At 38.8% G+C, this 61,295-nt stretch overlaps 4 protein-coding genes and 1 long non-coding RNA gene across 6 annotated transcripts; 2 read left to right on the top strand and 3 right to left on the bottom strand.

Annotated features, from left to right (window-relative positions):
• Positions 1–10,601: 10,601 nt before the first annotated feature.
• Positions 10,602–12,634, bottom strand: LOC145125176 (uncharacterized). The gene is made up of 7 exons (XM_079060668.1): positions 12,488–12,634; positions 12,171–12,362; positions 12,001–12,095; positions 11,827–11,907; positions 11,409–11,484; positions 11,227–11,319; positions 10,602–10,937 (listed from the first exon to the last, which is right to left on the bottom strand). Exons 2-7 carry the CDS (start codon positions 12,346–12,348, stop codon positions 10,792–10,794), a joined length of 669 nt encoding a protein of 222 aa, XP_078916794.1. The 5' UTR covers positions 12,349–12,362; positions 12,488–12,634; the 3' UTR covers positions 10,602–10,791.
• Positions 12,635–13,565: 931 nt separating this feature from the next.
• Positions 13,566–15,932, bottom strand: LOC145124961 (uncharacterized). 2 transcript variants are annotated; one of them, XM_079060440.1, is made up of 7 exons: positions 15,686–15,932; positions 14,762–15,133; positions 14,511–14,653; positions 14,341–14,421; positions 14,137–14,212; positions 13,960–14,052; positions 13,566–13,881 (listed from the first exon to the last, which is right to left on the bottom strand). In XM_079060440.1, the coding sequence occupies exons 2-7, from the start codon at positions 15,099–15,101 to the stop codon at positions 13,736–13,738; spliced, it is 879 nt and encodes a 292-aa protein (XP_078916566.1). In that variant the 5' UTR covers positions 15,102–15,133; positions 15,686–15,932; the 3' UTR covers positions 13,566–13,735. The 2 variants fall into 2 exon arrangements, with proteins under 2 accessions (XP_078916566.1, XP_078916565.1); XM_079060439.1 differs by having other exon boundaries at positions 14,762–15,117; positions 15,686–15,931.
• A 73-nt stretch (positions 15,933–16,005) lies between these two features.
• On the top strand, positions 16,006–17,958 carry LOC145124960 (RNA-binding CRS1 / YhbY (CRM) domain-containing protein). The gene is made up of 5 exons (XM_079060438.1): positions 16,006–16,787; positions 16,860–16,987; positions 17,067–17,292; positions 17,392–17,519; positions 17,603–17,958. Exons 1-5 carry the CDS (start codon positions 16,316–16,318, stop codon positions 17,696–17,698), a joined length of 1,050 nt encoding a protein of 349 aa, XP_078916564.1. The 5' UTR covers positions 16,006–16,315; the 3' UTR covers positions 17,699–17,958.
• Positions 17,959–20,738: 2,780 nt separating this feature from the next.
• Positions 20,739–22,379, top strand: LOC145123842 (uncharacterized). Its single transcript, XR_013715360.1, has 2 exons — positions 20,739–21,376; positions 22,026–22,379. It is a non-coding gene; the product is annotated as an uncharacterized LOC145123842 (long non-coding RNA).
• Positions 22,380–23,049: 670 nt separating this feature from the next.
• LOC145125506 (putative protein S-acyltransferase 14) lies at positions 23,050–25,731 on the bottom strand. The gene is made up of 7 exons (XM_079060958.1): positions 25,306–25,731; positions 24,624–24,846; positions 24,434–24,525; positions 24,224–24,347; positions 24,043–24,128; positions 23,729–23,794; positions 23,050–23,463 (listed from the first exon to the last, which is right to left on the bottom strand). The coding sequence occupies exons 1-7, from the start codon at positions 25,513–25,515 to the stop codon at positions 23,338–23,340; spliced, it is 927 nt and encodes a 308-aa protein (XP_078917084.1). The 5' UTR covers positions 25,516–25,731; the 3' UTR covers positions 23,050–23,337.
• Between the last annotated feature and the right edge of the window lie 35,564 nt (positions 25,732–61,295).

Genomic DNA, 61,295 nt, shown 5'->3' with positions numbered 1-61,295 from the left:
CCTCGAAATCCTTATAAAAAGAACTCGGGATAATTCTTTTTCATTTCATCTTCTGGTTCCCAAGTCCATTCTGTTCCACGTCGGTGCTGCCATTGTACTTTAACAATTACTATTTCCTTGTTGCGTAATGTCTTTATTTTTCGATCTATAATGGCAACAGGCTTTTCAATGTAGTTAAGTCTGTTATCTACCTGAATATCGTCAAGTGGCACAATATAGGTTTCTTCTGCCATACACTTTCTTAATTGCGACACATGAAATGTGTTGTGTATCTGATTTAATTGTTCTGGTAGCTCTAAGCGATATGCTACCTTCCCAACTCGTGCAATAACTTTATATGGACCAATGAATCTAGGTCCCAATTTTCCTCTTTTCCTGAATTGGATGATTCCCTTCCATGGTGACACTTTTAGTAATACAAAATCTCCAACTTGAAATTCTAAGTCGGATCGTCTCTTATCTGCATAACTCTTTTGGCGGCTTTGAGCTGTCTTCAGTCTTTCCCTAACCATCTGAATATTCTCTGTTGTCTTTTGAACTATCTCAGTACTACCGAGTACTCTTTGTCCCACTTCACCCCAACAAATAGGTGTCCTACACTTTCTTCCATATAACATTTCATAAGGAGGCATGCCAATGCTTGCATGATAACTGTTGTTATATGAGAATTCTGCTAATGGAAGATAAGTATCCCAACTACCTCCAAAGTTAATCACACAAGTTCTCAGCATGTCTTCGAGTGTCTGAATGGTTCGTTCACTTTGCCCATCTGTTTGAGGATGGTAAGCTGTACTAAACTTTAATCTAGTACCCAAATCTTCATGAAACTTCTTCCAAAAACGTGACGTAAATCTGGTGTCTCTATCTGAAATTACCGATACTGGTACTCCGTGTCTTGACACCACTTCCTTGACATAAATGTCAGCTAATTGTTCCGAAGAGGAACTTTCTTTGATTGCAACAAAGTGAGCGCTCTTTGTTAACCTATCAACAATAACCCAGATAGTATCAACACATCTCGGGGTTTTGGGCAATTTAGTGATAAAATCCATGGTGATGTGCTCCCATTTCCAAACTGGTATCTCCAAAGGCTGAAGCTTACCATGCGGTTTCTGATGCTCGGCCTTTACTTTTAAACATGTCAAGCATTTTTCTACATAATTTGCTACATGTCTTTTCATTGATGGCCACCAGTATCCTTCCTTAAGATCTTTGTACATCTTGTTAGCACCTGGGTGAATAGAAAACTTTGACTTGTGCGCTTCTTCTAAAAGAACTTGTCTATTTCCACCGATGTATGGAATCCATACACGGTTGTATCGAGTCAACAATCCTTGACTGTTTTCGATAAGATTTGCAATTTGTCCTTTAATTCGTTCTTTCCCTTGATTTTCTTCCTTTATTGCTTCAACTTGAGCTTGCCTGATCATATCTATCAGTGATGTAACCATAGTTACTTCCATACATGATGCTTGAATAGTTGCACAAATTGCCTTTCTGCTAAGCGCGTCCGCAACGATATTTGCTTTACCCGGGTGGTAAAGTATTTCACAATCATAATCTTTCAAAACATCTAACCACCTCCTTTGTCTCATATTCAAGTTCTGTTGATCCATAAGGTACTTTAAACTCTTATGATCAGTGAAAATGGTACACTTCACTCCATAAACTCTTATGATCAGTAATTCTGAAATATTTACTGTTTTACTACAGTAATCCTGAAACATCTACTGTTTAACTACAGTAGTTAATCATGTATGTCTTATAATAATCATAGTAATAACATTTACTAGTATATAATATATAGCATAACATTTTTACCGTCAACAGTAAAAATTACACATATAACATGTTTACACATAATTACCGTCAATAGTAAATAATGGTAAATAATGGTAAATATTATTTATCATAATATCTTCACATGAACTTGTTTTATAATAACTACATACATGAGTATCACATATAGAATAGTAAAACTCACCTTAGTCGCAGAACAGCAACACGAACGTTTGTTTTCTCGAGTTTATTCACTTAACAGCCTCTCGGGATTTATCTTCTCGATTATCAAGACTATAATTTACACTTGTTGTTCTTTCCCAAATGAAGGAAAATTACCTCTCTATTTATAGGTAAAAATGTTGATTATTTTATTCATGACCTAATTTCTCCATTATTATTATTTTATGATTTCTTTTACTTTTGGCCTAATTCTGGCACTCAATACCGCACCTAGAACTATTGGACCCGACTCCATCTTGAAGGAAATCGAGTCAGCTTTCCAATGGCACCAGCCACTCGCCGCCACTCGCCGCCACGCGCCGCCACTCGCCAATTTCATTTAACAAATAAATACCTTAATATTATAATCAAAATGAATTATTGTTAATTCATCTAATATAAGAATACGTGTCTAATTATTTGTATTAATACTTCATTCTTGTTTAGCAGTTCCTAAACCAAAACTATTAATTATATTAGGTTCTACGCCATTTTGACCCGAATCGTCTATCGTACGACACACGCATTTCGTTTTGGGACTAAAGTGAGTAATCTACCCCATACTTTATAATTTTCAATACTTTTGGGGTGTATCATGTGGTTCTAATATATTTCAACTTCATTTTATTGTTTTATCACAATTGAGACATTGTTGGGACATTTATACGTGAGTCATTAATTGTATAACTATTGTTTGTTTACGCTACATGTACTTGTAGTGCATTACCATTTTTAGTCTAATCTCCATGACTATGCCCGTATTCTTGAGGTACGTCATGGACAATAATAGCGCTATTGGGTTGACCACCCCGCCTTGGGACGCTAAGGTGATTGATCACACGTGGTTGAGTGTGTATGATGATTAGATGCTCCATCCTATATATATTTATATATATATATATATATATATATATATATATATATATATATATATATATATATATAGGGTGAGGACTAATTGTATTTGAGATAAATGTTTATAAATCAAAAATTGATTAACAATTGATAACAACAACAATAAGTCCTCACCCTATATATATATATATATATATATATATATATATATATATATATATATATATATATATATATATAGGATGGAGCATCTAATCATCATACACACTCAACCACGTGTGATCAATCACCTTAGCGTCCCAAGGCGGGGTGGTCAACCCAATAGCGCTATTATTGTCCATGACGTACCTCAAGAATACGGGCATAGTCATGGAGATTAGACTAAAAATGGTAATGCACTACAAGTACATGTAGCGTAAACAAACAATAGTTATACAATTAATGACTCACGTATAAATGTCCCAACAATGTCTCAATTGTGATAAAACAATAAAATGAAGTTGAAATATATTAGAACCACATGATACACCCCAAAAGTATTGAAAATTATAAAGTATGGGGTAGATTACTCACTTTAGTCCCAAAACGAAATGCGTGTGTCGTACGATAGACGATTCGGGTCAAAATGGCGTAGAACCTAATATAATTAATAGTTTTGGTTTAGGAACTGCTAAACAAGAATGAAGTATTAATACAAATAATTAGACACGTATTCTTATATTAGATGAATTAACAATAATTCATTTTGATTATAATATTAAGGTATTTATTTGTTAAATGAATTTTAAATTGAATTACTTACTTTGCATAATTAATTTATATTTTCAATTTAGGCTAGATTTTAATAATTTCTTATTAAAATAATAACTTGCCTAATTATAATTATTTATAGATTTTAACAATTATTTATATGAAATAATCATTAAAATGCATTTTTACATGCTTAAATACTTAGGAAAATAGTTTTAAATAGTAAACAGTATTGAAAAATTATGAAATTATTAGGAAATCATTATTTCATACAATATGAATTACTGTAAAAATTTTATATTTTTCTGAACTGTTTTATTATTTATTAATATTTTAATGATTAAACAACACAAAATTCGGGAAAAATAGTAAATGATTCTCAAAAAATCTGTAAAATTAACCATAGTTTTATAACATGATGTAGAGCCCAGTGTATAAGTTTCAGATATTTGTTACTATGGGAAGTATTTTTTATATATTTCATTACTAATTAATCAATAAAATCATAAATAATAGTAAACAGTAATATAAATGCATGAAACTTCATATATCATGTTTAATCAGTATACAGGTCATCCCAGAATTTTCTCAGAATTTATTGAATGCAACAAGTATTTTATGTGAATTATTGTCCTACTTTATTGAAATAATTATGATAATTCAATAAAAATAAGTTATTTTCTGAAAATTTCCAGAACTTCTTATTTTATTGATGGTATTCTGAGAAAAATCAGGTTTATGAAAAAAATGAGTTTTAGATATTTTGGTGGATTTAATTTGTTTCTTGTATGAATTTGAAACTTTTAACAACATACCTTGATGAATGCTTCAAGAGGGATGAAGATTTGAGTATAATAGATTGTTCTTGGATGGAATATGAGTATTCTTGGAGGAAATTTCGAGATTGAGAGTGAGAGAAAGAATAGAGAAGATTTAAGTGGTGAAGAGAATAATGTGTTGGGAGAAAAGGGAAAGGAAAGTGGATGGGAGGTGTGAGTGGGAGACCATGGGAATAATCTTTTTGCTTTTGGTGGTCTTCATAATTTCCCACTAACACAAGCATCTTTTACATAATTAATATATGAGTTTTATAAAATTTAAAGTAAAGTTTATAAAAAATAGAGTTTTATAAAATTTAATGTAAAGTTTATAAAAATGGAGTTTTATAAAAGATAGGTTATTATTTGATTATAACAATCTACTTTGATTTGAAGTTTAATTAGAGAATTCAAGTTTGATTCTTTTAATTTAATTAGAGCATTATACTTTGATTTTATTTTAATATGGTATCATAATTTACTTTGATTATAGTTATAACGTTGTACAATACTATGTTGCTATTAACGTCAAGTTATATCGTATTGCATGGGTTTTGATCCTATTAGCGTCAAGTAATCTTGAGTAGGGTTTATTAAATTTCCAATTGGGTTGGGTTGACCCGAATCCATTTTAGGCGGATGTCACATCATTACCGGACCGCTCATACTGAATCAGTATCGTTGAACCCAGTCCACTTATCCATCAACTGATTACTCAACTTCTGATAACTCGGGGTTCTCGCTATAAATCAGGATCACAAACCCAATTATCCCTGCAGATCACTTATACTTGGCCTAGGCTCAGCTAATCTCGTTGTGAGTGACTTGTCACTTCCCAATCAACCAGCTATTCCGTCTGTACTTGCAACCTAAAACACAAATACTAATACTACCCAAACACTGAAACTGCCCGAACACTAAACTGCCTGAAGCGGTATGCTGCCACATGGCTGCTTTTCCAAAATCTATCGAGACCTTCCTGGTCCCAGTTCATTCGTCAGTCTTCTGAAATACCGGGTTCCGACCCGGCTGTGGAACCGAATGGCTCCCACTTAGTTGTCTCCCACGACTTTTGAACGAAATCCTTCTCTGGAACTAGTTGCCACTAGTTATCATGCCACTGCGACTCTACAACTTTCTGATCTAACCGATCGGGTCCATGCGTCGAATCCTGACGTCACCAATTCAAGGCTAAAAGTGATTGCTACATGACCAATGGTAGCCTTGTATCACGAACGACCTTAAGCAGTCCACTGCTTCCTTGATCTCATAACTGTAGTGGCGCTCCTACAGTCTTATCACTGGTTTAACCAGGTCTAATCCCTCTGGGAAAATCCGTAAACCAATCCGTGGATTTGCCACGCCCTCACTGCTACTCCCGACTGGTGGGTACTACTGTCCCTTCCGCGTCCTAACAACACGCTCATGCTATCTACCAACCTAGTGAATGCTACGGTTACCCTTGTAGTCTTACAACACTGTCCAAACCGGGTCGAACATGAGCTCGACCTAACACTAAACTAAAATTGAGTCCTAACTTAAACTCTAACCTGGTTCCCAAAACCTGCTATCTGACGTCAAGGAAGCATGAACCAAATGTTGGAACGTTTTCTGAACTCCCAACTTACCCAACCATCAACCTAGACGGCCACTCGACCGCCTTTCCCCCTGACGGGGATGCGAAACTCATCCTATTTTCACACTTATTTCTGTTCTTGAGTACCTGATCGATTCTCCCCCACTCAGCTTTAGCTAAGTCTTCACGGCACGTGAGAATGGAAGGATTCCCAATCCTTCTTACTTCTTTAATAGTCCCCTGATGACAACCTGTGCTTACCAGTGCTAGCGATTAATTACCGATTAAACATTGAGATCGCCCATCCTTGGAAACTTTGATGAGTACTCTTGAAATTTGGTCCAATCTGACACCCCAATCCACTTCCCATGCTGACAACTGGAGGCCTTAGTCTTCACTCTGGCTGACGAATCCTCGTTCCCACTTCCAGTCTTGCAGCACCACTGAACTCTAGTTGAACACATCCCATGCAAAAATACAATTCTCTTGAATACCCAATGACCAACCACTTATGCATCTAACACCCGCAACTGACTCCACTATCTTCATGCCACTAATCCTTTCCTAGCAACGGTAGTGCCTTGAACTCCAAAGTTCTTCCATAGGCAATTGTCAATCATACCTGAACCATGATAGAACCACTGAACGCTAACTTCACTGGAGATCAATCGCTCTAACTCTGACCGACTATCCTTTAAATAATACTCCTGCACAGATCCCGACAAAGATCCAGAATGACAACGGTACACGCGGAACCCACTCCGCAAGATGCGTCCCTCTGTGGGTTCATCAAGGACTTTTCGGCATGCAGGATGGCATATATGATCCTTGATAACCCAGACACTAACAGAAAACTGACCCGAGATCTTACTTATCCAAACTCACTCACAATTCCATAGCGATACAGATTCCCAACATCCACCTAGTAGCACTAGAAGATGACATACCCGCAACATCTGGAGGAATTCTGATCACCTTCTGCTGACATGACCAACCCTGCTACACTTATAGTAGCCTAAATCCTTGGAGTGTCAAACCCCCCTTGTTCACTTTCCCGCACGCGCTTCACTGACTCCGGCCCTGCTGGCCTTTTACCCGATGATCAGAAGTCTTGGGTCTCTCTCCGGGACCCTCTACTAGATGCACCTGGCACGGCCATCTCTTCTTAAAGTGCTTCACATCGATATCACATCCTCGGACTTTGGAAGTCATATCCTTCAGACACCTTGTCACGCTCATTAGCTCACTTACCAATGGCTGAGCTGCAACAGCTGGAACATACTCTGCCCCTAAATCAGGTCACAGACTCCTCCCCGAAGCTTATCAGATTCTCTAAGACTCTCACCGATTCGAGTATGGATCCTGTGCTTTCAGTAGTATGGTCTCAATACTACCTTCCACACCTATCCATACTTTCCTCAACAATCCTCCCGAATCCTCCAAGTCACTTCCTCAAACTGATGCACCCAATATCCGCTAAACAGCAGTATGACACTCACCAAAGCAACTCCCAGACTCCCCCTAGGTTCCCAACCTCACCGAACCGCCCCACTAACTCACTGGAGCATATCCTAGGCTTTCCTAGGTTCCCAACCTCGCCTTGCCATCAGCTACTAAAGAACTTCCCATGATGCCAGCCATTTACCTCCTGGATATCGTCATATCCACTTAGTAGCTGACTCCCACCACTCAAGGGTTCCACCAAGCACAAAGCAAGCATCATTCGTGCAGTAGCACACCGATCCAAAGGACTATCATTGAACACTCAGCCCACGTACCACAACTCATGCTATCCACACCCATCCATCCTTATTGCCGGTTGCCTTATGCATGCAAACTATACACAAAATAGGATCTAATAGACTGTCGAATAATAGACTCTACCCTAGGACCACAACCAAACAAGGAACAGGAAATAAGGCCAAATCAATTATTCTAAGGCTATAAAATCCTAACCGTATACAAATTTGAAAGCATACACGTAGCAGTTACTAATACCAATAATCATTCTCATTCTAGCATGGCATCAAATGTTCCCAAGGCTACAAACACCACATATCAGGCCAATCTATTGCTGACTACTCAGCACCAACATGCAATCCACCAGCTCATACAACATATACAGACATCTCCCCCTACCCCTAACTAGCATGCGATTCACAGATTCATAAACCAAGTCATAATAGATAACATATGTGGGTATTCTGGGCAAACTTACTTGAGCTCGGCTGATTGCATGCACTACACCTTTTCTTGTCTTAGAAATTCTTTACTTAAAACATTTTCTTTTGAAAACTTTACAGATCCTCAGTTTGAGTTCAGACACACCCGAAATTACGTCCGAATCCATCAAACCAAGGCTCTGATACCAACGTGTAACCACCCAAAAATCAAGGGTAAAAAAATTCATTTTTAAATATAGCTAAAGAATTGATACCATTTATTTCAAACATTTCAAATCATCATTAAGTAAAATATTTATCAGAGTTTATCCCAAAATCATTCCTTGCGGAAATCATATGTGTGTGCACTGCTATCAATCCGAGCCCTTCTTTTCCAAATCGATGATACCTGAAACCATAAACAAAACTGTAAGCACGAAGCTTAGTGGGTTCCCCAGAGCATACCCCACACACAATCCACGTAACACATATCATATATATATATATATATATATATATATATATATATATATATATATATATATATATATATATATATATATACTCTAATAAATGAAGGTTTTTTTTGCCACATGTCACACTCTCATTCAATTTGCCAAATGTCATTTTGTGGGTTATTTTGAATTAATTTCTTTTCCACATGTCATTTTTTGGGTTTTTATATTTTCATAAATTCCACATAATAGTTTAAGGTTATAATTACAATAAATGTAGTAAGAAATGAAGATCAATTTCATTAATGGATTTACCTTATTATTTCTAAATTTCCAAATTAAAGGTCATTAGTTTATTTTGTTTATTTATTTAGATTTAAAAGATAAAAAAATCAATTTTAATAATTCATTATTTTTCTTGTTTTCTTATAAATCCAAAATTCTTAATTATTTAGATCTTTATATTTTTTTTTAATTAACTCATGTAATACATGGGTCTTACACCTAGTGTGTATATATATATATATATATATATATATATATATATATATATATATATATATATTAGGAAATTTAGGTTGTTGTTTTGACTTTGTTTTGCTCTTTCTTGCCTTTGTTAGGTGTTGAAAAGAAGGTGGGTTTTATGGATGTGTTGGCGAAGAATTGGGTTGGGAGTCTCCGGTATTGGGAAATTGATATTGTTAATAAAGTTTTTCCCCTCGTTTTCGTTTCGTAATGAAGCTTTCATTGCTCGGGCCTTAACCATTCAGGATGCTAAGCGGCGCCGAGTCGCTGTTCAGCCTTCTCGCTCTGCTTTTATTGATGCTGTTGGGGTAGAATCTTCTAAAGGGAGGGATGTTGAAGATGAGTTTGTAGAGGATAGCAAGAAAGGTGTTATCGTGGCACCTGTGAGTAAACGAAAGGTTGCATGGCAGAGTGTGTGTATGTGTGTGTGTGGGGGGGGGGGGTGGATGCGGGGAATCTAGCTATTGTTCGTCGGCTGTGTCCGCAAAAGTTGGTTGGTAGTAGTTCTCGTGATGTAGAGCGTCGAGCGGAAATGATTGATATTCCTGAGGATGGTAATGTGGAGAAAGTTATTATGCCGGAGCCAAATGTTGGTTGTAAGAGGGTTGGTGTGCAATCAAGCCTACCAGTACTAAAGATACACAGAGACTAACATGATTGGAAACATATATATATATATAGTTTTAATAACAAAAAAATATATATTATTTTTGAAAAACTAGTACTTTATAAACTTCTTTATTTTTGTTTTAAGATCAAAAAAATAAAATAAAAATGTATATATCAATATTTTTCCTTTTTATAGAGAAAATAAATCACAAATTTTGTTGTATTTTATTCATTTAATCTTAAAGAAATAATATGTAATTTATAATTTATAAATTTTAGATGAAAAATACACAATGACTAATCAACAAGAATACCTCCCATTTTTATTTATTTTTCACTTAAATGCGAGACCATGTATTAAATATGAAATTTTAAACATGTAAAAAGTTTGAATTTATAAGAAAAATGAGAAAGATATTGAATTATTAAAAAAAAAGTTTTTTTTTTCTATTTTAAATTTAATCAAATAATTTAGATAATAAACAAAAAAAACTAATGAGACTTTAATTTATTAATTTTAAAATTAAAAAGAAAGTTTATTAATGAAGTTGATATATATATATATATATATATATATATATATATATATATATATATATATATATATTATTTATTACATTAATTACTATGTAGAATTTAATAAAATGAAAAACCATAAAATGACATACGAAAAAAAGAAATGAAAAAAAAACCATATGACATAATGCATTAGAAAATGACAAATGGCAAAATCATTTTTATTTAGGAAGGATTGATTCCTTATTGACTTTTTTTTATTTTTTTGTTGATCTAATCACACCAAATGACTAATAATTATAGTCTAGATTTTGAGACTTAAACATACATGAAATTTAGAAAACAAGAAAATAAACGCACGATAATAAAGCAAAGAGAAACATATGTCAAAGTTTATACAACAACATAACATTAAAAACACACTAACAAACTACTTGCGCATCTAGTATAAGTCCATAGTTGTTAAACTTATCCGAGTCATAAGTCAACTCGGTCGGAGTCGAGTTTAACTTTTATAGAGTTGATTACATGATATCAACTGGGGTAACCTTTTTGACCCTTCCAGAAGAGGGCTGACCACCATCCGTTCCCCACACATCTGTCCATGGCAGTGTCCACCTGCCCCAAGCCCCCTCATCTTTCCAACCTAACTGACCATAACCCTCCACCCCTATAAACACAATAAATACTTAATGATGCCATCTTTAGATAAAAAAAATATCAACCAGCTTTTAATATATGTTTGTTATAGCATCATATTTTCATTTATTTCCATTACAGCATCATATACATTTAATTTTCTAAAATCTACCCAAATAGATTGTTTTCTATTTTGATGACATTGCTGTGTAGTTTTTTAGAATAAAGTGTTGTAATAGGAAGAAATGGAATCCAAATGCTATAATAAACAAATAAATAGAAGTACGTTGCTATATATCACATTTAACCCTTTTGGATACCTGCATTCTCAAGCAAATTGAACCCGTCATTCCAACCAGGTATATGCTTGTCTGCTTTGACTTTCCAATTTTCTTCAAACGCATTTAGTTCATCTAAATAATTCCACACAATATAGGGTTTTATACAACTCAGCAATGAGAAAAAAGAAAAACAACTTTTTAGAAGGAAACATCAAACATACCCTCATTTAGATTATGTAGAATTTGCAATGAATCCTCTTTGCCAAATGGGTCGCATTTTTTTGTCAGTGTATGACCCTTCACCAGCATAATAAGAAGTTACATGATTAGTTTTCTATTTAACATCAAGACTAAATACAAGAAACATTAACATACTTTTATATCTTTTTATTACAACATTATACTTTCAATCCTTTTTCTTATCAAGGTGTATTGAAGTCAGTTTTTCCTTATTAGGAAATCATACTTTTGAATATCTATCCAATTATAGCAGTGAAAATAATTCATTTGATTTTTTTGTATTTGTAATAGTAATCAATGGAAGTAGGATGCTATAATAAACAAGTCAGTGAAAGTATGTTGTTATTTATTTCTTAATAGGTGTAGGTATAAATGATCAAACCAAAGAAAGAGTTGCACCTTCTCATGTATTCCTCTGGAAATTGTATGCAATGCTTGACCCACAGTCTTATCTTCTTCTTTGATTTCTAGAAAAACCACCTGTACACCAGTAAATATTTCATTTCAACATCACATAAAATCTATACAAAGGAGAAAAAAAATCCAAAGAACCACGCAATCAATCATTCATACCCCATCACTACCAGTCCTTTGGCCTATAGAAGAACTGTAGTACACTCCATTGACACCACCATATGCAACTCTTCGGAAGCTGAAGCTATCAGATTCTATACACGGTTCAGCCATAGATTCATATGAAGATTAAGAAACGGAAAATATAAATTAACGATCAAATTGTGTACCTTGAGATTTGTGTGTTGGGGTTTTGTTGACTGATACTTGTGTGTTAGGAGCTGAATTTCCGCCATCGGTGTCCAATTCCTCGATTGTTATCTCCTTTCTAGATCCACCATGGTCATGGAAATGATCAGTGAAGAACGGATCATCAAATGGATCTTTGCCCCAAAATAGTTTTGACATTTTACTCTGAGAAACTAAGCAATTAAGGGATTTTGCAAACAAGAACAGCAAAGGTCAGCGAAATACGTTGACAAATTTATTTTTAATGATGAACAAACACAGTGTAAACAATTTCACTTCAGCTGGAAGAAGAACTTACCTTTAAAGCTCGAAATCAAAGAGAGAAAGAGAGAATAGGAGAATAATAAGAGAGTGATAGAAACTTCCAGAAAGGAAAAAAAGATAGGAAGGGTGAGGCCTACCGACTTTTTAAATATCGACTTTTGTTGTACAGACTTATATCCAAAACTTGTGATTGAGTTCTAGATTCTTACAGAATTTTGTGTTCTTATTTGATGACATTTTTCTATATTTTCAGAAAACCATAAAAATAGTCATGGGAAAAATGGTTTTAGATATTATTTTGATTTTTTTTACCAAAAGTAATTACCAATTTTGTATTGCCATTTCCAAAACTTTAAACTTGTTTAAGCCATTTTTGAGATATTTTCTCATCTTTGCATATTAAATTTCTCTCAACCTAAACTCAATTTTTGCACTACAAGTTTTATTTCTTTGCTAAAAAGAAATTTTATCTAAATATTAAAAAGCACTCACTCGCCTTAAATTCTCAAAACAGAAAAATCAAAAAAGTTGTGGAACAAAACAATATTAGTTAAAAATAACACATAACCGAATATGTATTTGCGTTTTCTACACTAATGTTAGATAGTTGTAATGCTATATCCTTTAAATAATTCCTCACATGTATCATTCGAGGTTCAAAAGAAATGTATTACACTCCACAACTCAATATATATATATATATATATATATATATATATATATATATATATATTTCTTTTTCCAAAACCTCAATGTAACTCAAACCTTGATCAGAAATCAAAAACAATGTTCCTATATATAAATGTCATTATGTCAATATGATTGTATATTTGTATGTCTCATCATGAAATTAATCAACTTCTCTTTACTTGGGATATGTATGAGTCACATAACTACAATGTTTCTCTTTTCCCACCATGTTATTTTTCTTATATTGCATGAGTAAGTCGAAAATCTAACAAATCTTCGATTTACCAATTCAATAATATATAGAGTATTGAGTTCCTTGCTTTTTCTTCCATTGTTTGCTCTCCTTCCAGCATATATAACACCCCCTAGTTTCTTTCTACATAACATCCACCAATGGAACAAGTTCAAAAAACTAAAAAAAATAAAAAATAGAGATTTTCTTAGTAACAGAGACCAAATACAATACCTTTATTTTCGACCACTATTGCCACAACATACAAACTCAAATCATACAACGTATTCAATGAACTATAACAATATTTACCAAAAATACATGTATAACCTATATTGACCAAACTATAATGCGTTCAACTCAATCTATGTTGATTCTAACAACCTTTTTAGGTTGGCTTCTAGAAGAACTTGTCTGCTCTTGATTTTCAGTCCTCAACCTCCCACTTCTCTGGGAGCCACCTGCTGCCTCAAGCGCCAACCCAAATGGTCCCATGCTACCAAACCCTATAAAACCATCATTAAAAAAAAAGAAAAAGATGTTTACTATTTACTGTTTAATGATTACTTATTACTGATGCTTACTTGGCTTCCCAAACGAGTTGAATTCTTCGTTCCAAGGAGGGATGTGCATGTCAGCATTACCCTCCCATTCTTCTTCAAAACTTGCCAACTCATCTAAGCAATAAGCAAACCAATTGCCTTTGTTAACAAGAGCAAATGTTCCTGTATATTAACCATAGTTTACAAACTAACTCTAACCTTGGTTAAGGTTATGTAAGGTCTGCACTGTGTCCACTTCCCCATCTGTACCAAGTTTCCTAGTGACAGAGTGACCCTAGTGAGAAACCACGTAACCAACTTTAGTTTCCACATACTCAAATAACAAATCAAAAGAAGATTTTCAGGGGCTCATTTGCAAAAACCCGACAAGTACACGGGGTTGTATTTAAAAAATTTGGTTACCTTGTCATGTATTCCTTTAGAAATTCTATGTGTTGCTTGACCTGTTGTTTTATCAGCTTCTTTGGTGTCTTCAAGTACCACCTGATTGCCAAATATAATGATATATTAATTAATATAAAAAAATCAGGAAATCAGATTCAAAACAGTGTGGATTGTGGAATATTACTTACTCCATCATTGTTTGATTTTCTGGTTGTTGTTGCAGTGTAGTATGCTCCATTTATACCACCATATGTAACTTTTTTAAAACTAATGCTTTGGGTCTTGGTCCTGTTATGATTCTTGTTCAAGCGCGTCTCCTTCTTCACTTCCTCTGTCATAATGTAATTGGTTGGATGGAATGGAATAGAATGAACATGGTAATGGAATGAGTCGTTACTTAAAAGATAGAATGAAAGTTTGAGTGATAATACATTGATACCTTCATCATCAGGATGTTCTATAAGGGGATCTTTGCTAGATGTGGCAACTCTGTGGGGTTTGTCATCCGTAACAACCCCAGAATTACCGTTTTGCCCTTCTCCTTCATCATCAGAATCTATCTCTTCAATAACTAGCCCCTTGGAACTGTTCGCATTTGAATGTAGCAAATCCTCAGATGAACCATGTGTATCAAAGATGCTATTGTGCTCAAATATACTCCCAAATGGGCGAGTGAAAAATGGGTCATCAAATGGATCCCTTCCTCCAAAAATGCTGGACATCATGCTTCTATTAGACGAATTCATTGATTCATCTCTAGTTTGTCTTTCCCTCTGCATTCCTTTACAACAGATCCTACAGATTCAAGATTCTAAATTCAGCACAAAGTTAAACCAGTGAATCATGTGAGAAAAGTTTTTTCTCTTTCGTACTAAAAAGGTCAACAAATAAACTATTATTATTATATGATAATATGACCTCCTCATATCTTCATGATTGTTACACATCTTCCTACAGACTGAATATTAGAAACAGCTTGCATATAAAATATGAATACATATATGATCATATGCACACATGCTAAACTTCTCCACAGGAAACTTATTCATATACAAACAACATGAGTTTAATAGCAACTAAATCAATCAGTGTAATTAAAATTAGCAAACACCGTGAGAGATTAATAGTTGAATTTAACTTGATCGATTAAGGTGCATGTAAATGACTCACGATATAAGTCTCCAACTTAAATCACTAAAATCAGAAATTACATAAGCAGAAACTAAAATCACACAAACTAATCCACATAAATAATACAACAATTTAACAGAAGTTCATCAATTATTCTATTTTTTCTGATGAAACAATCTCATAAAACCGCAATTAAACGAACAGAAAACACTTCCAAAAAAAAAATTCGTACCTGATTTCCGTTCAAGATAGATCTGAAGCAATTGAAAATGTGATGAGGGAGAATCGATTTATGAAACGAACTAACGAAGGGTTTAAATGCAATTCAGTAGTTTGAATTCCTCTTGTCGCCAGCTTCGGGTCTAGAGTGTTCTCAACTTCTCATGAGAAACACAAAAATCAACTTTATATTTTCACTTACCACCCTTGAATTCCTAAAAAGTACTACCAGCCACCCAAACTTTGTAAAGTTCGCAAACGAGGGAGGTTTATAAGAAAATGATTTATATAGTTGTTTGGGAGCTTGGCGCAGGAGAGGGCCTGTGGGCCACGTAACTTGGGCCACAACCTGCATTCCGTGTGGGCCATATTGTGTCGAAGGGATGACGCGAGGTTGCGGTTGCACGTGACCTATGTTTCGGTTGGAAGAAAACCAATGCACGTGACCTTCAGGGGCGTGTTTTGGAGAGTTTTTGGGCGACGAAGGAGAGGGGTTTGAAGTTCAGTGAAGACCCAGTGTTTAATCGAATACTCCATGAAATAAAGTTTGATCTCATAAGTTTGATTCCTTGTTTACTGTTGGAATTGGAATCACTGACGTTGCTCTTGCTGGGGCGTACGTAAAGATTCTTTTGAATTGCAAATGCTAAAGCTTTTTTCACGGTGGCGCCACGACTTCCATAGCCACAACCGACCACAAATCCTCCGTCACCTAACAAAATCCCATTTTGAAGACGACCCACCTTTTTCCCCAATCCTAAAACCCCAAAATCAGAAGAACAAGAAACTCAAAGAAGACGTATCAAACAAGAAACCGCAAAACAAATTCCCTATAAAATCAAATCTACCCTTTGATTTCAGGTACTCGTACTCTGAGACCAACCCTAGCCTCGAACCCATTGGGTATCGAGAAACCCCCAAATTCTCTCCTTTTGGGCCGGGTCGACTTGACCGGAAATGGACTGGAACAGTGGCTCCATTGCAGCAGGCAGCCGACATTGCCAAGGTTGAAGAAGAGAGGAATGCGGTTCTTGGGAATCCGTTATCAGAGGAAGAAGTATCTGAACTCGTTGAAAGATATCGACACAGTGATTGCTCTCGCCAAATCAATTTGGGTAAACATTGAATCTTTGCAAAATTGATTCCATAATAGAATCAGACAAATCTTATTAAAATTGCTGTGGTAGGAAAGGGTGGGGTTACACACAACATGATTGATGACATCCAAAACCATTGGAAGAAAGCCGAAGCTGTGAGGATCAAATGCTTAGGAGTCCCGACTCTTGATATGGACAATGTCTGCTTCCACCTCGAGGTTTGAAGTTTGAAATCACACTTGTTTTGCTAATTTGGATCCTCTAACAAAGCTATTAGCTTACATACAATAATTGCAGGAAAAATCGGGTGGGAAGATCATATACAGACAGATTAACATCTTGCTACTGTATCGTGGACGAAATTATGATCCCAAAAATAGACCTGTTGTTCCTTTAATGCTATGGAAGCCATATCCACCAATTTATCCGAAGCTCATAAAGAATGTTGCTGATGGCTTGACATTTGAAGAAACAAAAGAATTGAGAAACCGAGGACTTAACTCTCCTCCACTAATGAAACTAAGTACATCACCATTACTCATTAGCCAAATGTCCTATATACCCTTCAAAAATGACAAAATTAGGGAAGTTTTCAACTAATAGGGGTTTGACATTCGTGCAGCAAGAAATGGTGTGTATGCTAATGTGGTTGAAAAAGTGAGAGAGGCTTTTGAAGTCGAACAAGTAGTGAAGCTCTGTTGTGCACATGTGGGTATGAGTGACTCCAAAAGGATCGCTGTGAAGCTAAGGGTATGTATTTTGTGTTTTCTTATTTGTGATAGAAAGTTTCCATCTTTATTATGTCTTTTTTTAATGAAATTCTCTTAACACAGGATCTGGTCCCTTGTGTGCCTATATTGTATAAAGATGAACAGATCATTCTATGGAGTGGGAAGAAAGCCACAGAAAATACTTTGAATGATTTGTAAGTGGTAGTGATTTCACCCTGTTTGACATCATGATAAACCATTATATCGATTTAAAAAAGAAAGATCATATACATTATATGAAGGGCAAATAGGTAAAATAGTAGTGTCGTAATACATTGAGCCATGTTTTTTTGGCTTAATCCATTAAGTCATTTTGTTAAGACTAAGTAAAAAAGAAACAACCATGTATAGTTAATCGAGATTAAGTTTTTAACCCATTAACTTCATCAAGTCAAAGAAACAACCTCCTTAGACCTGAACCTAAGATCTTAATTATGGATTTTGACTTCCTTATTTGACAAATAGCTAAACTTTTTTGATAGAATTTGCCCGATTTGACTAAGTATATTGTTTAGGGTTAAGTGCAAGAAGGAACGAGACAATTTCATTGACTTGTTTATAATAGCATCCTATTTCATTTTATTCGACTCACAAAATTATATTTTGAAAATTTTACGCAATTATAACAAATAGCAATGGCATGCAAACACAAAGTGATTTTCACTACTATAATGGGATAGACTTTTTAGAAATATAAGGTCTTAATAAAAAAAATTGAAAGAACAATGTTATAATTGGGTACATTCTCAATGTACAACGCTTTAATAAGAAAAATATTGAAAGTACAATGTTAATAGAGTATCTTGAGGGAATAACATGTTGTAGCATGGGGGTACCAAATGTATTTAATTTGTTAACATCTTTTACGTATTTCTTTGAATCATATTGATTTGAAACTATCACAACTCTTCAACTTATCTTTTAAATACTACAACTCAAAAGGTTATTTGAATAATGATTCTTAATTGGTTTGTTAATGTGAGATAAGTGCAAAGAAAAAACGACGTTAGTTAAAATTGAGTCTACCTAACTCTAGGGGTGAGCGCGGTGCGGTTCAGTGCGGTTATTGGCCAAAACCTCACCACTAACCGCAAATGCGGTTAATCCATTTTCAAAACCGCTTGGTGCGGTTATTTTTGCGGTGCGGTTTTGTTTTTTTGTGTTACGGTTATTAACCGCATGGATTTGGTGCGGTTATTTTGTGTGGTTTTTAACCGCACTTTACAGTTCAAACAATTTTAAGAGTTTAAACATATTACTTGTAATAATAAAAAACCATAAGGTATAATACAATTAACTTAAATTACAAACAACTGATATCTTAAAAACGTTAAATCACCGGTAATTAACAATAAATATCTTAAAATTGTCAAATTTCATCATTTTCCAAAGTTAAACATAAGAAAAAACCAACACTTTTGTCTTCTAGAATTTTATCATTCTTTTATCCATAAAACTTGTCTTATTTTTAATATTTAATATGTTAATAATTAATAAAAAAATTTGTATATAATATATGCGGTGTGCGGTTTTTTTTTTGCGGTTTTTGAAAAAACTAATAACCGCACCGCACCGTAAATTTGCGGTTTTTGAAAAATAGAAAATCTCACCATCGGTTTTTATTGCGGTTGTGGTTAATCGGTTACGGTTTATACGGTTAATTTTAGTTGTGGCGCGGTTTTTGCTCACCCCTGCCTAACTCTATATCATATAAGTGAACAAGCGGTTGAAGCCAATTTGGGAATGAGAGCCTTCATTTTGAGTTGAAAGTTTCCATAGAAGCACGCAAAACCGTTTTCATAACATTAACATTACTAACTTCCTAATTATTTCGCTTATGTTTTATATTTTTTAAATCAATCTCTTTTAAATTTTGTAGTATACTTGATATTACATAAATTTGTTTTGCAGAAAGATATGATTAAAACAACATGCCTAACCTAATGGTAAATAACAAGTGGTTGATATTATTAACTTGTTATATTGTTTATTTGTATTAAATTATTAATGACGGTTTGACAATTAAAAACAACATGAGTAACCTAATGGTAAATAATATTTATCATCCTATTTGTTTTTTTAATTATATAGTTGTATTAGAAAGTTATATTTGATATTCATCGGATAATTTGTAATTGATATGAATGTGTAATAGATTGATTGTTGCTTATGTTAATTAGAATTTTATAATCGTGATTATAAATATTATAAAAGATTTCAAATTTGAATTGCGTTTTTTTATTGTAAGCAGGGGATATTGATAAGTGCCATTAGAAAATCGGTTTTATCTAATTTATCAACTACCAGAGAAAGTGTAAATGAAAAATATGTAACTATCTATCTATTTATCTAATTTTGCCTTCCGTTCTATTTTTTTTATCAAATCTTACAAAATACGAATTAAACGTTCATAAGTTATTTTAAATAAGAAAATAATTTCCAATATTTCAACTACGTAATATAATTAATGTGCAACATGCCAAGATTCGTCTATGAATATACATTTATGATTCATTTATAAATATAACAGTGTAAATATATTTCGATCTACATGTGTTAGAGAATAAATCAATTGTAATCATGTACGAATAGAAGGTCTCGATCCTGAAGTGCTTAATCATTATGAAGATGACTTTATCAGAATAAATGTATTGATTCATTCATAATATAATTAGTAATGAATATAATTGTATGAATATAAATATATGAAAATAAATATATGAATTCATGTAGCTATAGTAATGTAACAATGGCTGAATAAATAAAAGAAAAAAAGAAATATTGATTTCTAGTCGTTGGTATATTCATGTATGATTAATCTATTAGTTATGTATAAAAAATATTAACATTTTTAACATTATGAGTTTGATTGATTTTCCATACTAAAATGCTAAATTTTTGGTAACAGATAGATTGCAATCCTATTATTTTGTAAAACATTGATTATTTAGTTTTTTTATTATTTAATTAGCATGAAAAATTAGTAAATTGTCCTATTGATAATTATGATTTTTTTTATTTGAAGTCTTTAGATCTATATAATTGTATTATATAATTATATGGTTGAGATATGTTCTCGCCGTATCAACCTTTTTAATGCTTCCAAATTAGTATAAGAGCATGCATAATGTATTAAACTTATTAGAGTTTAATAGATTGACACATCGTCATTTTATTTTCTATACAACTCTATATTAATTTTCCTACAATACATTAAAACTCTATAAAATTCAAGGAAATATATTTTTAACAGTTAAAAAGTTTCATTTTTCCTATTGAAGAGTTCAATAACCATTGAACTTCATATCCATTGAATAATGTCAACATGTCACACAATTGTAGAATTTAGGGGCTGTTTGGTAGGCTCTTAATTGACAAATTAAGAGGCAAGCTCTTAATTTTTCAGATTAAGAGTGTTTGGTAGCATAGGAACAAAAGCCTCTTAATTTTATAAAAACCTCTTAAACTTTCAGACTTCATATTGTATCTGAAAAAAAAAACGCACGCTTCCTCCCCTTTCTACCCTTATACGCTGATACACGCCTCCAAAACTACGCACCCACCTTCAGATCGTCTCTCCCGTCTCCTCCCACCTTCGACCATCTCCAGCACCGATCACCTCCTCCCGTCGTCTACCTCCCTGAAATCGACTCCCACCATGACTTCCGACGCCAAGCTCGACAGCATTGCCCTTTCTCCTCCCTTCCACCCATTCTCCTACCTCTCTGATCTACAATACCTCTCCGATCTACAATCATCTGCTACCTCCGATATTGATTTCGCCGCCTCCGCCAGCCTCTACTAGCGCCGCCAGCGACGACGACCTGATGTTGCAAGGTAATTTTTTTTTCTTCGTGAAAATAGATTTCTGTAAATAGAACAATTGTTCCCTTTTTCCCTGAAAACCGATTATTATAAATACATCGATTTTTTTTTCTTTTTTTCCCTAGAACTCGATTATCAGTCCTCGATTTTGATTTGATTTTGATTTTCTTTGTATTTCATGTCCGGTTAAGTACTGGATCGTTATATGATACATGTATATGAATATTGTTTGAAATCTTAAGATAGAAGATGATAATTTGGTTGGTTAATATTGTAGATTTTAGTAAAGAAAACAACCAATTGGTTGGTGAATTGGAAATAGAACACAAAGATACCTTTGTTTGGTGATGGATTTGATACGCAGTTGGTGATGTTTCCCTGAATTCAGTGGTTTCATAGAAAACTTTTTTTTTTTCTTCTTTTTTCTTGAATCAGATGTGGAGTATAGTTTTATTCAAATGCTGAATATAAATGCTATTTTTCAGATTTTGTATGGCTGAAATTTGATATGCATAGCTAAAATTTGTTGCTGACCTTTGTTCTATTTTATTGAAAATGTGTTTGTAGTTGCTAATACAAGTTGCTGATTTTGTTCATTTGCTGAAATCTATTGCTAATATTGCTGTTATGTGCTGAATTTTTGTTGAAATCTATTGTTAAGTGACTAGTGAATAGAAGTTGATGGTGTCGTGAAGGCTGCGATGATGATGATAAAGGTCGATGACAGGTGGGTGCCCGGTAATGGTGTATGATGGTAGTGTGTGATGAAGAGGGTGATGGGTTGTTGCATGTTAATGGTGAAGATGTCCTCTCCGTGTGTTTTTGTAGATTAGCAACATTTTTTCATTCACATGTTCAAGAACCAAAAAGATCATATGCATTATATCATGTAAACCTTGTATGGGGTGTGATGTTGACCAAATTATTGGCCGAAAATTGTATTGAAATATTCGGTTGTTTAGTTTACATTGTACTTTGATGAAAAAAATCATATGCATGATGTTCATTTCTAGCATCCTACTTTGATGTAATTTTTTTTCAAGGGTATGCTGTTGTAATTGAACGAAATGATACTGAAGGGTAAAATGGTCATTTTTATTATTCAGCACAAAAATTCAGAGCTTCCAGCCAAACAACATATTAAAATTCAGATCTTAAAAATTCAAACCATCTTAGAAATTCAGACATCTTAAAAATTCAGATCTTAAAAATTCAGATTCTACCAAACAGCCCCTTAATCAATTGAATGAGAATTAGACATGCCACCTTATTCAAACTCTCAAATTGATGTATGTATCATGGATGCTCTAAATATTGCACATTTTAATAAAAATACTTGAGTTCTTTGTATTCGTGCAAGCTACCCTAACACGATTGCTATGTCATGAAGCACGTTGCTAAAATTTTAACCGGAATACCATAAGGTATTAACCGGGATAGTTTCAATGGCAAAACGATGATGAAATCAATCGTAAATTTGTAACAAAAAACCACAAGTTGATATTAATCACATTCTAACCAAACACAACTTTTCGCTATACCGAACATTGACTGACAAAGGGCATTCATGATTCTATTCCATTTTCCATATTCTAATTTGGTCAATTCTATTCCATTCGTTGGTCTATTCCATCATGCTTCTATCAGATCCATAGCCAAATGCTATAAAGGTTGATGGCCAAAGCGACAGAAAGTTAAAAGTTGATTTCACGTGTGGAGAATAGAATAAAACTGTTGAAAATGTTACTAATGTACATTCTTATATAGCTTCTTTCTTACACTAACTTTTCCTTCCACAAACCCTGACCAAACCCAACAAATAAACATTTACCTCCTCCCCCTTCTGCTACTTCTAACCAAGTTAAAACGGGTCCCAAAATCAGTTGAGTGCATCACATCATGAGGTGTGTTGGGGGTGTAGGGTGATGCTATAAACCAAAAACATGTCATGTCTTTTCTTTTTTTGGATGATTTTAGAATTCTTGGGCATCCAAATCCGGCTTTGATGGATACTCCAGGCCCTGAAGAGCAGGCATTCTTCTCAAATCTTCTTCACAGTATGCGGGAATGAACCAATACTTTTCTACAGTTCCGAATACCTGAAAATTTTCAATAAATTAAACCAATAGACATGCAAAAAAGAAGGGAAAATAGGTAACTAAGTTAATGTCTTGATACATCAAGCCAAGTAGTTTGGCTTAACCCATTAAGTCATTATGTCCAGATTAAGTCGAAAAGAAACAACCAAACATTTCACATGCACTTCAACAATGACAAAACAGCCAAATTTCATGGACTCAAATCAAATTTTTATCAACTGCTTTAGAACAAGGGGTAGATATAATATCATTATATAATCAATACCTGTTCAAAATTCCTCTTGCGACCAAGATCATAACGCCATTTTGGAGTGGTTTTCTTCTCGTATGCCTGATCACAAAAACATAAATAAATTATAAATTGCAAGATTTGACCAAGAAATAGCAATGTACATTCACTGACTTATTTATTATAGCATCCTGCTTCCATTTCTTTCTATCACAACATTGTGTTTTGAAAACTCTAATGTCCTAACAATTTTTTTTTTTGAAAGTACAATGTTATAATTGGGTATATTTATAAAGTACAATGTTTTAATAAGAAAAAGACTGAAAGTACATTGTTGTAATACACAATACCTCGATTGTTGTGGTATTAGCAGAGACCAAAGATATGTGCATAATAAGAAACCCCAACACGCTTAAAGCAAAAGCCAAATTCAAGACTGCAAAAAGAAATAATCATTACATAAGTGAACAAGAGGGTGGTTATAAAATCATTAAAAAAAAAAAAAGGATTTTAAAATTTTATCAGATATACCAAAAGCAAGAAAGGTTGTTGCTAAAGTGCTAGGTGACCCGGGAATCTCTCCATCACTAAAGAATGCTATGAAATGTGGTAGCAAGGCTAAAGTCACCACCGTTGTCTCCAAAAACGTGTAAAACTGCATCATCATCATCATTGAAGGGTATTTTAGACATTTCACCTATAATACACTTTTTACAAGACAAAGAGGATTATCAAACGTACCAGAAAAAGAAGGAAATACTTGTAGTTTAGTGCCCCAACACAATTAACAACCCACACACAATGATGATCCATCTTCAAAACACATCTCCCACCTATATAACATATGCACCAAAACATACATTCTTTATATTAAAGAATCAAGATTAGAAAATACTAAAAGATTATAAATAAAGTGGAAAATTGAACTCACAAACAGAACAATGGTGGCAACGAGGTGGTTTTAACTGGTTACACTTGCGACAATACCGGATTCTTGAATTGTTTGGATCAGGTGAATTCAATGGGCCAAATTCAGATGCTTCTAATGGATCGATTTCTCCTCTTTCTTGATCCACTAGTGGTCTATAATTAGGTGGCACACCACCAGGATCCGTGAACACCACAGAGAAATAACTCCATAATAGCATCACCAACTGGATCACCACAAATGTTGTTGATTAGGTCAACAATGATTCTGTTTTTGAATTTGTGATAACTATTTTCTTTTTTATTATTTCCTTTTTTTAACTTATAATCATATATAGAACTTAGAGGTCGAGTGTCTCAGAGGTGAAGCTACACCACCTGTAAACTATATGAGCTAAAACAGAACAACGCATTTACTACTACGCAGCTGAAAATGAAGTTTTCCCTAAATCGCCAAACATCTGTTATATAAACAGTTAAAATCATGGGGTTCTGCACACACCTCTATAAATCATCAAAATTATGACTCGGGTAGCTGAAATTTCCCAATTTTCCTCTTACGAACTTGGTTAAATTAAGTTAATTTGCTAGATTAAGAACTATAATACAAACAGAAAACGCCCAGAAACACCTTCAATTTAATAGATATAAATATGAACTGGGAAGTGAGAGAAAAATATGATTACCAGGGTATGAAATACGATTAAAATAAGAAGTGCGATGAGCGAATCAAGGCCACCGGCGGCCAAAGCAGGTCCATAATTGCACAAGACGACGGCGTAATAGGTGACACCAACAACACCAAGAACCAACAAGATCATGATCGAGCCTAACCCTCTAAGGGCCGTACAGAATTTGAACACATTCCAAGCCATCACAGCTCCAGATCTGTACATAATACTCCTCAAACGAATCGATAAAAAAGATGACGAAAAAATCAAGATAACTATTTGGAACAAATCAAACCCCCAAAAAGGTTTTGATAATTCTCGTTTTTGATTGTTTGTAAATCGTGTGACGTAGTAATCCTCTCTGAGGGTTTATGAATTTTAGGGAAGAAGTGTTGAATCCATGGTGATGAGAGAGAGGGAGGGAGGAGCAAAAAACAAGGACTTTATTTTGTTGAGATGAAAGGTAAAAGCTAACTCAAATTACATAAATGGACTTTAGGTATATGTTAATTTCTGTACAGACCCTGTGTTTCCACGTTATTATGAAATAGTTGTGGTTAGCGTTTTAAATAGTTATATTAATTTGATCTAACATTACTTTGAAGCAAAAGGACCAAACTTGCACATTGGATAAAGATAATGGCCAAAATTTATCCAATTTTATGGATCCACTTGGAACAATACTTCAAAACTTTACGAGAGTAATAACCTTCTTATTTTATTTAAAAATTACCATATGTTTTATTTTATAATAAGTGTAGTTGCGTGCAAAACTCCACTGTAGCACACATCATTTTGGAGGTGGTAAATTTAAATTACGTCAGAAAATTTTCGAAATAAATTACGTGATGTTTTAAAATTTGAATGGTTATACTGGCCACCCTTAGAGGGTGACTTTAACTTTTTTTTTTTTTAAAAGTAAAAAAAAAGGCAAAAGATGTTTGGATAGTAAAAAAGTTTTTTTTATAATGATTTTTTGCAAAGAGAAAAAAGAGAGACTTCAAAAAGTCACATTTTGTGACTTTTTTGGATTTTACATATAAAAGACTAGAAGTTAAATTAAAAGTCATTTTATTAATCCAAACACATTTTAAATATCATCTTTTGCATAAAGTCCTTCTATAAAAAGTCCTTCTACCAAAAGAACTTTTAAAGAACTTTTGATATTCAAAAGCAATCCCAAACACCCCTTTAGACCCTCTATGTCCGCCACATGTCCCCTTTCTACCATGCTAACTTGCCACGTGTCACTTTTTGAATAATTCTTATATTTTTGTACAAAATTTTGTACTAAATAAAACATAAATCAATCATAATTTCATAAATATTAATGTAACCCCGATTTTTTTTTTCAGCTTGCTGCAATTTTCGGTTTCATATAACATTCAAATTCTATGTTTTTTTTGGAAACAATAGCAATTTACGTTTAAATTGTTTGGTAACAAATTTTATCTTATTTTGACTCTTTTTGAAGATTTCAATGAATCCCAGAAAATCAACAAATTGAAATTAATATTTGGATAATGCCATAAAAAGCCTTAAGTTTTATGACATCTCCATTTTCACGACCAGAAAAGACCGATAAAAATCAGAGTACTTCTTTTAATAAAAATGTTGCGGAATTTGTTCCCAGTAAAATATGATAAATACGTTATCAAAGCATTTCTGAAAGAATGTATTTTTATTCATTTTTAAAACATTTGGGATGTCATCGTCAATACAGAAACATAAGCATAAACAGAACTTACATTCATTTACACTAGTGATCTACATCTCTTTTAAATCTCTCAGTGTAATGTAACTTCATATCGATACATGTGATAGAAATAAGTTGAAGCGGGTCAGGTTGGGAAACCTGGTGAGTACATAGGGTTTTCAACCCATAATAATATAATTATTATGTTTAAACATCAAACAATCAACCCAATTACCCATCCTCATTATCTTCTTTACTCTTAAGGATCTACCCTAAGAATCAACTATTCCTCGTTCATTCATTCCTAAGAATCATCCTAAGGAATCGGCACGAAGTCCATCGTCACCGGGGTTTAGGCACTAAGTCTGCATAGTCGCCAGGATTTATACAACAGGCACTAAGTCCGCATAGTCGCTAGTGTTTAGGCACTAAGTCTGCATAGTCGCCAGGGTTTATACAACAGACACTAAGTCCGCATAGTCGCCAGGGTTTTGGCACCAAGTCTGCATGATCGCCAAGGTTTAGGCCCCAAGTCTGCATGATCGCCAGGGTTTAGAGTACACCGGGTGAACACATCGTTCACAACACCTACAGGTTGCGAGCCTGCTAGTGTTCCACTGGACTGTCTAGAATAGTCTGTGGTTGTCATCCATACTCTGCTAGATGACGGGGCCAGCATTTGGGAACAAGGCTTCTCACATCGTCCACCTCTCACCCTTACCTCATGGTCTATATCACCTCTCAACTCATCATCCAACTCATATTTCATCTACCCATGTTTTACCCAACATATTCTGTAGATATAAATACATATACAGTTTAAATCATATAAAATTTGTATAAAATCGTTCATCCAGTATAGATAGCAAGTATACAGATAATATGCAGACATAACACGTAGTTTATATAAAATACTTCATATCTATGTGTAAGATGAAAGTAAATATGCACTCACTTGAAAAGGTGGTGATTCCGAACTCAGACAGCGCTTCGTTATCTCAAAACAATTTTCCCTTGACAAAACATAGTATCAATACCACTAGGGTTTAGTCCAACGTTAACCGCGACTAATTAATAGTCTAACTATTATTACTATTATATAAGCGTTAAACAACACTCTATTTAACTCATAATAACAACCCAAATAATTATTTTAAGGCTCTAATAATGTTACTATAATTAATTAGAAGCTATATTAAAAATAACGTAGGCGTAGCTCACTTACAGCGGGTTTTCTCGAAAACCGGGTTTCGCTTGGAGCAGCGTTTCCGAACCGAAAGACTCTTTTTCTCGGGACTCCGGGAGCCTCGGGGCCTCCTTCGGGTGCTAGGGGGTTTACCTAGGCTTAGGGGGGGGGGGTTGGGATCCTAGAGATAGAAAGAAATTAGAGAGAGAAGTGATTTTGGTGTGATTTCTTCGGCAGCCCTCGCAGCCTATTTATAGGCGCGAGCCTTCGGTGGTACGCTGGACGTACAGCACTACGCGGGGTGTAGATCGGATAGGGTCACCAGTTGGCTTCGCACGTGGCAGAGTTTCGGTGGGGCTGCGTGTTCACTTCTCAGACCACACAAGACCGAAGTACGCTGGGCGTACTCGGTTTCGTACGTTGGGCGTAATGCGAGGTGCGACGTGTTGCAATCCGAAGCGAGCTCATCGGACGGCTGGGATTCGGCCACGTCATCAATCTCGTATCAGATTTCGCAAATTCACTTTCCGACTTCTAAAAATCATAACTTTCGCATACGAGCTCCGTTTTCGACGTTCTTTATATCCACGCGTAGGCGGGAACGTACTCTACAACTTTCGTTTAGACTCTGTCTGCTAATTTTGATTTTGTTTTAAAAGTTATATTTTTAACAGGCCAGGACAGGACTGGTCCGTTAAAAATTCATAACTTCTTCATCCGACAATCATTTTCGTCTGTCTTTTTATCGTTACGCTACTATTAACGAGATCTTTGATTCTCATTTAGGTTGTGTCGGTTAAAAACCGCTCGATCTAATATTCGAACTTCGGGCTGTACACTGCTAAGCCGAAACTTCGAAAAATCATAACTTCCTCATACGAAGTCAGATTTGGGCGTTCTTTTTATGGACGCTCTCGGTTTAACATATTCTATGACTTTTGTTTAGATTGATAAGGCTAAAAATCGCTCTATTGTAAATTCACTATTTACGCTTCCCGGTGTCGTGCCGGTTCCGTCGCGAAACTTCGACGGGTCATAACTTCTTCGTTATAACTCGGATTTCGGCGTTCTTTATATGTACGGAACCCGTGAGACATATTCTACAACTTGGTTAAGATTAAATAATCTTTTGTCGAAAAGTCGTTTTCGACCCCTATTATCTCTAAATTGACTAGCCCGGATCTACGGGCGTTACAATTATCTCCCCCTTAGGATGATTACGTCCCGGAATCATCAACGAAACAGGGCTCACATGATGACTCCATACGTTATCTCTTCATCCTAAGTAATGACCGTAAATTTGATGTGTCTTCGAACGAGTATGTAACTCTAAGATTTCCTGACTGCAGGCGGTGCCCGATCTTGGACCCGCTCTCTATCTCATGTTAGACTTCCAATCATGATCTTCATGTCACGATCTCGATCTTTATTGGAGACTCCTTCTTTAACAAACTTGAGATAAGTTTCTTCCTTCGATTATCATAATAGACCGATGGGTCATGTGCTAATGACCTCTCATCGTATGATGCATTGCTTGGACTCAGGTATTTTAGAGTCAAATTCCAGAACAGACTATACATTCCTTCATGTTTTAATCATATCTTAAATGGTAGCATTTCTAGCTACAAGCAACTATCGCGATACCTCTACCGATCGCTTTGATTATCTTTTATTTCAATCTTCCGGCTTAAGTCAGATGTTACATCAAACTTGGTTCTCCGAACCACGTAACATACTCCTCGTAGCCGGACTCAATTCGATATGACCACTAGGGTCGGAATAAGAACAATTTTCTTAGTCATTACTGAAACAATGGTAACGACATACTTGAATAAAATGGTGTCAATTACTAGCTTCTTGGCAACCTTGTGACTTTCCCTGATCCAAGTGTGAGTCATGTGCTTCCGGTAGTATAGGCTTCTACTACCATTCACACCTACTCATACTCGTCCCAAGTATTGTCTCGTAGTTTTCCAAGTCACCATACAAGAAGATCACATAACAATTTAACACACCAGATAAGAAGGTTTTATATTATTCCTTGAAATGATTACATAGGTGTTCAAGTTTACCCTAAACTATGCCTCTAGTAGGCTACATCATACGATACTATGGCTACTGCATAACTCGATATTCGGATACGAACTCCTCATCCTCGATTTCTCGCGTCGTTTTCTGCCTCGTCGAGGATTATGTGGAATGCCCTTGGCCTTGGTGGCGTTTCTGGCCTTGCTGCCTCGTTTTTCTTCCGGCAATCTTTAGAAACATGCCCTTCTTTGTCACATCTGTAGCACACCCTCTTATTGGATGTACACTTGCTGGCGTGATGCCCTGTCTTTCCACATTTGTAGCAAGTCACCTCCTCGCTACATTTCCCGAAGTGTTTCTTTTTACACTTCTCGCACCACTTAGCATCACCTCCTCCTCCTCATTTAGTCTTTGAGAATTTCCTTTCTTTGTTGGATTTTGAAGATCCTTCGTACTTCCTTTTCTCGCCAACTTCAGCTCTTTCCAGACTTTTTTCCCTAATCTGGGTCTCAACATTCCTGGCTGCTCTAACGACTGTTTTCAAGGTAGTTGCCATTTTGACTGTTGGGCCAAAGTTTGTGGGCAGTCCGTTAGCAAACCTATCGATCTTGGAGAGTTCAGTAGGCACCAAGTAGGGGAATAGCTTCATCCTTTCGGTGAATGTGGTGGCATACTCATCCACACTCATCTTTCCTTTCTTCAGGTTCTGAAATTCGTTGTTTAGGTCTATCAGATCTATCTCTGAGCAGTACTGCATTTTCAACTGCTCCACGAATGCTTCCCAAGACATTCGCATGGCTTCTCCTCGTGGCATTGTATCTGCCAACAACTTCCACCAACTTAGCACTCCAGTCTTTAGTTGTCTGACTGCAAAGATGGTCTTTTGCTTGTCGCTACAGTCACAGCTCTCAAAGACCATCTCTATTTCGGAGATCCAGTCAATAATCTCAACCGGCTTCGGGCTTCCAGAAAGGCTTGGTGGCTTGGCTCCCAAGAAGTTCTTATACATTCGCTCATCCTTGTCATTTCCCCTCTCCGGGCCATTCCTTCGTTCTCCTTGAGTCCCAACTTGACTCACAGGGCGGCTATAGTTTCCTTCCTCCGATTGCTCGGGAATCAACCCAGGTTGCTCAATGGGCATGGTAGGTTCGTCCCTATTTTCATGTAACATCCTCCTCATTTCTTCCCTTTGTTCAGCTAACATGGCCCGAATCATGGCTTGTACTCCAGCCATGGTGACTGGTTCAGGTGCAGCTTCTACTACAACAGGTATTTGCTCAATCACTGGGGGCTGTTGATTCCTATTTCCACTTGCGTTCCCAACTCCACTTCGGATTCTTGCCATTTCGATCTATACACCAATTCAGACGTTCGGTGTGTAATGACGAGAATTAAGATAGGAAATATTTTATTTATGATCGACGTGTAAATTTCCCTATCACTCCGCAAAGTTACATGTCAGTTATAATACCGTAATTATACGTTTAGAAATCTGAACACATAAAGTTTCCAGATCCGGTCCGCAATAGACCATAGATTCGATCATATAATGCATATCATAAATCATTTAGCACATAAAAGCATATTAGGCATATTCCCTATATAATCTAGTGCTTGTATCTATTCAGGTGTATTACCTAAATTTTATTAGACACACTCCTCACAATCATTGTTTAGCATTCTAAGTTTAAGTCTAGAAATAAATCCATATTCCTAGTTCGCTTAAACTAATGCTCTGATACCAACTATGACATCCCCATTTTCACGGCCAGAAAAGACCGATAAAAATCAGAGTACTTCTTTTAATAAAAATGTTGCGGAATTTGTTCCCAGTAAAATATGATAAATACGTTATCAAAGCATTTCTGAAAGAATGTATTTTTATTCATTTTTAAAACATTTGGATGTCATCGTCAATACAGAAACATAAGCATAAACAAAACTTACATTCATTTACACTAGTGATCTACATCTCTTTTAAATCTCTCAGTGTAATGTAACTTCATATCGATACATGTGATAGAAATAAGTTGAAGTGGGTCAGGTTGGGAAACCTGGTGAGTACATAGGGTTTTCAACCCATAATAATATAATTATTATGTTTAAACATCAAACAATCAACCCAATTACCCATACCCATTATCTTCTTTACTCTTAAGGATCTACCCTAAGAATCAGCTATTCCTCGTTCATTCATTCCTAAGGATCATCCTAAGGAATCGGCACGAAGTCCATCGTCACCGGGGTTTAGGAACTAAGTCTGCATAGTCGCCAGGATTTATACAACAGGCACTAAGTCCGCATAGTCGCCAGGGTTTAGGCACTAAGTCTGCATAGTCGCCAGAGTTTATACAACAGGCACTAAGTCCGCATAGTCGCCAGGGTTTTGGCACCAAGTCTGCATGATCGCCAAGGTTTAGGCACCAAGTCTGCATGATCGCCAGGGTTTAGAGTACACCGGGTGAACACATCGTTCACAACACCTACAGGTTGCGAGTCTGCTAGTGTTCCACTGGACTGTCTAGAATAGTCCGTGGTTGTCATCCATACTCTGCTAGATGACGGGGCCAGCATTTGGGAACAAGGATTCTCACATCGTCCACCTCTCACCCTTACCTCATGATCTATATCACCTCTCAACTCATCATCCAACTCATATTTCATCTACCCATGTTTTACCCAACATATTATGTAGATATAAATACATATACAGTTTAAATCATATAAAATTTGTATAAAATAGTTCATCCAGTATAGATAACAAGTATACAGATAATATGCACAAATAGCACGTAGTTTATATAAAATACTTCATATCTATGTGTAAGATGAAAGTAACTATGCACTCACTTGAAAAGGTGGTGATTCCGAACTCAGACAGCGCTTCGTTATCTCAAAACAATTTTCCCTTGACAAAACCTAGTATCAATACCACTAGGGTTTAGTCCAACGTTAACCGCGACTAATTAATAGTCTAACTATTATTACTATTATATAAGCGTTAAACAACACTCTATATAACTCATAATAACAGCCCAAATAATTATTTTAAGGCTCTAATAATGTTACTATAATTAATTAGAAGCTATATTAAAAATAGCATAGGCATAGCTCACTTACAGCGGGTTTTCTCGAGAGAAGTGATTTTGGTGTGATTTCTTCGGCAGCCCTCGCATCCTATTTATAGGCACGAGCCTTCGGTGGTACGCTGGACGTACAGCACTACGCGGGGCGTAGATCGAATAGGGTCACCAGCTGGCTTCGCACGTGGCAGAGTTTCGGTGGGGCTGCGTGTTCACTTCTCAGACCACACAAGACCGAAGTACGTTAGGCGTACTCGGTTTCGGACGTTGGGCGTAATGCGAGGGGCGACGTGTCGCAATCCGAAGCGAGCTCATCGGACGGCTGGGATTCGGCCACGTCATCAATCTCGTATCAGATTTCGCAAATTCACTTTCCGACTTCTAAAAATCATAACTTTCGCATACGAGCTCCATTTTCGACGTTCTTTATATCCACGCATAGGCGGGAACGTACTCTACAACTTTCGTTTAGACTCTGTCGGCTAATTTTGACTTTGTTTTAAAATTTATATTTTTAACAGGCCGGGACAGGACTGGTCCGTTAAAAATTCATAACTTCTTCATCCGACAATCATTTTCGTCTGTCTTTTTATCGTTACGCTACTATTAACGAGATCTTCGATTCTCATTTAGGTTGTGTCGGTTAAAAACCGCTCGATCTAATATTCGAACTTCGGGCTGTACACTGCTAAGCCGAAACTTCGAAAAATCATAACTTCCTCATACGAAGTCAAATTTGGGCGTTCTTTTTATGGACGCTCTCGGTTTAACATATTCTATGACTTTTGTTTAGATTGATAAGGCTAAAAATCGCTCTATTGTAAATTCACTATTTACGCTTCCCGGTGTCGTGCCGGTTCCGTCGCGAAACTTCGACGGGTCATAACTTCTTCGTTATAACTCGGATTTCGGCGTTCTTTATATGTACGGAACCCGTGAGACATATTCTACAACTTAGTTAAGATTAAATAATCTTTTGTCGAAAAGTCGTTTTCGACCCCTATTATCTCTAAATTGACTAGCCCGGATCTACGGGCGTTACAAGTTTGGCCGAAAATGTCGATTTTAATTTCCGACGGATTTTTGGTTCGTTTATGTTTGCAATTTTTTTTATCGGTTTTATCCTTTTTACCTATTATAACAGGTTTTCAAGTTACCATTTTGGGAGAATTTCGTATATGTAATTCTTAAACTTTAAAATATCATTTTTGTCCAACTTAATTTCTAAATATCATATTTATCCTTCATAAACTTCTAAATATCATATTTGCTCAAATTTTTTTTTTTAATATTATTTAAATATTTTATAATCATTTGAAAACCTTATTTTTATTAATCGACCATTATACCCTTCTAATTATTATTATTAGTAAATTAAAATACAATTATAAACCTAATCACTTTAAAATAAAATTAGAACCTAATCCCTATCGATGTCTTCTTCTTCAATCGTCATAGACCTGGACCAAGATTCAAATGTTGTACAAATATACCCAGCATATAGTTTTGTTTGTTTTTATGCATTCTTGAACATGTGAGGGAAGCTTTGATTTGTATGTCAAAATAACCCCTAGATGATTAGAACGCCAAAAGGTTGAGAGGGTCTGTGAGTTCCACTTTCCAATTCCTCTTACCATCAATATGTTCTCTCTGTTATCATTTCATCATATCCAAGTTTCTTAATTAATTTTGAAGGACATATTTTATACTAATCTTATATTAAGTACATAGAAAAATTTGGTAATGGAACCGATGTCAACGTATGTATAACAAATCTGCAAGCGCTCATATTTACCCTTCATTAAAGCGTTTTTGTTCTTCATATAAACTACAAATAATAAATTCAAGTTTAAAACTGCATAAATTAAAATTGTTAATAAGCAAACAACTAAGTGGACAACGATAAATTCGAATGAAAGGTCTCCTAGATGACAAAATATGAAAGAAGGTACTATGGGCAGATTGAAGAAGAAGACATCGATCTTGATTAGGTTGTAATTGTGTTTATAAGTGATTATGTTATATTTGTACTTTAATTTAATGATAATAATAATAAGAAGTGTATAATAGTCCGTTGATAAAAGTAAAGTTTTTTTTAAATGATTATAAAATATTTAAAATGTAAAAAAAAAATGATTTGGACAAATATGATATTTTAAAAGTTTACGAAGGATAAATTTGATATTTAAAAATTAGGTTGGACAAATATGATATTTTGATGCTTAAGAATGACATATACGAAATTCATCCTAAATGGTATTTGCGAAAAAACCCTTAAGTTTACAAATATTTCGCAAAGAAACCTTTAAAAGTATAAATCTTAATAATGATCTGGAATATATTATTAAAGATTCTCAAAGTGACATCACTTCATATAAAGACCGAATAAAATAAACTTCGTAAGGTTAATATATTTCGATAGTGAGCTGCTGCCTTGGACCGTTTTCCTACCAATACAAACTTATTTATCTGTGGTATTGACATTCCTTGTTTATTATGCCCGATTTGTAACAACTCTACAAAAAGATATTCGGCAAGTGCTCATCAAGTATTGAGTGACGTCCCAAATTCTTCTCAAGATAAGTCGTTGATGTGATATATTCTTGTCTAATCTTATTCTTATCCGTGATTTACGTGGTTTTTTGGATTCGTTGTATATATCCATGACTCGTAAAACAATTTTAGTGGTGATCATAGTGACTATGTGGTGGCATTATTTCCATGCAATTACTTTTAAAGGAAAATAAAAATATTTTATATGTTTAAAATGTTTGTATTTCATAAATAATAATATATCATATTTTTTTTATAAAAATAAATATAGTTGTATAAGTTATTATTTCTGGAACACAAACATAAATATTATATATGTTAATGTTTATCTATTTTAGCATAGTTAATTATTAGTTAACAGACGTTTTTTAATTTTGCTTTGAAAAGTTTAAATATTAATTAACAAGTATATTTAAAATTTGAACTAAATAATTTTTTAAAATTTAAATATCAAAAATTTATATCGAACAAATATAAAATTTATCGTACTTAAAGGTAAAAATATGTTTCGGTTTTGGTTTCGAAATATAAATACGGTAAAATTTATATTGGTTTGATATAAACTTTTGATATTTAAATTTTAAAAACTATTTAGTTTTATCAAAATTTGAATATGTATTTATATGTTATATGTTTATAATCTTAAGAGTTCTTATACAATATATTTATAAACTAAAGAGTTTTTTTGCAAATAATATTTTATGGTAATATGGAAACATGTTATTACAAGTAAAAATGGGCAAAACCGACAAAAAAAAGTGACGAGTTTACGGCATAAACGAACCAAAAATCCGTCGGAGGATAAAACTGATATTTTCGGCCAAACTTAAGGCTTTTTATGTAATTATCTCATTAATATTCTGACTCCATTTATATTTCAAAATAAGTAACACATCTTCACATCTTCAACATTTATTCCGATTGTCGAATTTTATTGTGCTTTCTCATCTTTAACAATACTATTTCCGCAACGGAGACAACATAACAAATCCGGTTAGTTCATCTTCATAAACCAATATTTATAACATTTTTCTGAAAATACTTTAATACCAATGTACTTTCTGTTTTCTAAAAACATCTCTTGTGAATTCATCATTCATTTTTCTGCAAAATTTCACAAGAAGACATGCTTTTTACAAACAATACAATCGAAAGTATGTGTATCCGTTGCTATTCTGCTTTAAAACCCGTAAAAAAAGATTCTCTTATCTCTTGTGAAAGTATGTGTATCTGTTGTAATTTACTATTTTAAAATCAGTAAAAGAAAAGCAGATGCACTTTCTGTTGCTATTTCTACTTTCTGTTTTCTGAAAACATCTCTTGTGAATCCATCATTCATTTTTCTGCAAAATTTCACAATAAGACATGCTTTTTACAAATATATATATATATATATATATATATATATATATATATATATATATATATATATATATATTAGACCTGGCAATTCGTGTATTCGTGTCATGAAAACGTGTCAGCCATGAATTTGACACGATACGATTACACGATGAGAAATAAACTTTATCTCAATTTTTAAGATGTATTCGTGTCGTGTCGTGTCTCTCACAGATTCATGTTTTCGTGTTTGGAAGTGCCAGGTCTATTATATATATATATATATATATATATATATATATATATATATATATATATATATATATATATATATATATATATATATATACATACAATTGAAACTATGTGTATATGTTGTTATTTCTGCTTTAAAATCAGTAAAAAAAGCAGATGTTCTTATCTGCAACTCTTTTTGAGTACATTGCTATTTTTTGTTTTTGGTCATTAAATGCAAATTCATTTGATTGTGTATTGCATCTTTGTTTAACTCAAGTACCATTTTTTTTATGCCATTACTGTTATATTATTTATTACTTTGTAATTTTTTGCACACACAACACATACAAGTACCATTTCTGTAAGTTTTTATGATGGGGTGTAACGACACGTAATTTCAAACTAAACTTTTCATTTTTAATTTCATAAAACACACATTATCTTTTTAAAACACCAAATATCAGTTAACAAAGTTTCAAAACATTATGCCAATCCAGGATCCACAAGATAACTCTATCTCAAATGTGTGCGTGTGTACAATCATGCCGGTGTCTTCCCGCGGTCCTCTGAAGTACCTGAAACTGTAACATCCGGATTCCCAGGTATCCTATTTTAGTTATTTATCTTGGATTTTATGGAGGGACTCGGCGAGTAGACGCTCAGACTCGCCGAGTAGGATCGCGAGTTCTTGACTGGATTAATGACCGGACTCGACGAGTAGACGCGTGGACTCGGCGAGTCCGCGCTGTAAAATGAAACCCTAAATCTCAGGTCCTGAGCCCTATTTAAAGGCCCTTATGGCCTTCATTGGCGGCTACCATTCCAGAGAGAGAACCCCCATCGATCTTGAGCGTGTAGAGTGAGAGAGAGGAGACCATTTGAGCTTTTGGTGTGATTTTGCAAGAAAGGAGAGGAGCTCCAGCAAGAAGGATCAAAGGAGATTGCTATTCTGAGTTGGCTAAGCAAGGAGTTCACCTTGAGGTACAAAATCGGATCTTTCTCTCTCTATTGTATGGATTTCATTGATTTGGGGTTAGGGCTTGAATCCTTCCTTTTTAGGGGTTTTGGATGCCTCCAACCCCCTTCTTCGAGTTGTGATAGAGATCTGGACCCTTATAGGTCCAGGAAGTCCCAAGCATCCAGCTTTATGCAGTTGCAATGGAGTCTTGAACCTAGGTTGCCATTTTAGGAGCTATTTCACCAAAAAGAGCTTTGTGTGGGTTGCATGCATGTAAAGGTTGCACCTTTACGTGACATTTGAACACTTGAAGGTAGATCTGATGGTTAGGGAAGCAGATCTGACCTCAGAAGGTCATTTGAGAGATATTATGGAGGCAACTCGTCGAGCCCATAAGGGACTCGACGAGTCGAGTCGGGTTGCCCTGCGACTCGTGACCTGTGTTAACCCGTTGAGGAAATGGGATGACTCAGCGAGTCGAGTGAGATCCAGGGGCGAAGTGGACATGCATGTACTCGCCGAGTCGCACTAGTGCACTCGACGAGTCGGGTCAAAGTTTGATCGTTGACTTTCGTTGACTTTTAGGGTTTGGTCAATGTTAGGGCCTTTGAGCCATGAGAGGGGTAAAATGGTCTTTTACCCTTCTGAGGGATTGTAGAAGGGGACTTAATCTAGCCTTTGAGAGCCACTATTTATTTGAGGATATTGTGTATGTGATTAGGCGGGGGCTAGATCAGTATATTCGTGTGCGAGATCATCCGAGATACCCGAGGTGAGTCTTCTCACTATACATTACCTAGAGTGATATTTATGTGTAGACCAGAGGGTCTTGTATGCTATGTGTATATATAAGTTTATGTGCATTGTATTATATGTATGCTATGTGTGAACAGAACGGGCTGGAGGGCCCAACGATATAGACCGGGCCGAAGGGTCCAACGATACAGACTGGACCGAAGGGTCCGACGAGCTATGACCGGACCAGAGGGTCCGACGAGCTACGGGACTGGGGGGTCCCGCTGAGACACATCGACCGGAGGGTCGTATTATAGCCTCGAGTGGCGTATGTGTTGTATGTGGTATTTTGGGGAACTCACTAAGCATTTATGCTTACAGTTGTTGTGTTATGTGTTTCAGGTACTAGCGAGGATCGCGGGAAGGCGCCGGCATGATTTGTACACACTCTTAGAGATGATGTTTTTGAGATTCAGGGATTTGTTTATTGTGATATCATGAGATACATTGGATTACTATGATGTTTTATGAATGAAAGTATGTTTTAAAAATGAAAAATTGTTTTGGAAATTTACGTTGTTACAAGTTGGTATCAGAGCCTTGGTTTGAGGGATTCGGACGCACCTTCGAGCGTATCTGAACTCAAACTGAGGATTTGAGGAATTTTTCGCAATAAAACAATTTTTCTAAAAAGAGAAAAAGGTTTTGAAACGAGCAGAACAGAGCAGTGTGTACGGTCAGCCAGCGCCCGAACGGTGATTTCCCAAAATACCCTTACATTATGTGTTATGAGATATGATGTGATATGTTATGCATGCTAGAGTAGGCTAGGTATGCATGGTTAGGACTAGAGTGGACCTGATTTGTGATGCCTTAGCCTAGGAGTTACTGCTACTATGAGATACTTCGAGAGTAAGTAGGTAGCAGCGAGGAACTTATGAGTGGTCTACCAGAGAGTAGCCTGAGTTTAGTGGGATATAGAGTACTTGTGACCTGGGATCCTAAGAGGAGGACTTGGGGTGAATACCGATGCGCTGTGGAAGGTAGTATAAGGGCCCGTAATACTGGAAACACCGGATCGGTGAGCAGCCCAAGTAAGAATCTTCAGGGTACTAAAGAGCAAGTAGGGTTGAGTATCGAGTGCGAGAATACTCGAGCGAGTCTCTGATTTCTTTTGTGTTGTATTTCAGAGACATCATGGTTGGGACGCGCCAACACCCAGGAGGCAGTGGTACCAGTGGTACCAGTGATGAGGAGATCCGTAGGTTGATTCATGAGGAGGTGGCTGCGGCCATCCGAGCTGAGATACCAGAGATGTTCGGGTCTATCAAGACCACGTTGATCGAGACTTTTGATGAGCGGTACGCCGCTCTTACTGAGGTTGCTGTTGTTGCGGCCACCGCAGCTGTCGCTGCTGCCAGGCCGCAGGGAGGTGACTCGTTGCTGTACCGAGAGTTCAGCAACACGAAGCCACCAGAGTTTGATGGGACGCAGGACCCGATTGCTACGATGAGGTGGATTTCTGATATCGAGGGATGCTTCTACACCTGCTCGTGTCCGGAGCATTTGAGGGTTAGGTTTGCGCTGAACCAACTTCGCTTGGGAGCGAAGGACTGGTGGAAGTTTGTGACGGTAGACTTCACTACGACAGAGCTTACTGCGGTGACCTGGGAGAGGTTCACCACGATGTTTCAAGATGAGTATGTTCCCCCTGTGGAGAGGGAACGTCTAGCCCATGAGTTCTTGTCCCTCAAGCAGGGAACTGAGTCTGTGATGGTGATTACGAGGATATTTCATGAGAGGGCGTTGTTTTGCCCTGAGCACGTGTCGACTGAGCAGGCACGTATGAGCCGGTACTTGAGCATACTGAGGAGGGACATCCGTGAGTTCGTGGCGAACTCGTCATACCGGACATTTGCCGAGCTCCAGGCAAATGCCCGGAAGAGAGAGATTGAGTTGGAGACTCAGGTCAGGGAGGAGGCCGAGTCTCAGAGGAGGGACAGGCGACCGACACAGGCGCAACCGGCAGCCAAGCGGGCAAAGCCCGCTGATTCGAGATCTGGGGGTCCGAAGGGCCGCACTTGTGGAAAGTGCGGCAAGAGGCACGAGGGAGTGTGCAGAACTGGGGTGTGTTACAAGTGTGGGAAGGAGGGGAATTACGCGAGGGATTGCCCCAAGGGATTCTCGGTTTGCTTTCATTTCAACCCGAACGGCCATCGGAAGGCCGAGTGCCCACAGCTGCTGCAGGGATCAGCACAGGGATCTGCACCTGCTGCTCGAGCTACTGAGACCCGGCCAACGAAGGCCGAGGCACCGAAGGCTCGCTGGAGAGCCTTCCAGTTGACAGCGGAGGAGGTCCGCGCAACGCCCGATGTCGCAGCTGGTATGTATTCTTTCATTTATTTATGCTGAGTTTGAGATATTGTGCTTATATAATGTTATGCGTAGGTACTTTTCTTGTGTGTTCTGTACCTGCTTTGGTGTTATTTGACTTGGGTGCGAGTCGGTCTTTTGTGTCGTTAGCGTTTAGTCAGCACATCAGTATCCATCGGGAGGCGTTGAGTCGACCTCTACGAGTTTCCATAGCTGACGAGCGAGCGGTATATGCTACGGATGTGATTCGGGGATGTGTACTCGAGATCTTCGGTGTTGAGTTTCCGATTGATCTGGTCCCGATTGCGATGGGGGACGTGTGTGTTATAGTGGGTATGGATTGGTTGAGCCGTTTTGGGGCAGTTATAGACTGCGAGCGACAGTTGGTGACGATACGAGACCCTAGTGGGGCAGTTCTTACGGTGTACGGCGAGGGTACCCGTTCAGGGTCAGCATTCTGTTCGGCTGCTAGAGCGAGGCAGAGTCTACAGCAGGGCTGTAGTGGGTTTGTGGCCTATGTGATGGACACACGAGTAGCAGCGGAGAGACCTAGTTATGTTGATGATGTGCTGATAGTGCGTGAGTTCCCGGACGTTTTCCCCGAGGAGTTGTCGGGTGTGCCTCCCGAGAGGCAGGTGAAGTTTTGCATCGATTTGGTTCCGGGAGCGGCGCCTATCGCCAAGGCGCCCTATCGCCTTGCGCCACCAGAGATGCATGAGTTATCCTCACAGCTTCAGGAGTTGTTGGGGAAATGATTTATCAGACCGAGTAGCTCGCCGTGGGGAGCGCCGATCCTTTTTGTCAAGAAAAAGGATGGTTCACACCGGATGTGCATTGATTACCGGGAGTTGAACAAGCTAACGGTCAAGAACCGTTACCCCTTACCGAGGATCGATGATTTGTTCGATCAGTTGCAAGGAGCGTCTTGGTTCTCCAAGATTGATCTGAGGTCGGGATATCATCAGATGAGAGTGCGTGATGAGGATATCCAGAAGACGGCGTTCAGGACTCGTTATGGGTATTACGAGTTCGTGGTGATGCCCTTCGGGCTCACCAATGCACCGGCGGCGTTCATGGATCTCATGAACAGAGTATGCAGACCGATGTTGGATCGTTCGGTGATTGTGTTCATCGATGATATACTAGTGTATTCGAGATCCAGAGAGCAGCATGAGGAGCACTTGAGGGAGATCCTCGGAGTTTTGAGATCGGAGAGGCTTTACGCCAAATTCTCCAAGTGTGATTTCTGGTTACGAGAGGTCCAGTTCCTGGGACATCTCGTTAACCAGAATGAGATATTGGTCGATCCGGCCAAGATTGAGGCAGTGATGAGTTGGGAGGTGCCGAGATCCCCTACCGAGATCAGGAGTTTCGTGGGGTTGGCCGACTATTATAGGAGATTTATTAAAGATTTCTCCAAGATTGCTGTTCCTCTCACCAGGTTGACCCGGAAGGGCGTGGCTTTCAGTTGGGGCCCGGAGCAGCAGGCCTCATTCGAGACACTTCGCCAGAGATTATGCGAAGCCCCAGTGTTAGCCCTTCCGGAGGGGATGGTGGATTTTGTGGTGTATTGTGACGCATCGATATCGGGGTTGGGTGCGGTGCTGATGCAGAGGGGGCACGTGATAGCATACGCATCGAGGCAGCTGAAGCCTCATGAGACGAGGTATCCTACTCATGATCTGGAGTTGGGGGCTGTGGTGTTCGTTCTCAAGATCTGGCGTCACTATTTGTATGGGGTTCAGTGTACCATATACACGGACCACAAGAGCTTGAAGTATCTGATGGATCAGCCCAACCTGAACATGCGCCAGAGGAGATGGTTGGATGTGGTAAAGGATTATGAGTGTGAGATCATGTACCACCCGGGCAAGGCTAACGTGGTAGCCGGTGCCTTGAGTCGTAGGGCGGAGAGTGCCCCGATACGAGATGTTTGTATGTGATTGACCGTGTTGACTCCGGTGTTGGACACCATTCGGGACGCCCAGGCAGAGGCCGTGAGACTGGAGAACCGCAAGAGAGAGCGGGTGATTGGGCAGGTACCTGAGTTCGTTACCGATAGTCGTGGGCTTATGACATTTCAGGGTCGGATTTGGGTGCAGTATGCAGGCGGGATGCGCACCACTTTGATGGGGGAGGCGCACCGATCGAGGTTCTCGATCCATCCCGGGGCCACTAAGATGTATTTGGACCTGAAGAAGGACTATTGGTGGCTCTGTATGAAGAGGGATGTTGCGTGGTTTGTCGAGAGGTGCTCGACCTGTCGCAGGGTTAAGGCCGAACACGAGCGTCCGCATGGCAAGTTGCAGCCACTTGAGGTTCCCCAGTGGAAGTGGGAACAGATTTCTATGGATTTCATCACCAAATTGCCGAGAACCGCGAGGGGCGTCGATGCAATTTGGGTGATTGTTGACCGGCTGACTAAGAGCGCTCACTTCCTTGCTATCAGTGAGAGCTCTTCCGCTGAGAGGTTGGCCGAGTTGTATGTGAGAGAGGTGGTATCGCGTCATGGAGTACCGGTCTCGATTGTATCAGATCGAGATGTGCGATTCACTTCCAGGTTCTGGAAGAAGTTCCACGAGGAGTTGGGTACGAGGTTGCATTTCAGTACCGCCTACCACCCACAAACGGACGGGAAAAGTGAGCGGACGATTCAGACACTCGAGGACATGCTCCGAGCATGTGTGTTGGACTTCGGAGGAAGTTGGGACACGTACTTGCCGTTGGCTGAGTTTTCCTACAACAACAACCACCATTCGAGTATTGGTATGCCTCCCTTCGAGTTGTTATATGGGAGGAGGTGTCGGACACCCATTTGCTGGGGAGAGGTAGGGTAGCGCGTGATGGGTAGCACTGAGATAGTGCTTCAGACGACAGAGCAGATACAACAGGTCAGACAGAGATTATTGACAGCTCAGAGTCGCCAGAAGAGTTATGCGGATAGGCAACGATCCGAGCTCGAGTTCCAGGTGGGAGATTTCGTACTCCTGAAGGTGTCTCCTTGGAAAGGAGTGATTCGATTCAGGAAGAGGGGCAAGCTGGGGCCCCGGTACATTGGTCCGTTCAGAGTGACCGCGAGAGTGGGCAAGGTAGCATATCGTTTGGAGCTACCTGCGGAGTTGAGCCAGATTCATGATACCTTCCACGTGTCGCAGTTGAGGAAGTGTATAGCCGATGAGTCAGCGGTGGTGCCGCTGGAGGACATTCAGATAGACGCGAGGTTGAATTATGTTGAGAAACCGATCGCGATTTTGGATCGAAAGATCAAGGTTCTAAGGAACAAGGAAGTGCCCCTGGTTCAGGTCCAGTGGCAACATCGGAGAGGGTCCGAGCTGATTTGGGAGCCGGAATTGGAGATGCGGGAGCAGCATCCAGAGTTGTTTGCGGAGCAAGACTTCGGGGGCGAAGTCTGATCCTAGTGGGGGAGAATTGTAACATCCAGATTCCCAGGTATCCTATTTTAGTTATTTATCTTGGATTTTATGGAGGGACTCGACGAGTAGACGCTCAGACTCGCCGAGTAGGATCGCGAGTTCTTGACTGGATTAATGACCGGACTCGACGAGTAGACGCGTGGACTCGGCGAGTCCGCGCTGTAAAATGAAACCCTAAATCTCAGGGCCCGAGTCCTATTTAAAGGCCCTTATGGCCTTCATTGGCGGCTACCATTCCAGAGAGAGAACCCCCATCGATCTTGAGTGTGTAGAGTGAGAGAGAGGAGACCATTTGAGCTTTTGGTGTGATTTTGCAAGAAAGGAGAGGAGCTCCAGCAAGAAGGATCAAAGGAGATTGCTATTCTGAGTTGGCTAAGCAAGGAGTTCACCTTGAGGTACAAAATCGGATCTCTCTCTCTCTCTCTATTGTATGGATTTCATTGATTTGGTGTTAGGGCTTGAATCCTTCCTTTTTAGGGGTTTTGGATGCCTCCAATCCCCTTCTTCGAGTTGTGATAGAGATTTGGACCCTTATAGGTCCAGGAAGTCCCAACCATCCAGCTTTATGCAGTTGCAATGGAGTCTTGAACCTAGGTTGCCATTTTAGGAGCTATTTCACCAAAAAGAGCTTTGTGTGGGTTGCATACATGTAAAGGTTGCACCTTTACGTGACATTTGAACACTTGAAGGGTAGATCTGATGGTTAGGGAAGCAGATCTGACCTCAGAAGGTCATTTGAGAGATATTATGGAGGCAACTCGTCGAGCCCATAAGGGACTCGACGAGTCGAGTCAGGTTGCCCCGCGACTCGCGACCTGTGTTAACCCGTTGAGGAAAAGGGCTGACTCAGCGAGTCGAGTGAGATCCAGGGGCGAAGTGGACATGCATGTACTCGCCGAGTCGCACTAGTGCACTCGACGAGTCGGGTCAAAGTTTGACCGTTGACTTTTGTTGACTTTTAGGGTTTGGTCAATGTTAGGGCCTTTGAGCCATGAGAGGGGTAAAATGGTCTTTTACCCTTCTGAGGGATTGTAGAAGGGGACTTAATCTAGCCTTTGAGAGCCACTATTTATTTGAGGATATTGTGTATGTGATTAGGCGAGGGCTAGATCAGTATATTCGTGTGCGAGATCATCCGAGATACCCGAGGTGAGTCTTCTCACTATACATTACCTAGAGTGGTATTTATGTGTAGACCAGAGGGTCTTGTATGCTATGTATATATATGAGTTTATGTGCATTGTATTATATGTATGCTATGTGTGAACAGAACGGGCTGGAGGGCCCAACGATATAGACCGGGCCGAAGGGTCCAACGATACAGACTGGACCGAAGGGTCCGACGAGCTATGACCGGACCAGAGGGTCCGACGAGCTACAGGACTAGGGGGTCCCGCTGAGACACATCGACCGAAGGGTCGTATTATAGCCTCGAGTGGCGTATGTGTTGTATGTGGTATTTTGGGGAACTCACTAAGCATTTATGCTTACAGTTGTTGTGTTATGTGTTTCAGGTACTAGCGAGGATCGCGGGAAGGCGCCGACATGATTTGTACACACTCTTAGAGATGATGTTTTTGAGATTCAGGGATTTGTTTATTGTGATATCATGAGATACATTGGATTACTATGATGTTTTATGAATGAAAGTATGTTTTAAAAATGAAAAATTGTTTTGGAAATTTACGTTGTTACAGAAACACATATCACATAACACAGTAAGCACGCATGCTTAGTGAGTTCCCCAAAATACCACATACATATAAATAGCCACTTGAAGCTATAACTATAAGAGACCTTCCGGTCAATGTGTCTCAGTGGGGCCTTCCGGTCCCACAACTCTGGTAGACCTTCCGGTCCTACCGATGATGACCTTACGGTCCAAACCCTGTTGACCTTCCGGTCCAAACTCTGTTGACCTTCCGGTCCAAACCCTATTGACCTTCCGGTCCAAACCATGCAAACATATACATATCACGTAAAACATATATCTCATAACACTTATAAACACATAAAACCTTCTTGTCACACATAATTACCACTCAGGGTAAGGTATAGTGAGAAGACTCACCTCGTAAGCTAGTGAATGAAAATTTCGTACTCGGAATCTCGAACTCTACCCACCGGTCTAGCCTCCGCCTAACACATAATAATTATCCCTAATTAATATTGGCCCCCTAGAAGCTAGACTAACCCTTCTACAACTCACAGAAGGGTAAAAGACCATTTTACCCCTCAATGGGCTTAATAGTCCTCAATCTTGACCAAACCCTAAAACTCAACAAAAGTCAATAGTAGGGAGTACGCTGCGCGTTCCACCTCCCTACGCTGGGCGTACTCGGCTGCTATGCAGAATCAGGGGTGCTCGACCCCTACGCTGCGCGTACTGGGGTTACGCCCAGCGTACGCCCCAGTTTCACACTCCTTACAATATTGGTCTTAATCAGTTAAGACATGGACTCATATTTCAGATCTGGTCACTCTAATGTCTCTTAATCCATAAAGTCAGTGACTTTAAGCCTTTGCATGGCTGAAAAGGTCACCAACACTCAAAACACACAACCCCTTTCCTTAAGAAGCTCACATCTCATGCATGGCTCACTCTTAACGTCCAATATGGGATCTTTACGACTCTATATCACAATATACACTGAAAAGGGGTAGATCAAGGTCTTTGGAGCTTATTTACTCATAAAGTCTCCACCTTTTGGGGCTAAAACCCTAAATACACCAAATGAATGAACCAAAGCAAAGGATAAGAAAGCTTGAAGCTTTATACCTTTTTAGGAAGCCTTTCACGTAGCTAAGCTCAGATCCAAACTCTTGGGCTCTCACTCCTTCTCTTCCAAGCTCTTTCTCCACCTCAAGATGACAAAGATGTACTCACAAGCTCGTAGATGCACTCTCCAGCTACAAGGACGAAGATTTAGGGTTTAGAGGTTTTGGTGTCTGTGAATGGTGGCCAGAAATGAGGCCATCATGTTCTTTATATAGGGCTCACCCCTCATTTAGGGTTTTCATCCTGAGCATAGTACGCCCAACAACTCTATGGTACGCCCATCGTACTGGTGACCTCCGCGTCAAGAACACGCTCATGAGTACGCACAGCGTACACTCCCGTACGCCCAACGTACTCGATTATCACCTAATCTTCTCAAGGACTAAATTTGACAACTTAAGGAAAGAAGAAGGGCCAAAGAGATATACCTGATTCCGAGATGTTTCAATTCTCCCCCACTAGAATCAGACTTCGCCCTCGAAGTCGTGCTCCGTAAATAACTCTGGATGCTGCTCTCGCATCTCCGACTCTGGCTCCCAAGTCAGTTCGGTTCCTCTCCGATGTTGCCACTGGACCTGAACCAGAGGCACTTCCTTGTTCCTTGGAACCTTAATTTTCCAATCCAAAATCGCGATCGGCCTCTCGATGTAATTCAGGCTCACATCCACCTGAATATCCTCTAGTGGTACCACCGCCGTCTCATCGGCGACACACTTCCTCAACTGGGACACGTGGAAGGTGTCATGGATCTGGCTCAACTCCGCTGGTAGATCTAAACGATACGCTACCTTACCCACTCTAGCGGTCACCCTGAAAGGGCCGATGTATCGGGGCCCCAGCTTGCCCCTCTTCTTGAATCGTATCACCCCTTTCCACGGGGATACCCTCAAGATAACAAAATCTCCAACCTGAAACTTAAGCTCGGATCGTCGTCTGTCCGCATAACTCTTCTGGCGACTCTGAGCCGTCAGTAATCTCTGTCTGACCTGCTGAATCTGCTCAGTCGTCTTTAGCACTATCTCAGTGCTACCCATTACTCGCTGCCCCACCTCTCCCCAACAGATGGGGGTCCGACACCTCCTCCCATAAAGAAGCTCAAAAGGAGGCATGCCGATACTGGAATGGTGGCTGTTGTTGTAAGAAAACACAGCCAAGGGTAGATATGTGTCCCAACTTCCACCGAAGTCCATAACACATGCTCGAAGCATGTCCTCGAGCGTCTGAATCGTCCGCTCACTTTGTCCGTCTGTCTGTAGGTGGTAGGCTGTGCTAAAATGCAAACGCGTTCCCAACTCCTCGTGGAACTTCTTCCAGAATCTGGAAGTAAATCGCATATCCCGATCTGACACTATAGATATCGGCACCCCATGCCGAGCGACCACCTCTCTCACATATATCTCTGCCAGCTTCTCTGCAGAAGAGCTCTCACTAATAGCAAGAAAGTGAGCGCTCTTCATCAACCGATCCACAATCACCCAAATCGCGTCGACACCCCGCGCGGTCCTTGGCAACTTGGTGATAAAATCCATAGAAATTTGTTCCCACTTCTACTGGGGAACCTCCAGTGGCTGCAACATGCCATGAGGATGCTGGTGTTCGGCCTTAACCCGACTACAGGTCAAGCACCTCTCGACTACCCACACAACGACCCTCTTCATACAGGGCCACCAATAATCTCTCTTCAGTTCCAAATACATCTTAGTGGCCCCGGGATGGATCGAGAATCTCGATCTATGCGCCTCCTCCATCAGTGTACGTCGAGCTCCGCCCGTATAGTGTTGGGTTTTGAGCATTCTAACACTTCCTAAGTGTACATGCAACCCTATTAAACCTTGGATCTATGTTTGTCTAAGATACATGCAAAATATTATTTTCCAAGGTTTATAACCTATCTAGCATGGCATGGGGTACTTTTAACCATAAAAGAACTAGATGAATTACATACCTTTTGTTGATTGTTGATTCCTTGGAGTTTGAGAGCCAAGCACCAATAATGTGAATGCCTCAAATGGAAATGACAAATCACCACAAACTTGGAAAATGTATGAGAGAGTATACTAACTCTTGATTTTGGCCACCACACTTACACACACATTAGTGTCTTTTTCATGCAACATAAGCTTGTTTATATAGTGTACATGGTTAGGGTGAAACCCTAATAACCCATGTCTTTTCCTCTTCCAAGGATCCATGGGTAAAAGCTCCATGGATCATCCATGGACTTCCATATAAGCTTAGCCCATTCCCAAATGAGTGTTAGCCCACACCATATAAATATAATAGCCCATGATTTAATTAGTCTTCCTTTTAATCACTAAATTAATTAATAATTAATTCAAGATTAAAACTAATTAGGTAACATGACTTTATATTATGACTTATAATATATTAATAAATCGTAAGTATACAACTCTCATAAAATTATCCATAACTAGTTTGGGTGAAGTGCAACCCAAATGGACCATGCCGGGTCGGGTAAAGTATATACCAAATAAGTTATGGACTTAGACACCTTATCCAACAGACTCCCACTTGGATAAGTCTAATAACTGTATTTGCCTATATTACTTCAGGAACCAACCGACAATCGTAGCTCTCGAAAACTCTTGTGAACTATGAAGCGCCATTTTAGATAAGTGATCATTTAATCCTCTGCTCTCATGATATCAGTCGGACAAATACATGGAACAATGTCTTACTTATTGTCTAGCAGTTGTTTCTCGATTTCTGATTTGTTTGACAAAGAACTTAACTGAACACATCAATTTAGTTCTGACCGGGCCCGGTACACGGGTCAACACAAAATCATCGAGGGGCCCAGATATCGCTTCTATTTCTAGAAGGAACATATAAACTTCGACTCATATGCTTGTTCTACTACTTATTGAATTGCACACAAAGGCACGTTTTATAACATCAAGTTACTGATGCGTTTACGTGCAATCAATGCACAACCAATTCATAGGTAACAACTCATATCTCTAGGTTTGAAGACTTATATGATATTATCGTCTCACGATCACTCGAGATAAATTCCATGAAGTGATACAAGTGAGCGTAGATTTACTCCAATACTCATAACTTATGAGTACTCATGAATGTTTTAGCAACCATTGCTATGGCTAAACACCTTTAGTCATCTACAATCCCAATTCATGACAATCTTGATTCATACCTACTTCCGACGTATGACCGATTGTGGAGGTTTGAATAAATTAATTATTCTGGAAGTCAAAACATGCAAAACTGAAACAATAGTAAATAATTGACAATGATAGCAACACTTTACTCATAAATAAATCACAAATTTTATTCATTATCAAACGTCGATTACATTTTACAAGTTTCAGAAAAGGCTATCTAATCTGTAAAACTAATATCGTCCCTCAGCCCGATGCGCCTCACATGCTGCAAATGCTTCACCCTCGTCAGTCCCTTCGTAAGGGGATCCGCAGGGTTCTCATCTGACGATACCCTCTTTGCCACGATGAGTCCCTCTTCTATCTTGTGTCTTATGAAGTGATATTTTCTGTCAATGTGTCGGGATCTGCCATGATCTCTTGGTTCCTTGGCTAAGGCAACCGCACTATTGCTGTCACAGAAAATCTCCATAGGCTCCTTAATAGCTGGTACAACTCCAAGGTCTCCGATGAAGTTCCTCAGCCATATCGCCTCCTTTGCCGCTTCACTCGCTGCTATGTACTCTGATTCACAAGTCGAATAAGCTACAGTCTCCTGTTTGGAACTCTTCCAAGTGATTGCCCCTCCATTTAAGGTAAAGACCCAGCCCGACTGAGAGCGGAAGTTATCCCTATCAGTCTGAAAGCTAGCATCACTATACCCTACTACTCTCAAGTCATCACTCCCACCAAGGGTAAGGATCCAATCCTTAGTCCTCCGCAGGTACTTGAGAATATTCTTTTACCGCAGTCCAATGAGCCTTGCCAGGGTTCCCCTGATATCTGCTGACCATGCTCAAAGCGAAGGCCATATCAGGACGGGTACAAGTCATAGCATACATGATCGAACCAACAGCGGAAGCATAAGGTAATCGACTCATCTCAGCTATCTCATCTTCTGTACTCGGGCTCTGAGCCTTGCTCAGTTTGGCATTGCTTTGGATCGGTAATTCTCCTTTCTTGGAATTCTGCATGTTGAACCTTTTCAACACCTTATCCAAGTAGATACTCTGACTAAGTCCAATTAGTCTTTTACTCCTTTCTCTTAATATCCTTATCCCTAGGATATAGGTAGCTTCTCCAAGGTCCTTCATAGCAAAGCACTTCCCAAGCCAGGACTTAACCTCCTGCAAGGTTGGGATGTCATTTCCTATAAGTAGTATGTCATCCACATACAATACCAAAAAGCTAACTATACTCCCACTAGCTCTGACATACACGCAGGACTCATCTTCACTTCTTGAGAAACCAAACTCTTTGACCTTCTCATCGAAACAAAGATTCCAACTTCGAGATGCTTGTTTCAATCCATAAATGGATTTCTCAAGCTTGCACACTCTATTGGGGTACTCTGCACTGACAAAACCTTCTGGCTGATTCATGTAAACATCCTCAGCCAACTTTCCGTTAAGGAAAGCGGTTTTGACATCCATTTGCCATATTTCATAATCATGAAATGCAGCAATGGCTAGCATAACCCTAATAGACTTAATCTTTACTACTGGTGAAAAGGTTTCATCATAATCAATACCCTGAGTCTGAGTAAACCCCTTCGCAACCAGTCGAGCCTTATAAGTGTGCACCTTCCCATCCATGTCGGTCTTCTTCTTGAAGATCCATTTGCACCCGACTGTCTTGCGGCCTGGTACATTGTCAACCAAGTTCCAAACTTGATTGTCATACATGGACTGTATCTCGCTGTCCATAGCCTCCTTCCATTTAGCTGACTCTGGGCCTGCCATGGCTTCCTTAACACTGTTAGGTTCATCCAGATTTACCAGTGTACTGTCACTGATAAATGTATCACCTTCCGTAGTAATATGAAATCCATAATAAAACTCAGGTGTGTTCCTAACCCTTGTGGAACGCCTCGGAAGTATAGACTCGTCAGCTGGATCAACAGGAATTTCCTCCTCAAGTTGATTGCTAGTGTCTGAGGTTCCTTCACCAATTGAGTCTTGAATTTCTTCAAGGTCAATTTGCCTCCCACTGTCTCCTTGGTTTATAAATTCTCTCTCTCGAAAGACCCCTCTCCTAGCCACAAATACCACATTCTCACTGGGTCTGTAGAAGAGGTAACCAAAGGATTTTTGTGGGTAGCCGATGAAAATACACCTTTCACTTCGAGGTTCGAGCTTGTCATGAGTTTCGCGCCTCACGAAAGCCTCGCAACCCCAAATCTTGATATGGTCCAAATTGGGAACTTTCCCAGTCCACATTTCATGAGGTGTTTTGGCAACCTTCTTTGTAGGGATTAGATTAAGGATGTGGGCGGCAGTCTCTAAGGCATACCCCCAAAAAGAGATTGGTAGCGAAGCTCGACTCATCATAGAGCGAACCATGTCCAACAAAGTTCGATTGCGCCTCTCAACTACACCATTCAGCTGTGGTGTCCTGGGAGATGTCAATTGTGAGACAATCCCACACTCCTTAAGATAGTCGAGGAACTCAGTACTAAGATACTCACCACCTCGATCGGATCGAAGCATCTTAATGTTCCTGCCCAATTGATTTTCTACTTCCTGTTTAAACTCTTTAAACCTTTTAAAAGTTTCTGACTTATGTTTGATTAAGTAGACATAACCATATCTACTAAAATCATCAATAAAAGTCACATAATAGCGATTAGCATCCCTTGTGGCGGTTTTGAATGGTCCACATACATCAGTATGTATAAGGTCCAACAAACCCTCACCCCTTGCACAAGTACCAGTGAAGGGTGATTTTGTCATTTTTCCAAGTAGACAAGACTCACAACTATCATCCGACTTGAGGTCGAACGACTCCAAGACTCCATCCTTTTGGAGTTGGCCTATGCGTTTCTTGCTTACATGTCCAAGACGACAATGCCACAAAGATGCTTTATCCAAGCTAGTAGAAGAATCAATACATAATACATTATTTCCTAAATTATCTACAATCGATACAGCTTCATACACACCATCACAAGGTAATGCTTTAAAATAAAGAACATTATTAAAGAAAGCATTAATACTACCAACTTCATTATCAAAAGAAAAGGTAAAACGTTGTTTGTACAAAGCATGAAAGGAAATAATATTCCTCGCCATTTCAGACGAGTACACATATTTATTCAAATCTAACTTTAACCCACTATCTAGCAACAAAGTATAAACTCCAATCTTGGTAACAGGTGCAACCTTCTTGTTCCCCATGATTAAGTTTATCTTTCCGTGCTCCACATCCTCACTTCTTCTTAGGCCCTGCAAGTCACAACAGATGTGAATACCACAACCTGTATCAAGAACCCAAGAATTAGAATATGGTGAGTTATTAGACAATATAGTGTAAATACCTGCATGGGATGGTTTCACTTTCCCATCCTTGACATCCTGCAAGTACTTTGGGCAGTTTCGCTTCCAGTGCCCCTTATTTTGACAGTAGAAGCATTCAGCATCCTTAGGGATGGCAGAAGGAGTAATAGAACCACCTTTGGTTCCAGATGAGGAGCCTTCAAGGGACTTTCCCTTGGTACCCTTCGAAGGGTGCTTCCTCTTCTTCCTTTTGCCTTGCCCGATAGCCAAAACAGGGGTAGTAGTAGGAGTAGGAGTAGCAACCGACTTACTCTTAAGACCACTTTCGGCAGTCTTCAGAAGTCCTTGAAGCTTACTGAGTGTGACTTCCTCCTTGTTCATGTGGTATGTCATACGAAATTGATCATAACACGATGGCAAGGAGTGCAAAATGATATCAATTGCCAACTCCTCAGGGAAGTTCACATTCAGTTTCATTAGACGGTCCACATACCTTTGCATTTTCTGCATATGGCTCGTGATTGGTTCGCTATCCTTCATACGGGTAGTGATCATGGAGGAGATTATTTCATACCGCTCTTGACGAGCACTCTGATGGTACCTTTCCATCAGATCCTGATGCATCTCAAAAGGGTAATAGTCCTCATAGGACTTTTGGAGTTCAGCTGTCATGGTGGCCATCATGATGCATGCCACCTTGGTGGCATCTCTTTCATATGCCTGATACTCAACGACCTCCTCAGGAGTAGAAGTGGACTCATCAAGCTCCTTTAGCTCCTCATCGAGGACATATTCCTTGTCCGCGTAACGAGTAACCATCCTGATGTTCCGGATCCAATCCATGAAGTTGGAACCATCAAAGATGACCATCCCACAAAGGTTCATGAGGGAAAAGGAGCCAGTAGGGTTAGAGCCCGAAGCTTTGTTGTTGGAAGACATCTGAAAAGAAGAAAACAAGTTTAGATTAGATATATCGAATCCTTAATAATACACCCAAATGTAATATTAAGGCTAGGATCCAACACAATATATTATAACTTAGAAGAGGGATGCCGTAATCTAAGCTATAATATATTTGAAGGTAGGTGAATGACGATTCACCAATTTCCACCATGAAAACGAAATGAATTATTAGGTTTAATTGGTTTTTGAAATTCCTAGATTCTTTTGAGATTCATTGAACTTTTCAATGTCATGTTTCAATCTCGATTGTGCCCTTCAAGTTTTGTGACTGGGATGCCGAGGATCACAAAACAAGGTGTGAATAACCATGCAAATTCACTTGGTACCCTTAATATTATCACCTAATCAATGTGCCGATTAACCACACACGCTCCACCGATCTATGATAAACATTAAGTCACCCTTCGTGATCCTTACTAGTCCAAGTTAGTGTGCCGGTTAACCACACACGCTCCACCAACGACTTGGTAAGGTACAAAGTGTGAATTTCATGGGTTAACACCATATTCACATTTTCCTAAAGTAACTAAGATTGGGAATTTATAAAAGGTTTAGTTACTTTATAATATTCATCATACTTTTAATGAGAATTTATAAGTCCTTGTCCTACCCGTTCGGCTAACGACCATCCACCAGTCAAGCAAGCGGTGATTGAGGGTGGACACCCATTAAGTTGCCATTTTATAGGCAACAACCTTATACCCACCTTATAGACTGGCTTCGTGAATGAGGCGTACTAGCGGTAAGACGACTTTGATCTTATACATATATATAATAATTAACCATTAATGTTATAAATAGTATAAGGGTTGAATTTTAACTTTTAAAACTATAAGGGTTTGGAATTAAAGTATATTAAAGTGTGTGTAACTTTACAAATTCCAAAACTTGAGGACAAGTTTTGGAACTATTCAAAACTTTTCATTTCATAACTTATGAATTAAAGGTTCATAAAAATGAAGACTCTTCATTTCCATGTAACTTATGTGTTTTAAGTGTGTGTTTAAAAGAAGTGACCTTTGGATATCCATAACTTGAGGACAAATTATGGACTCCATTAAAACACATAAATGATCAAGAATTAATCCTAAACAATTCAGCAAATAATTCCTATCATCTTCTAAATTCATAAGAACATGAACATGATCATCAAAGTTTCAAGAATTATATGAACACATACAAAGCATGAAATTTTGATATAAGCTATTGTAAATGGATTAGAACAACCATTACACCAACTAAAACAAGTTTTAAAACACCAAAACAGTTTAGGGTAATGTTTCTAGTCCATTTCCAGCAGCAAAAGTCGAAAATCTGCATTCTGAGGCTCCTACTCGCCGAGTGCACGAACCTACTCGCCGAGTAGGATGAGTTTACTCATGAACTCGGCGAGTCCCCCCATGGACTCGGTGAGTTCATCAGGCAGACAGCAAAAATTCGACTTTTTTCACTATTTTGCATCAAGTATCAAACAAACAAGCCTAGTCTCTGATACCACTGTTGGGTTTTGAGCATTCTAACACTTCCTAAGTGTACATGCAACCCTATTAAACCTTGGATCTATGTTTGTCTAAGATACATGCAAAATATTATTTTCCAAGGTTTATAACCTATCTAGCATGGCATGGGGTACTTTTAACCATAAAAGAACTAGATGAATTAAATACCTTTTGTTGATTGTTGATTCCTTGGAGTTTGAGAGCCAAGCACCAATAATGTGAATGCCTCAAATGGAAATGACAAATCACCACAAACTTGGAAAATGTATGAGAGAGTATACTAACTCTTGATTTTGGCCACCACACTTACACACACATTAGTGTCTTTTTCATGCAACATAAGCTTGTTTATATAGTGTACATGGTTAGGGTGAAACCCTAATAACCCATGTCTTTTCCTCTTCCAAGGATCCATGGGTAAAAGCTCCATGGATCATCCATGGACTTCCATATAAGCTTAGCCCATTCCCAAATGAGTGTTAGCCCACACCATATAAATATAATAGCCCATGATTTAATTAGTCTTCCTTTTAATCACTAAATTAATTCATAACTAATTCAAGATTAAAACTAATTAGGTAACATGACTTTATATTATGACTTATAATATATTAATAAATCGTAAGTATACAACTCTCATAAAATTATCCATAACTAGTTTGGGTGAAGTGCAACCCAAATGGACCATGCCGGGTCGGGTAAAGTATATACCAAATAAGTTATGGACTTAGACACCTTATCCAACATATAGGGCACCCAAATCCTCCCCTGAAAGGTCATAAGTCATCGGCTGTCCGTCACAAACTCGGACACCTGCCCAATCACCTGCTCCCTCTTGTAATTCTCTGGTCTCACGGCCTCCGCCTGGGCCTCTCAAATGATATCCAACACCGGAGTCACCACTATCATCCTCATGCACACATCTCGAATCGGGGCACTCTCCGCCCTGCGGCTTAGGGCATCGACTACCACGTTAGCCTTGCTCGGATGATACAGGATCTCACAGTCGTAATCTTTCACCACATCCAACCATCTCCTCTGACGCATATTCAGGTTGGGCTGATCCATCAGATACTTCAAGCTCTTGTGGTCCGTGTATATGGTACACCGAACCCCATACAAATAGTGGCGCCAGATCTTGAGGGCGAATACCACTGCCCCTAACTCTAAATCATGGGTGGGATACCTTGTTTCATGAGGCTTCAGCTGCCTCGATGCATATGCTATCACGTGCCCTCTCTGCATAAGCACCGCACCCAACCCAGATATAGACGCATCGCAATAAACCATAAAGTCCTCCATCCCCTCAGGAAGGGCTAACACCGGGGCTTCACACAATCTCTGGCGAAGAGTCTCAAACGAGGTCTGCTGCTCGGGACCCCAAGTAAAGGTAACGCACTTTCGGGTTAGTCTGGTGAGAGGAACGACAATCTTGGAGAAATCTCTGATAAATCTCCGATAGTAGCCGGTCAATCTCAAAAAACTCCTGATCTCGCTGGGAGATCTCGGCACCTCCCAACTCATAACAGCCTTAATCTTGGCCGGATCGACCAAAATCCCATTCTGATTAATGAGGTGCCCCAAGAACTGGACCTCTCGTAACCAGAAATCACACTTGGAGAATTTGTCATACAGCCTCTCCGATCTCAATACTCCAAGGATCTCTCTCAAATGCTCCTCATGCTGCTCTCTGGATCTCGAATACACCAATATATCGTCGATGAACACGATCACCGATCGATCCAACATAGGCCTGCACACCCAGTTCATGAGATCCATGAACGCCGCCGGTGCATTGGTGAGCCCAAAAGGCATCACCAAGAACTCGTAATGCCCATAACGAGTCCTAAATGTTGTCTTCTAAATATCCTCATCACGCACCCTCATCTGATGATACCCAGATCTCAAGTCAATCTTGGAAAACCAAGACGCACCCTGCAACTGATCGAACAGATCGTCGATCCTTGGTAGTGGATAACGGTTCTTGATCGTCTGCTTGTTCAACTCCCGGTAATCAATGCACATCCGGTGTGAACCATCCTTTTTCTTGACAAAAAGGATCGGTGCTCCCCACGACAAGCTACTCGGTCGGATAAAACCCTTCCCCAATAACTCCTGGAGCTGTGAGGATAACTCCTACATCTATGGCGGCGCAAGGCGGTAGGTTGCCTTGGCGATATGTGTCGCCCCGGGAATCAAATCAATACGGAACTCCACCTGCCTCTTGGGAGGAACACCTGGCAACTCCTCGGGGAAAACATCCGGGAACTCCTCACTATCGGAACATTAGCGATAGAACTTGGTCTCTCAGTAGCAACTCGCCTATCCATCACATACGCTACAAAGCCCCTACAACCCTGCTGTAGACTCTGTCTTGCACTGGCAGCCAAGCAAAATGCTGATCCAGATCGGGTACCCTCGCCATACACTGTAAGCATTCCCCCACTAGGGTTCCGTATGGTCACCAACTGACGGTCGCAGTCTATAACAGCTCCGAATCGACTCAACCAGTCCATGCCCACAATATCACAAACATCCCCCATCGCAATCGGTACCAGATCTACCGGGAACTCAACACCGAAAATCTCAAGTATACATCCCCGACGCACATCAGTAGCAAAAACCGCGCGCTCGTAGGCTATGGAAACTCGCAGTGGTCTACTCAACGCCTCCCGTCGGATGCTGATGTGACGGCTAAATGCTAACAACACGAAAGATCGACTCACACCCGAGTCAAATAACACTAAAGCAGGTATATAACTCACAAGAAAAGTACCTACGCATATCACAATATAAGCACAATATATCTCAACAATAGAATAAGTAAAAGAATACATACCAGCCACAACATCAGGTGCTGCGCGGACCTCCTCCGCTGTCAGCTGGAAGGCTCTCCCGCGATCCCTCGGTACCTCGACCTTTGCTGGCCGAATCTCAGTAGCTCGTACAGTAGCAGGGGCAGATCCCTGTACTGATCCCTGTAACAGCTGCGGGTACTCGGCCTTTCGGTGGCCAGTCTGGTTGCAGTGAAAACAGACCATGAACCCCCTGGGGCAATCCTTGGCTATATGCCCCTCCTTGCCACATTTGTAGCAAGCGCCTACTCGAATATCCCTCCTCAGTATGCTCAAGTACCGAATCATACGTGCCTGCTTGGTAGACACGTGCTCAGGGAAAAACAACGCCCTCCCATGAAACATCCTCGTAATCACCGTCACAGACTCAGTCCCCTGCTTGAGGGACAAGAACTCCTGGGCCAACTGTTCCCTCTCCACGGGGGGAACATACTTATCTTGAAACATCGTGGTGAACCTCTCCCAAGTCACCGCGGTAAGCTTTGCAGGAGTGAAATCACCTGTCACAAACTTCCACCAGTCCTTCGCTCCCAAGCGAAGTTGGTTCAATGCGAACCGTACCCTCAAATGCTCCGGATAGGAACATGTGTAGAAACATCCCTCTATGTCAGAGATCCATCTCATTGCGACTATCGGATCCTGAGTCCCATCAAACTCTGGTGGCTTAGTGTTACTGAACTCTCGGTACAGCAACGAGTCACCTCCCTATGGCCTAGCAGCAGCGACAGTTGCGGTGGTAGCAGCAGCAGCAGCCTGAGTGACAGCAGTGTATCGCTCATCAAATGTCTCAATCAGGGTGGTCTTGATAGACCCAAACATCTCGGGAATCTCTGCTCGAATGGCTGCGGCTACCTCCTCATGAATCATCCTCCGGATCTTATCGTCACTGGTACCACTGCACCCTGGGTTGTGGCGCGTACCCACCATGATGTCTCTGTAATACAACACAAAAGTAATCAGAGACTCGCTCGAGTATACTCACGCTCTATCACTTCCCCTACTTGTTCCCTGGCATCCCTAGGATTCTTACTTGAACTGCTCACCGACCCGGTGTTTTTAGTAGTACGGGCCCAATACTACCTTCCACACCGCATCTGTGTTCACCCCAAGTTTTCCTCCTAGGATTCTAGTTCACAAGTACTCTATACATCGACAACGTCAACTACTCTCATAGTAAATCTATCGTAAGCTCCCTTCTGCTACATACTCGCACTAGAGCAAACCACAAATAGCAGAACCCCTAAGCTAAGGCATCACAAATCAGGCCACTCTAGTCCTAAATCATGAAATACCTAGCCCACTCTCTAGCATGCATACCATATCTTATCATCTCATAATACATAAAATAAGGGTATTTTGGGAAATCACCGTTCGGGCGCTGGCTGATTGTACATACTGCTCGTCTCCGTTTTTTCTTAAATCTCTTACTCATTTTAGAAAAATCGTTTCCTTTTGAAAACTTTTTCTCAAATCCTCAGTTTGAGTCCAGACATACCCGAAGGTGTATCTGAATGCCTCAAACAAATGCTCTGACACCAACTTGTAACGACACGAAATTTCAAACCAAACTTTTCATTTTTAATTTCATAAAACGTACATTATCTTTTTAAAACACCAAATATCAGTTAACAAAGTTTCAAAACATTATGACAATCCAGGATCCACAAGATAACTCTATCTCAAATGTGTGCGTGTGTACAATCATGCCGGTGCCTTCCCGCGGTCCTCTGAAGTACCTGAAACACATATCACATAACACAGTAAGCACACATGCTTAGTGAGTTCCCCAAAATACCACATACATATAAATAGACACTTGAGGCTATAACTATAA

This window comes from Lactuca virosa, chromosome 7, assembly GCF_052849685.1.
Source record: "Lactuca virosa cultivar CGN04683 chromosome 7, Lactuca_virosa_CGN04683_v6, whole genome shotgun sequence".
Classification (NCBI taxonomy): domain Eukaryota; kingdom Viridiplantae; phylum Streptophyta; class Magnoliopsida; order Asterales; family Asteraceae; genus Lactuca; species Lactuca virosa.
The sequence above is the reverse complement of the archived record's forward strand: the minus strand, read 5'-3'. Positions and strand labels throughout refer to the sequence as shown.

Excerpts from the sequence above, each read along its gene's own strand:
- LOC145124960 (XM_079060438.1), top strand. The coding sequence starts at position 16,316 with ATGCTAAAGCTTTTTTCACGGTGGCGCCACGACTTCCATAGCCACAAC. Across the intron at positions 17,293-17,391 it reads TCCTCCACTAATGAAACTAA|CAAGAAATGGTGTGTATGCT; the intron begins GTACATCACCAT and ends ACATTCGTGCAG. Across the intron at positions 17,520-17,602 it reads GGATCGCTGTGAAGCTAAGG|GATCTGGTCCCTTGTGTGCC; the intron begins GTATGTATTTTG and ends CTCTTAACACAG.
- LOC145125506 (XM_079060958.1), bottom strand. The coding sequence starts at position 25,515 with ATGTACAGATCTGGAGCTGTGATGGCTTGGAATGTGTTCAAATTCTGT. Across the intron at positions 24,847-25,305 it reads TAATCGTATTTCATACCCTG|TTGGTGATGCTATTATGGAG; the intron begins GTAATCATATTT and ends GTGGTGATCCAG. Across the intron at positions 24,129-24,223 it reads AACAACCTTTCTTGCTTTTG|TCTTGAATTTGGCTTTTGCT; the intron begins GTATATCTGATA and ends TTCTTTTTGCAG.
- LOC145124961 (XM_079060440.1), bottom strand. The coding sequence starts at position 15,101 with ATGCAGAGGGAAAGACAAACTAGAGATGAATCAATGAATTCGTCTAAT. Across the intron at positions 14,213-14,340 it reads CTAAAGGAATACATGACAAG|GGTCACTCTGTCACTAGGAA; the intron begins GTAACCAAATTT and ends GTTTCTCACTAG. Across the intron at positions 13,882-13,959 it reads CAACTCGTTTGGGAAGCCAA|GGTTTGGTAGCATGGGACCA; the intron begins GTAAGCATCAGT and ends ATGGTTTTATAG.
- LOC145125176 (XM_079060668.1), bottom strand. The coding sequence starts at position 12,348 with ATGTCAAAACTATTTTGGGGCAAAGATCCATTTGATGATCCGTTCTTC. Across the intron at positions 11,908-12,000 it reads AAAGGACTGGTAGTGATGGG|GTGGTTTTTCTAGAAATCAA; the intron begins GTATGAATGATT and ends ACTGGTGTACAG. Across the intron at positions 11,485-11,826 it reads CCAGAGGAATACATGAGAAG|GGTCATACACTGACAAAAAA; the intron begins GTGCAACTCTTT and ends ATGCTGGTGAAG.